This window comes from Rutidosis leptorrhynchoides, chromosome 7 (genome assembly GCF_046630445.1).
Source record: "Rutidosis leptorrhynchoides isolate AG116_Rl617_1_P2 chromosome 7, CSIRO_AGI_Rlap_v1, whole genome shotgun sequence".
Taxonomy (NCBI): Eukaryota; Viridiplantae; Streptophyta; class Magnoliopsida; order Asterales; family Asteraceae; genus Rutidosis; species Rutidosis leptorrhynchoides.
The window spans coordinates 324,033,482-324,105,570 of NC_092339.1; the positions used below are offsets into that span (position 1 = coordinate 324,033,482).

The following is a 72,089-nucleotide window of genomic DNA, read 5'->3' on the forward strand; positions in this document are numbered from 1 at the left end:
ATTAAAATCTTGTTACAGTTTAAGTCCCCAATTAGTTGGAATATTTAACTTCGGGTATAAGAATAATTTGACGAGGACACTCGCACTTTATATTTATGACTGATGGACTGTTATGGACAAAAACCAGACGGACATATTAAATAATCCAGGACAAAAGACAATTAACGCATGGGCATAAAACTAAAATCAACACGTCAAACATCATGATTACGGAAGTTTAAATAAGCATAATTCTTTTATTTCATATTTAATTTTCTTTATTTTATATTTAATTGCACTTCTAATTATCGCATTTTTATTTATCGCAAGTTTATTTTATCACATTTTAATTAATCGCAATTTCATTATCGTTATTTACTTTACACTTTAATTTAAGTCTTGTATTTATTTTTAATATTTTACATTTGGTTTTAACTGCGACTAAAGTTTTAAAATCGACAAACCGGTCATTAAACGGTAAAAACCCCCCTTTATAATAATAATATTACTTGTATATATATTTGTATTTTTATAAAAGTAAACTAATATAGCGTTAAGCTTTGTTTAAAGATTTTTCCTGTGGAACGAACCGGACTTACTAAAAACTACACTACTGTACGATTAGGTACACTTCCTATAAGTGTTGTAGCAAGGTGTAAGTATATCCATTCTATAAATAAATAAATATCTTGTGTAAAATTGTATCGTATTTAATAGTATTTCCTTGTAAAATTTAATAGTATTTTATATACACCTCGCGACACATCATTAACCATGATTTTTGGATATATCATGTTCATAAGAAAAATCATTTTCCCAGAAGAACAACTTTTAAATCAAAGTTTATCATAGTTTTTAATTAACTAATCCAAAACAGCCCGCGGTGTTACTACGACGGCGTATGTCCGGTTTTACAGTGTTCTTCGTGTTTCCAGGTTTTAAATCATTAAGTTAGCATATCATATAGATATAGAACATGTGTTTAGTTGATTTTAAAAGTCAATTTAGAAGGATTAACTTTTGTTTGCAAACAAGTTTAGAATTAACTAAACTATGTTCTAGTGATTACAAATTTAAACCTTCGAATAAGATAGCTTTATATGTATGAATCGAATGATGTTATGAACATCATTACTACCTCAAGTTTTCTGGATAAAGCTACTGGAAATGTGAAAAATGGATCTAGCTTCAAAGGATCCTTGGATGGCTTGAAAGTTCTTGAAGCAGAATCATGACACGAAAACAAGTTCAAGTAAGATTTCCACTCGAAATAAGATTGTTATAGTTATAGAAATTGAATCAAAGTTTGAATATGAGTATTACCTTGTATTAGAAAGATATCTTACTGTAAATAATAAAGATTTCTTGAGGTTGGATGATCACTCTACAAGATTGGAAGTAAGCTAGCAAACTTGGAAGTATTCTTGATTTTATGAAACTAGAACTTGTAGAATTTATGAAGAACACTTAGAACTTGAAGATAGAACTTGAGAGAGATTAATTAGATGAAGAAAATTGAATAATGAAAGTGTTTGTAGGTGTTTTTGGTCGTTGGTATATGGATTAGATATAAAGGATGTGTAATTTTGTTTACATGTAAATAAGTCATGAATGATTACTCATATTTTTGTAATTTTATGAGATATTTCATGCTAGTTGCCAAATGATGGTTCCCACATGTGTTAGGTGACTCACATGGGCTGCTACGAGGTTATAATTGGAGTGTATATACCAATAGTACATACATCTAAAAGCTGTGTATTGTACGAGTACGAATACAGGTGCATACGAGTAGAATTGTTGATGAAACTGAACGAGGATGTAATTGTAAGCATTTTTGTTAAGTAGAAGTATTTTGATAAGTGTCTTGAAGTCTTTCAAAAGTTTATGAATACATATTAAAACACTACATGTATATACATTTTAACTGAGTCGTTAAGTCATCGTTAGTCGTTACATGTAAGTGTTGTTTTGAAACCTTTAGGTTAACGATCTTGTTAAATGTTGTTAACCCATTGTTTATTAAATCAAATGAGATGTTAAATTATTACATTATCATGATATCATGATGTATTAATATATCTTAATATGATATATATACATTAAATGTTGTTACAACGATAATCGTTACATATATGTCTCGTTTCAAAATCATTAAGTTAGTAGTCTTGTTTTTACATATGTAGTTCATTGTTAATATACTTAATGATATGTTTACTTATCATAATATCATGTTAACTATAAATATATATATATATCCATATATATATGTCATCATATAGTTTTTACAAGTTTTAACGTTCGTGAGTCGCCGGTCAACTTGGGTGGTCAATTGTCTATATGAAACCTATTTCAATTAATCAAGTCTCAACAAGTTTGATTGCTTAACATGTTGGAAACATTTAATCATGTAAATATCAATTTCATTTAATATATAAAAACATTGAAAAGTTCGGGTCACTACAGTAACGTCCCCGATACATTTGACTAAGTCTTTGTATTACTTAATAATGAAATTAAACCGACAAGGACATACACAACTTGTCATGGGGCAAACTTGAACGTTTAATCTAAATATCACGTTTTGGCATAACTTTTTGATCCCGCGGGAGATCAACTTTACAAACTAAATCTTGTGGTCTAAAACAACAGTCAAACTTTTGTTAAACCTATGAACTTCACTCAACCTTTTTGGTTGACACTTTAGCAAGTTTTGTCTCAGGTGCTGTTTGATTCAAGCTTACTTATCTACTGCTTATGTGATGCTACTTGGACATAGGATCAAGAGATTATCGCATTTATTACTATTGCATTTAAACAATTACTTTATTCCTTTGTAATGACATTTCATTTTCCGCTGCGTACTCATTGAAGTTAATTTTCTCATTTAGTATTGTTCTCGTTATTATAATATGTTGGTATATTTTGATATTAAGTCACATTTCGCCCAGGCCCTAACTGAGGGTGTGATACCCAAGCTTTAAAGTTGTTCCCTACGTCACTAGCTACGTTGTGATAGTATTGGTAAGTCTTAACTCTATGTTTTGAGTTTTAATTGGTTTATATATATATATATATATATATATATATATATATATATATATATATATATATATATATATATATATATATATATGGTTAGGGTTTTGTTTGCTTGAGTCTTGTATGACCCATTTGGGGGTTAAATGGGTGGATTTGGGTTATATTGATGAAAGGAAACCCTAATAGCTATAACCTAGGGTTTGGTCTTATGAATTGAGGTTGTAAGTGTTAAATGGTGTTGTTAGTCACCATTACACTTGTAAATTGATGAAAGAATTGTTAATAATTTAAGTTTGACTTAAATTGTGAGTCTAAGTGTTAAAACGGGTCAACTGGGTAATGGTTGACCTATTTGGGTGAAATGGATATGAAATACTGTAACGACCCGAATTTTTCCGATCATTTTATACCTATGAGATTAATATTTACATAAATTAAACCTTACCAACATGATAAATAATCTAAATTGTTGAGATTTATGTTTTTAAAAAGAGTTTTACACAACGTTTGACCGTCCAATTTGACCGATGATATCACGAACTATATAACAAATGATAATTATACGTTTGTGTATATATATGTATTTATATATATTTAACATGATCTAAGAATGGTTTAACATCTTATTGTGTACTAATAACAATAAGTTATAAGTATACTTTGAGACTACTAACTTAAGTTTTCAAAATGATAACTATACGTAACGTTATTTAACATATATACCTTTAACCTATAATACTTATACAAGTATCATATAAATATGTATTTAATCACTTTTAAAGGGCTTATATACATAAAACAATATAAGTATATTTACAAAAGATAGCTATATTTGAATTCTCGTTCTGTTTCCTCAAAATTTCTACATGTATACCTAGAGTATATGTACTCGTATCATACCCAGCTCCTATACATATTTACAATTAGTATATACACATCACAATCACTTTATTAGCAGCCATGAGTCAGCCAATTTTGGATCTTAGCATGCATGATTAATCAATTTGGCATATTACAAGACTTTTGCACAATATTACAAATTTATACATCTTTTCACCACCATTTATACTCCATTCCAATTTCATTTTTACTACACAATTTCTCTAACCAAAAACACATTCTTAGGAACCTTAAGTGTTCTTCACAATCTCATCAAATAACCATGAAGATCTAGCTTCAAAAACAAGCCTTAATCATCATAATAAATTCCTTACAAGAAAACTTCAATAATCCTTCCAAAAATACAAGTTTACTTCCAACCTTTTGATCCAACTCCACCACTCTTTTGGTTCTAGGATTTTTCTCATCTTTTACAGTAACTTTGTCCAAGTAACTTGAGGTAGTAACCTTGTTCATAACCTTATTCAATTCATATTTATATAGCTATCTTATTTTATGTTGTAAAATTTTAACAACAAGAACATAGTTTGAATGATTTCAAACTTGTTTGCAAACTAAATACATCCTTCTAACTTAACTTTTAAAACATTTCAAGACCTGTAATATATCATAATGATATGCTAACTTAACAAGATATAACTTGGTTTTACAAAGAACATCTTAAAAACTGAATCTATGTCGTCGGAATGCAACCGGGGGCTGTTTTGGGTTGGATAATTAAAAACCATCTTAAGCTTTGAATTGGAAGTTTATGTTCTGGAAAAATGATATTTCTTATGAATATGTTAACACATAAAAATTTCATGGTTTAACTCAAAGTGTAAGTATTTTTAGAAAATGATCATTAAATGTTGTTTTTATGATGGAAAATGATCACTTTCATAAGTTTCACCAAAGTTTGACCTATAACCTGTGATTTCGAATACAAACTAAGGTATTATCAGTTCATATTCTTAAAATTTGACTCGATCCAAGGAAGTGGCAAGTTGAACCAACAAAAACGGAGTTGTAATGAAGAAACTACAACTAAAACAAGATCGGGTATTCAAAGCTAGTTTAGCTACGAAAATATTTGGAGAAAAATTAAATTAATCATATATTTTCTAATTAATATTATATTTCATATATATTTATTTATGATTTGATTTTATATATTTCAGGACCACCCGTAAACAACACGAGAAGATTAATCATAAGACCTCATGATTGTACGCAACACGTCATTTGACAACACGGTACTTTATGTACGCAACACGTCACTTGACAACATGGTACCATGGGTCGAGATTAATTCTGATCAATACGAATACGATGGGGTCTTTATTTATTTTATTTAAGCAACTAATTGTGGACCACTAACATCGGACTGCTAACTACGGACTAAGAAAATATTAAAAGTATTAAAAGTATATATATATATATATATATATATATATATATATGTAATGATTACTTAAAAAGAAAATATGTTGATATATTATATATATGGTTAGGTTCGTGATATCTATCGGAGACCAAGTCGTGATAAATACCTTCAAGGCAAAAGTGAGTATATAGTCCCACTTTTAAACTCTAAATATTTCGGGATGAGAATACATGCATTTTATGATTTACGTTATGGACACAAGTGATTAAAAATATATATTCTACGTTGAGTTGTACCACTGGCATACTTCCCTGTAACTTGGTAACTATTATTTACATGAGGTATTGTAAACGCGAATCCTGTTGATAGATCTATCGGGCCTGACAACCCCAACAGGACTGGACGACCAGTATTCAACGGTTGCACAGTACTTCGTTTCAGTGACTACACTTGGTACAGTGTAGTAAGATTTCATAATAAAGGGAATATGCGACGTTGATTAAATGTTAAGTATGGTTATCAAGTGCTCAACAACTTAGAATATTTTTATTAAAACGTTTATATATGAAATCTTGTGGTCTATATTTATAACGCTGCCGGCATTAAACCTATATCTCACCAAATTTATGTTGACGTTTTAAGCATGTTTATTACCAGGTGATAACTAAAAGCTTCCGCTGCAACATGTTGAATTTAAGCAAGATCTTGAGTATGCATATTTGTGTCAAAAATAAAACTGCATATCGGAGGATTTGTAATGTAAAATATGTTGGAGGTCGTATTGTTATTATCACATGTAAAGTTTGTAAGTCTAAGATTATCGTTAAACGATAATCATTATTAAGTTGTTTAAACCTTGTATTTGTAATAAAAGCTATGGTTTGTATTGTAAAAACGAATGCAGTTTTTGAAAAATGTCGCATATAGAGGTCAATACCTCGCGATGAAATCATATGTTATTGTATTCGTCCTTATGGTTAAGGTCGGGTTTTGACATGTGGTATCAGAGCGTTGGTCTTAGAGAACCAGAAAATTTGCATTAGTGTGTCTTATCGAGTTTGTTAGGATGCATTAGTGTGTCTGGACTTTGACCGTGTTTGATTTAGAAAACTATTGCTTATCCTTGTTGGTTAAAAATTAATATGTAAATATAATGTGATACTAACATGCTAGTCGTTATGTGATAGATGTCTAGCTTAGAACTTGTTATCACATTCAGCAACTCCGAACCAGAATCTTCAGATGGTGTTCCAGTCATTAACCTATCCGATGATGAAAACGACACCTTTGGGGAAGACTCACAAGTTCCGGATGAATCAATTGAAGAGGAACCGGAAGGTGATCCTGAGGAGGAAGAAATACAGGAAATTACGAAAGACAAGTTCGAACGAGGAAAGAAACGAAAGGCTACTGAATTGGAAAATCCAAATCCCGAGTTTAGAGAGGATGTTGTGACACCAACTCCACCAGATACTTCTACACCTATTCCCGCTCTTCCTATTAGTTCTATCCTGGCATCCAGTTCTTCAGCCCCTCAGCCAAAACGCAGGGAGACAACCAGGATAACCTTTAAGCGATTTCTTTGAACACAAATGCTTTGGGTTAAATGATGCGCTGTTGTTTTAAACCATGGGATCATATAATGTTTTGTATAATATTACTAGTGTGGTTTGCTTAATGTTTGATGTAAGATAAGCATATGTAAAATAGTGAAGTGTGAAATGCAATAATTTTCCATGGTTGAGTATTATTTGGGTGATAGTAATTGATTTTCGTACTAAGCTATTAAGTATGAACTTTAACAGGTAGGTACTACCCTTGGTATAATTATAAAACGCTAATAAGAAGAAAAGGCTTTTATAATAATAACTGGTTCATATTATTAATAAGCTATGATGTACTGTAAATACATACTACATCTATAATATTCCATGTGAATAATTATTTTTTTTCATTCTTATTGAAGATTATGGCGCGATTGAACCGAATGACGGAACAAGAAATCCAGGAACTCATCAATCAGCGAGTGAACGACAGAATGTTATGGGTCGAGGCTGCAAGAGGTGCTGCAGTTAACCCAAATCCTCGTGTGGGATGCACTTACAAAACTTTTCAAGGTTGCAAGCCCTCATCATTCAGTGGAACAGAAGGACCGGTCGGTTTAACCCGGTGGATCGAAAAGATTGAGTCTGTGTTTAAAATCAGTGGTTGTATTGGGAAGGACATGACCAAGTATGCATCGTGCACCTTACAAGATAGTGCACTCACGTGGTGGAAAAACTATGTGAAGGCCGTAGGAGGAGATGTAGCTTATGATACTCCCTGGGAAGAATTCAAAACAATGCTAATCAACGAGTATTGTCCAAGGAACGAGGTTAGGAAGTTGGAAGCTGAATTACGAAGCCTGAAAGTTGTTGGTACTGAACTCACCAACTACAATCAGCGATTCATGGAATTAGCTTTGCTATGTCCCGAATTGGTACCAACCGAAGAACGGAAGATTGAACTGTACAAAGACGGTTTGCCTAAAAAGGTCAAGGCAAATGTTACAGCATCCAAACCCAAGACTATTCATGAAGCTATCACCATGGCGAACGAGTTGATGGACCAGATTATTCTGGATAAGAACACCGATGTCAAGACATCGGGAAACAAAAGAAAGTGGGAAGGTAATCATCAACAATCCAACAAGAAACAAGAAACCACGCAAGGTGCGGGTAGCGGTTCGAACTCAGGTTACAAGGGACGAAATCCTTTATGTAACAGATGCCACAAACATCACTATGGTTATTGTAATGTGGTGTGCAACAATTTTAATCGAAAAGGTCATCTTGCTGAAGATTGTAGGGTTCCCGCTACAAATACAAACGGTACCAAGACTCCTGCCACCAATGCAAATAGAACTGCCTTGGCCATTGTTACTTGTTATGGGTATGGGAAACAGGGTCATTATAAGAGTCAGTGCCCAAATCCAGAGAAGAATAATGGATCTGCACGTGGAAGAGCATTTGTTATTAATGCTAGAGAGGCGTGTGAAGACCCGGAGCTTGTTACGGGTACGTTTACCATTAATAACTTATCCGCATCTATTATATTTGATACTGGTGCCGATAGAAGTTACGTGAGTAGAGACTTTTATGCTAAATTGAATTGTTCATCATTACCTCTAGATGCTAAGTACATGATTGAGTTAGCCAATGGTAAACTAATTAAAGCCGATAAAATTTGCCGTGATTGTAAAATAAATTTAGCCGGAGAAACATTTAAGATTGATTTGATACCCGTAGAATTAGGAAGTTTTGATGTAATAGTCGGCATGTACTGGATGTCCAAAATAGGAGCTGAAGTTGTGTGCGCTAAGAAGGCAATTCGCATTCCTCGTAAGGATAAAACGCCAGTAATGATTTATGGAGAGAAGGGTAACTCAAAGCTAAAACTCATTAGTTGTTTGAAAGCTCAAAAGTTCTTGAAGAAAGGGTGCTATGCTATCTTAGCACATGTTAATAAAGTCTAAACGAAGGAAAAAGTGAGGAGCATCAATGACGTGCCTGTGGCAAGAGATTTTCCTGAAGTATTTCCGGAAGAGTTACAGGGATTACCTCCATTTAGATCTGTAGAATTTCAAATAGATCTAGTACCAGGAGCTGCACCAGTGGCTCGTGCTCCATATAGACTTGCACTGTCCGAGTTAAAAGAACTTCAGGGTCAGTTAAAAGAATTACTGGACCGTGGATTCATACGACCAAGTACTTCACCGTGGGGAGCTCCAATTTTATTTGTTAAGAAGAAAGATGGATCTTTTAGGATGTGTATAGATTATCGTGAATTAAATAAGTTAACTATCAAGAATCGGTATCCATTACCGAGAATTGTCGACTTATTTGATCAATTGCAAGGATCATGTGTGTACTCGAAAATCGACCTCAGATCGGGCTATCATCAATTACGTGTCAAAGAAGAAGATATTCCGAAAACTGCTTTTCGGACACGTTATGGTCATTACGAATTTTTGGTTATGCCGTTTGGGTTGACTAATGCGCCAGCTGTATTCATGGACCTCATGAATCGAGTTAGTAGTCCGTATTTAGATAAGTTTGTTATCGTTTTCATTGACGATATTCTTATCTATTCCAAGAGTGAGCAAGAGCATGAGCAGCATTTAAGGTTGGTATTAGAATTGTTAAGAAAAGAACAGTTATACGCCAAATTTTCTAAGTGTGCGTTTTGGTTGAAAGAAGTGCAATTTCTTGGCCATGTTGTTAGTAGCAAAGGAATTCAGGTTGACCCAGCTAAAATTGAGGCCATTGAAAAATGGGAGACTCCTAAGACACCAACGCAGATACGTCAATTTTTGGGTTTAGCTGGTTATTATAGAAGGTTTATTCAAGATTTTTCTCGAATAGCTAAGCCGTTGACAGCGTTAACGCAAAAAGGGAAGAAGTATGAATGGACCTCTGAGCAGGAGAGTGTATTTCAATTACTGAAGAAAAAGTTGACTACATCGCCTATTTTATCGTTACCTGAAGGGAACGATGATTTTGAGATATATTGTGACGCTTCGTGACAAGGTTTTGGTTGCGTCCTTATGCAACGAAAGAAAGTTATAGCATACGCATCTCATCAATTGAAGATTCACGAGCGGAATTATACGACGCATGATTTAGAATTGGGAGCAGTAGTGTTTGCATTGAAGATATGGAGACACTATTTATATGGGGTTAAATGCACTGTGTTTACTGATCATAAAAGCCTTCAACATATTTTTGATCAGAAACAGCTGAACATGAGGCAACGTAGGTGGGTCGAGCTGATAAACGACTATGATTGTGAGATTCGCTATCATCCCAGGAAAGCGAATGTAGTGGCCGACGCTCTAAGCAGAAAGGAACGGGAACCAATTCGAGTACGAGCGATGAACATAAAAATTCGCATGAATCTCAACTCACAAATCAAAGAGGCTCAACGAGAAGCTCTTACTAAAGAAAACATAGGAAATGAAATAATGAAGAAGTATGGGAAACAACTCGTTATACGGGAAGACGGAATTCGATATTTTGCAAACCGTATTTGGGTACCGAAGTTGGGTGGATTAACGAAGTTGATATTGAATGAGGCGCATAAGACAAGATACTCGATACATCCTGGAGTTGGAAAGATGTATCAAGATCTTAAGACGCATTATTGGTGGCCTAATTTAAAAATAGATGTTGCAACATATGTTGGGGAATGTTTAACTTGTTCCAAAGTCAAAGCAGAACACCAGAAGCCGTCAGGGTTACTTCAACAACCAGAAATCCCAGAATGGAAATGGGACGGTATTACCATGGATTTCATCACAAAGTTACCTAAGACTGCCTGGGGTTATGACACCATTTGGGTAATAGTTGATCGTCTCACCAAATCTGCACATTTCTTGCCTATAAATGAAACAGATAGAATGGAGAAACTATTACGATTATACATAAAGGAAATTGTTTCAAGGCATGGAATACCTATTTCCATTATATCCGATCGTGATAGTAGATTTACATCAAAGTTTTGGCAATCACTACAGGAGGCCCTGGGAACTCGTTTGGATATGAGCACCGCATATCATCCACAAACTGACGGGCAGAGTGAAAGAACAATTCAGACTCTTGAAGACATGCTCAGGGCATGTGTGATCGATTTTGGAAACGGATGGGATAAATATCTACCATTAGCAGAATTCTCGTATAATAACAGTTATCATGCGAGCATTAAAGTTGCACCATTTGAAGCATTGTATGGAAGGAAGTGTATATCCCCTATCTGTTGGAATGAAGTAGGAGATCGACAATTAACTGGTCCCGAGATCATACACGAAACGACTGAGAAGATAGTACAAATCAAGGAGAGATTGAAAACAGCCCGTAGTCGCCAAAAGAGCTACGCCGATGTCCGAAGGAAACCATTAGAGTTTCAGATCGGTGACATGGTTATGTTAAAGGTGTCACCTTGGAAAGGTGTAATACGTTTCGGTAAAAGGGGTAAACTGAACCCAAGGTATGTAGGCCCGTTCAAGATCATCGAACGCATTGGACCGGTAGCTTATCGACTCGAGTTACCGCAACAACTCGCCGGAGTACATAATACATTTCACGTATCAAACCTTAAGAAATGTCTTGCAAAGGAAGATCTCACCATTCCTCTTGAAGAAATCCAAGTCAACGAGAAACTACAATTCATAGAAGAACCAGTCGAAATCATGGACCGTGAAGTTAAACAACTCAAGCAGAGCAACGTACCGATCGTTAAGGTTCGTTGGAATGCTCGAAGGGGTCCCGAGTTTACTTGGGAACCAGAGGATCAGATGAAACGAAAGTACCCACATTTGTTTCCCGAGAACGCAAAATAGGTACAATTTTAAAATTTCGGGACGAAATTTATTTAACGGGTAGGTACTGTAACGACCCGGATTTTTCCGATCATTTTATACCTATGAGATTAATATTTACATAAATTAAACCTTACTAACATGATAAGTAATCTAAATTGTTGAGATTTATGTTTTTAAAAAGAGTTTTACACAACGTTTGACCGTCCAATTTGACCGATGATATCACGAACTATATAACAAACGATAATTATACGTTTGTGTATATATATGTATTTATATATATTTAACATGATCTAAGAATGGTTTAACATCTTATTGTGTACTAATAACAATAAGTTATAAGTATACTTTGAGACTACTAACTTAACTTTTCAAAATGATAACTATACGTAACGTTATTTGACATATATACCTTTAACCTATAATACTTATACAAGTATCGTATAAATATGTATTTAATCACTTTTAAAGGGCTTATATACATAAAACAATATAAGTATATTTACAAAAGATAGCTATATTTGAATTCTCGTTCCGTTTTCTCAAAATTTCTACATGTATACCTAGAGTATATGTACTCGTATCATACCCAGCTCCTATACGTATTTAATATTAGTATATACACATCACAATCACTTTATTAGCAGCCATGAGTCAGCCAATTTTGGATCTTAGCATGCATGATTAATCAATTTGGCATATTACAAGACTTTTGCACAATATTACAAATTTATACATCTTTTCACCACCATTTATACTCCATTCCAATTTCATTTTTACTACACATTTTCTCTAACCAAAAACACACTCTTAGGAACCTTAAGTGTTCTTCACAATCTCAGCAAATAACCATGAAGATCTAGCTTCAAAAACAAGCCTTAATCATCATAATAAATTCCTTACAAGAAAACTTCAATAATCCTTCCAAAAATACAAGTTTACTTCCAACCTTTTGATCCAACTCCACCACTCTTTTGGTTCTAGGATTTTTCTCATCTTTTACAGTAACTTTGTCCAAGTAACTTGAGGTAGTAACCTTGTTCATAACCTTATTCGATTCATATTTATATAGCTATCTTATTTTATGTTGTAAAATTTTAACAGCAAGAACATAGTTTGAATGATTTCAAACTTGTTTGCAAACTAAATAGATCCTTCTAACTTAACTTTTAAAACACTTTAAGACCTGTAATATATCATAATGATATGCTAACTTAACAAGATATAACTTGGTTTTACAAAGAACATCTTAAAAACTGAATCTATGTCGTCGGAATGCAACCAGGGCTGTTTTGGGTTGGATAATTAAAAACCATCTTAAGCTTTGAATTGGAAGTTTATGTTCTGGAAAAATGATATTTCCTATGAATATGTTAACACATAAAAATTTCATGGTTTAACTCAAAGTGTAAGTATTTTTAGAAAAATGATCATTAAATGTTGTTTTTATGATGGAAAATGATCACTTTCATAAGTTTCACCAAAGTTTGACCTATAACCTGTGATTTCGAATACAAACTAAGGTATTATCAGTTCATATTCTTAAAATTTGACTCGATCCAAGGAAGTGTCAAGTTGAACCAACAAAAACGGAGTTGTAATGAAGAAACTACGACTAAAACAAGATCGGGTATTCAAAGCTAGTTTAGCTACGAAAAATATTTGGAGAAAAATTAAATTAATCATATATTTTCTAATTAATATAATATTTCATATATATTTATTTATGATTTGATTTTATATATTTCAGGACCACCCGTAAACAACACGAGAAGATTAATCATAAGACCTCATGATTGTACGCAACACGTCATTTGACAACACGGTACTTTATGTACGCAACACGTCACTTGACAACATGGTACCATGGGTCGAGATTAATTCTGATCAATACGAATACGATGGGGTCTTTATTTATTTTATTTAAGCAACTAATTGTGGACCACTAACATCGGACTGCTAACTACGGACTAAGAAAATATTAAAAGTATATATATATATATATATATATATATATATATATATATATATATATATATATATGTAACGATTACTTAAAAAGAAAATATGTTGATATATTATATATATGGTTAGGTTCGTGATATCTATCGGAGACCAAGTCGTGATAAATACCTTCAAGGCAAAAGTGAGTATATAGTCCCACTTTTAAACTCTAAATATTTCGGGATGAGAATACATGCATTTTATGATTTACGTTATGGACACAAGTGATTAAAAATATATATTCTACGTTGAGTTGTACCACTGGCATACTTCCCTGTAACTTGGTAACTATTATTTACATGAGGTATTGTAAACGCGAATCCTGTTGATAGATCTATCGGGCCTGACAACCCCAACCGGACTGGACGACCAGTATTCAACGGTTGCACAGTACTTCATTTCGGTGACTACACTTGGTACAGTGTAGTAAGATTTCATAATAAAGGGAATATGCGACGTTGATTAAATGTTAAGTATGGTTATCAAGTGCTCAACAACTTAGAATATTTTTATTAAAACGTTTATATATGAAATCTTGTGGTCTATATTTATAACGCTGCCGGCATTAAACCTATATCTCACCAACTTTATGTTGACGTTTTAAGCATGTTTATTCTCAGGTGATAACTAAAAGCTTCCGCTGCAACATGTTGAATTTAAGCAAGATCTTGAGTATGCATATTTGTGTCAAAAATAAAACTGCATATCGGAGGATTTGTAATGTAAAATATGTTGGAGGTCGTATTGTTATTATCACATGTAAAGTTTGTAAGTCTAAGATTACCGCTAAATGATAATCATTATTAAGTTGTTTAAACCTTGTATTTGTAGTAAAAGCTATGGTTTGTATTGTAAAAACGAATGCAGTTTTTGAAAAATGTCGCATATAGAGGTCAATACCTCGCGATGAAATCATATGTTATTGTATTCGTCCTTATGGTTAAGGTCGGGTTTTGACAAATACCCTAAGTTTGTGTTAGTTAAAGTTAGTAGACTTTAAATCACTAGCTTTAATCATTAAAGATGAGTCTTGGCCATTTATGGGCGATTTTGGTGTAGTTGAGTTATTTAATTCAATTAGGTCATTAAATGCTCAAGTGTAAGTATTGTGGTTGGTTCCACATGTTGTGTATTGAATGTGTACTTAATGTATTAGGTACGTTGCTTTGAAGCTTCGGAAGTGCATAATCATCATCTTGGTGTTAAGGTGAGTGGAATAATTATGCGTGCACGTATATAATGTATTTATTTATGTAGCGTGGAATGTGGAATTGTCGTGGTGTTTAAGACACCACATTCTATGTAACGAGTGGAATTGTCACGGTGTTCAAGACACCACTCATTGGTTTGATTGACATGTGGAATTGTCGCGGTGTTCAAGACACCACATTGTCATGGGAGTGGAATTGTCGCGGTGTTCAAGACACCACTCATTGGTTGATTGACATGTAGAATTGTCGCGGTGTTCAAGATACCACATTGTCATGGGGGTGAGTTAGTCGCGGTGTTCAAGACATCACCCGGGGGATTAGTGAATACGCGGAGTAATGTACACTAATGGATGTTATGAACTCAGACGGTCTTTCAAGTACCGTTCCCTTGTTCGATTGGTTAACCATGGTTGTGTGAATTTTTATTTAGCATATTAAATTGTGAACCATATGCTATTGTTATTGCTAGCTTATTGTGAATCGCGGATAGTAGTTTATGCATGATGTTCACATGATTGTCGAATTGCTAGCTTGTATGCGGTATTGTGTTTGTGATTGCAAGTAAGTAGGTTATATATGCATGTGTATACTTATTGCACTCACTAAGCATTAGCTTACCCTTCTCGTTGTTTATCTTTTTAGATGCAGGTACGGAGAAGGGAAAGAGGGTTGTTGGATACTAGTTCCCCATGTTGGATTTGTGTTGAAGCTTTTAAAGCCGACCTAGTGTTTTGGGTAGTTTAGCCCCAAACCATGCTCGGGTGTAGTTTGAATTAAAACTATCATTTTAAGTGGGTCGAACTTGTATTACATTTGATTAATGGCCTTCGTGCCATTTGTAAACATTAAACTTGTGATATTGTTAAATGGGATATATGTAACCGTTTAATTTAATGGTTTTTATTTAGAAAAAAAAATTACTCGTGTTTAATACGGGTTGGGTTGTTTCATTGTGTCTGCTAGCATACCACCATCACACCAGGTATTGAACCTAGCCGATGTGTCCATGCCATTCCCAATTTTACTGAAAATATGTGGCCTAACAATATCACGAATTATGATTAATTTCCGCCAACCAACACTAACACCCGCTTGAAGTGGAGCATCCCAGAAATTCCGACCTTTTAGACGATATGAATGTATCCATTGGATCCAGAGAGAATGCTTATTAGTCAATATACGCCATATATGAGTCACCATGAGGGTCGTGTTCCATTCTTTAAGACGTTTAATTCCAAGACCGCCTTCATGTTTTGGCAAGCACACATCGGAGCACTTAATCTTTGCCTTTCCTCGCTTCATATCACCCTGGCACCATAAGAAACCGCTCATTAAGGCTTCCATTTCTTTAATAATAGCACTAGAGATTATGAATACTGAATGCCAGTACACTTGCATAGAAGTCATCACCGACATGATTAGCTGAACCGACCAAAGAAAGATATAAACTTATTTTTCCAGTTTTGCACCTTACACATAACACGCTCCACCAACTCCTTACAGTCTCTATGAAGTAGACTAGATATCAGCAGCACGCCCAAGTATTTCACGAGTAATTTTCCCTCATCAAATGGGAGAACAGCAAGAATCATACTCTTCAGAGCATCCGAGACGTTACAAAAAATGTCATACTTTTAGCCATACTCAAAACTAGCCCAAAACAATTTTTGAATTCCTCAAGCGCCCCAGAAATAACACGTATAGAATCCATATGCGCTGAAGAAAAAAGAAACAAATCATCTGCAAAACACAGATTGATAATCTTCTGCTCTGCACACTTCGAGTGGTATTGAAAATTATTAGAGAGATGCACTCTTCTCCTAATCATAAGCGTTAGAACTTCCATTACCAATGTAAACAGATAAGGAGACATCGGACCTCCTTGGCGAATGCCTCGTTTTCCTCTAAAGTAAGCATGGAGATTTCCATTAACGCTTATAGAAAAAGAGGTAGTTGTTACACAAATCATAATCCACTGAATCATAACCTCATGAAACCCAAACCCTTGCAAAATCTCCTTAAGGAAACCCCAATCAACAGTGTCATAAGCTTTCTCGATGTCCATTTTTAAACGCACACCTAGCTTTAGCAGTAGATAAATGATAATTATGCATAAGTTCTTGAGTAAGCAAGATGTTGTCCTTTATTCTCCTCCTCGGAATAAACGCTGACTGATTACTGTCCATAACATCATCCAAACAGTCTTTAATGCGATTATAATAATCTTACTTGGATTACTTACTTTTGGTAATAGAGCAATGATTGTGTGATTAGTTTCCGTTAGCAGTTTACCATTATGAAAGAAATCCAATATAGCACGGGTCACATCAGTACCAATAGTCTCCCGTGATTTCTTAAAGAAACCAGACGAGTACCCATCCGGGCCCGGAGACTTATCATCACCAATATCAAAAATAGCTTTCTTTACCTCTTCGCCCGTGACATTTCGAATCATATACTGAGCTTTCACTTCCGGAATGACCTTCACAAATAACGACTCAGGATCATATATTCCCTCTACTTGAACGGCAGTCCCAAGAACCGCCTGATAGTGTTGTACAAATCCATTAGGCACGCCGTTACCCTCTATCATAATGTCATCATTCCCCAACACCGCTTGAATACGATTACGATGTGTTCTAGCCTTAACAACATTATGAAAATACTTCGAGTTGCAATCACCAATCTTAAGCCATTGTATTTTAGCCTTTTCTTTTAAAAACCTTTCTTCGTCTAGCATAGCTTCTGTATATTCTTTTAAGATAGAACTAGCCTTCACTCTGACACTCTCCAAATTAGGCCGCTGATCCATAAGTATTTATGCATCATCTAATTCAGCCCGTAACTTGATCACTCTCTCATGAAAATTTCCTCTTTTCCATGCCAACTTACGCATTAAGTGCTTCATCATTCTTAGTTTTTTTTATTACTTTAAACATAGAGCAGCCATTCATGTGTTGTCGCCATCCTTGAAACATCGTCGCCTGAAATTCATCATTGAATGTGATAAAATTAGAGAACATAAACGGCCTCGGACGATACTTGCAATTCGTGGGAATTTTCAACACCGCCGGGCAATGGTGAGAAATTCTGTAAGGCTGGAATACTGCATAAGGGGAAGCATATTTATGAATAAATGAGTCATTTGTCATGACTCTGTCAATCTTCCTTAGCAAACCATCAGGTGCATTCGGCTTTTGATTCCACGTAAAGCGCATACCCATACGGTTCACATCTGACATCCTTAACTTGTCAACACATTCCTTAAATTCTCTCATCGAGATAGTGATATTAGAGGACCCCACTGAAGAATCTGCTACATACAGAGGAGCGTTAAAGTCATCAAGCATAACCCATGGGCCGTCCTTTACAGAACATCCAGATCCCTCCAAAGAACCCTCCTGGGGGTATATTGGTTACTAGCATACATATATGAAACAAACAACCTGTCCCCATCTGCTATAGTTTTAATCATACAATGCATAACTTGATTGGTCATACCTAAAACCATAACATCAATAATACCTGGATTCCATCCCAATATGATACGATTACCTGATTCGCAAGCACTATTATTAGACGTCCATCTCCAATTAGAGAAAACCTTATTACAAATATCAGCTAACTTTTTAATATTAACGTGAGATTCAAGAACATCACACATACACAACCTATTCCTTGAAACTACATCAATGATCTCTTCTTGTTTCGGGGTACGGTTCAAACCCCGTATATTCCAAGAGGCTAAACTAATCATTAGCCTCCTCTTTCATGGGAGTGCTTGCCCCCTTCGGATCTTTACTCGCCATAAATTCTGTAGTTTCATTCACGTAATCCTATGTATCACTAGCCTCATCATCCTTTAAATTCAGCGTAGTACAACACACATCTTCATCTTCCAGGCTTGCTAATACATCGAATATATTACCATTTTCGACCACTTTAGCAACACCACTAGTACTCGCCCCATCATTTATTGGTATCTTTCCAGAATTATGATCATCTAAACATTTAGTTACAGGTCTATACATAAGTTTCGGCTTCTGCTTTCCAATAGTAAACCCATACTTATGCATCTTTTGTTTTCCTGTAGCATCACCCTTTCCTACACGTTGAAAACCATCATTATCTATATCCTTCTTCTTTTCGACCACAAGAATATTCTTTGGGCATTGGCTATCCTTATGACCGAAAATCATACAACGTGTGCATCGAGGTAGACGCCATTCATAATCAACTTTCACTTCATCTATCGATTTATTTTTCCCATTAAGGCTATGAGTAGCCACTTTTAGTGTTTCCTTGAGATCCTTTAGAGCCGACACCTCCACCATCACTCTTGCATAGTTGGGCCTACACCAAGATTCCTTACACATTGTACTTATATAGGAACCATCATAATTGTTTTACCTATTTTTGTCGCAATGGCACTTAAACCATCCTCCGTGAACGCCGCCAGTGGAAGATTATACAGTTTAACCCACACCGGCACACACGTGAGGTTTTCTTTCATTAGGGAGACATCAGGTGACCAATTGTTTAGAATGATAGGGCATGTCCTAATCATCCAAGTCCCCTTCTCCAATACCTCGTTCATACCATTTTCCGTTTGGAACTTAAAGAAGAAGAACCCTTTCGTGTTCATCATTGTTTTTTTAATACCATATTTGTTCCACGTGTTCATCACATAGTTTTGAGCGATTGGAAAAGCCACATGTTTTCCAATAAAGTAACCATACAATGTATTCTGGTACCTGGTTACAGCCTCCTTCACCGACGAGATCGAAATCTCAACATCAATACCTTCATCTAGGGTATTATCAGATTCTAGCACTCTAAAGTTCACTTTTTGATTAACCTTCTGCCCGTGAAGAGCACGCAAATACGATGAAGGCATAATAGTCTTCTCTTCCATCACAACCAGGGAAGACTTGTTCTCTTTCTGTTTGGGAGCATGTTCTCCCTTTGGATGATTAGATAGCGACTCCTCATCAGATTCAACCACATTATGACACGTTTATCCAAATCATCCTTCTTATCATCCACCACAACGTTGGTGTTAATATGCTCATCAATCTTAACTGCCTCAGGTTGCACTACTCCTTGATTGCGTGACATAACCTCCTCGGTATCACTTGATTCAGACGACTCACCAAAACTCAATTTGTTATCCGCAACACTAGCATCTTGTCCTCCTATGGTTCGACTCCTCAAAACCCTAGGGGTTAGAATCGAATTAGATTTTGTTGAATTCTTTCATGCCGAACTTTTCCCCATCCCAAATCACCCCAAGAACAAACCAGGGTATTGATGTTCAGTTAAGGATCGAAGAGTAATCAGAAATCGGAAAAAAGTTAGATCGCCGTTTGTGTTCCTGAAAGTTCGGAGCTCATTAGGGTTAACAGATTGATATGTTGGTTAATATTACTCACTCCGTTTCAATTTTATTTTTACCAGAAAAGAAACACACAGTTATACACTTTACTTCTTATCTATATTTTTGTTTTATATACATACTAGTTTAATGACAAGGTCAAATCACTGGTTGACGAAAAAGACATACAAAAAATTTACCCAAGAAAGATAATGAGAAAAAAGAACATCTAATAAGAAACGGAACAACAGATTCTTAACAAATGGCTAGAAATGTTTCTCTATTCAGGAACCATCTAGTTTTTTGATATGCACCTAAGATTCAACACATGTGTAATATTCCAAAAAAAAAAAAGTAAACAGCTAAATAGCAGTTTTGTCAATCAGGTTATGACTAAATGGGTTCAAATTGCCATACAAACGTATATAAACACATTACTTATGAAAAATTTCAGAATACAATATAAAGGTACCTACAATTGTATGATGCTAAAAAAAGCTATCTATACAATTGACATATAACAACTAATCTTTTGTAAGAAAAATTCACATTGAAACAGATTTTAACAGGTATAAAACTCTTAACTCGTATTATTGTCACTCATCTCATTAGCATTTTTATCACTCATTCAAATACCTAATACCCTTAGATGAAACCTTAGAAATTTTGACCCATTTAGATGTAACAAATTAGACCCATAATATAAATCAAGTGTTATCACAAATAAGCTAAATGGGTCAAATGTACCTACTGAAAGTACATCTTCAAATATATGAAGTAACATTAAACCTTGTTTCTTAGAATTTCATCAAGAATAACTCATTATCGTATGTTTAGCAGCTATTGATGGACTACAAAATACATACATTGAAATGAAAAAAGTGACTATCAAGACAATAAACCAAAAACTACACTTCTACAATAAGATATTAGAGTTATACTTTAATATAACAAATAACTGTAAAAGATGAAAGCATCCTCAAATAATTACTTCTTAAAACTAAATGGTAACAAACAAATCATCCTAAAATACTTAAAAAAATAAAAGCATAAATTGTGCAGATCAATCGAAAGAATGAACTTTAGGTAGAGTCTAACCATTCGCCCACTTGCAGAATTCGGAGTTTAGTTTCAGAACTCATTTGAAGCACCGATTTTGGTCAGCACCGATTTTGGTCAGCTCCAAAACTCAAAAACGATTCAATAGTTACCAAACAAACAGAAATAAGAAAACAAACATGATAGGTTATATACAACACTAAATGATCCAACAATAGCTAAAATCAAAATTTTAACTCAAAAATCTATTTGTACCTTCAATGAGTAGAAGATATCAGCCAAAACTCGAAGTTGAATGAGCTGCAGTGTAAGAGAACATAAAGAAAGAAAAAAAAAGCTACATAAGAATGAGCAGTTTAAATGGGCATATATTAAGAATTATGACAAAGTTATCTCTACATTTTTCATTTGTAATACACATATTATCTCCTAGCAATGACTGACTACAATAAAATCAAACATAAACAATTATTAGGATATGATGTTCTACACATGTATGCATTACAACTAAAAAGCTAAATACCCTAGATCTCTCTTATACATATCTCTAGCTACATACTCTCTTTAAAAACACATTTCTATGTACGGATAGCCGAATGTTTTTAATTAAAGAAATGACACTGAATAAAACTATTATAAATAAAAAGCTAATAACAACACCCCTAACAATAGGTGTCCAAATTGCTTCACAAATAACCGTAACCAATTTTTGTATATGAATAAAGAGGAAATAACATCACCAGGAACTTTTTCAAAAGGCCTTGACAAAATCAATATAACCTGAAGTTGCATATATGTGTATGATAATTTGAACAGAACTGGACGTGTTGAAAACAATGAATGTATATATCAGCTGAAACCTGAAAATTTATCACATGTAGTAACAAATTTAACGTGTTTAACATGTAGCAAATCATGAAATTGAATATTACATAAAGATTAAATTAAAGAGTGTAACAGATTAAACATAAACACGTGAAAATGGTTAACTTATTAAAACTAAAAGCAGATGACCATAACCTAAAAGGAAGAAGTAATAATCGAGTAAAATAAACCCTAACCTGAAAGGAAGAAGAAGAAGATTCTTAAGATTCATTAGGAAATGTGTAAAGTTGAAAAGAAACCCTACCCTGAAAATGAAAACATAAGTATCCTCACACTGGACTTGATTTCACGATTTAAAAAAACTCACCATAAAAAAGTTTAGCAAAATAACTCTAAAAAGTAAATAAGATGAATTTAATAGAGGTTATAACCATGAAATTTATAATCCAATAAGTCCTATTTATAAATTCATGGATCTAAACCCTAAAATCAATTAATCCAGTAATCGTTAAAGAAAAGAAGTATTTGATAGAAACTAAAAATTTGAAACATTATAAGCATAACCTGTTGAAGGAAAAGATAGCAGCAGCGAAAACGACAGTTGTAGAAGCAGCGGCAGCGACGGCGGTGGTTGATGATGGTTGATGAAGGATGAAGATGTTTGATATTGCGTATTTCATATATTAATTCTCTCGCAATATCGGTCATATTTTGGTCCGTTTGGATACGAATTGGGGTTATTTAGTTGATTTTGTGAAGATTCGAGTTTAGGAACCGAGAAGCGTTGATTTGCATATTTTGAAGACTTTTGAGGTACAATTTACATCGTGTTATTATAAGTACCTATGTTTGTTAAGATGACAAAGTGGTTTGAGCTTTAGTGGATGAACGTGAAAACTTCAAGCAAGAATCTGGAATAAAAGGGAGCCGCGGCGCGCCTTTTAGTTATATTCGACATCAGAAGATTTTATAAGAAAGCATCTGGATCAGTGGAGAGCCGCGGCGCGGGGTCCATGGGCCGCGGCGTGCGCCGTAGTTATTTTTGATGTCAGATGTTTTGTTAAAAAAAGGGATCGAGTTGCATAGTGAGGCGCGGCGTGGGTAATATAGCCGGCGCGGCTTCGAGTCGGCCAGCACTTTTTGGAAAGTCTATTTAAAGCACGAAAAATACCATAATTATTCAATCTTTCATCCAGACGAATTGCAGCAGCTTTTGGGCGAACTTTGGTGATTTTTGGGGAATCCCAACATCATTCAATCAACTCAATCATTCCGGAAACGCTCGTCGATTCATTCATCATCCAGGATTACTATTTTCATTAGGTCTAATTTTTTTTATCAATATAATGAATTCTCCTAATTGTTTATTCACGATTTTTTTTAGCCATGATTGTTGGCTAAACCTTTAATGGTTGTCTAGATTGATAACCGAGGTTTTGGATGTTATGATTTATGATTTATGAACTCATGCATGTTTATTTCAATAATTTGAATAAAAGATCGATTCTTAGTGATGTTTAACTTTATAAACTTGATTGATTAGTGTATTTGTTTAATAAAGAGAACTCTTGTTGATTTAATACACTAGTTTACAATTGATTTGTCTTAATTGATTGTTTGCTAAACCGGATCAAGGGGGTAAATTAAGTTTAAACGGTTAGACGATATAGGCATGAATTGTGTAGAGCGAACGCAAAGGCAATTGTTATTCAAATCTTTGATCTAATTAATTAATTAGTCACAAACGAAAAGGTCTTAGGTGCCAGGGAACCCTACATCTAGTAATTCTAGTTTAAGTACTTGCTAAAGAGAACTCTTGGCGGGTCGATCGAGTAATTTGCATGTATTGAGTTTTAAATCGGGCTAAAGTATAAAAACATCCAATTCCGAGGGTAAAAGGTCTAGACGAGCATTTTCATTCCATTTGATATCAAAACTATCTTAATTGCTTTCTTGTTTTAATTTTATAAATCTAAAATCCAAAAATTTTGTTTTTACTTTCGATCAAATCTTGATTTGGCTAATCGTTAAATAGCCACAATACCCATTATCTCGTATTTTCATATTTTCCTAGATTAAGTTAGTTTAATTTTATTAGTTACAATTTTAATTCTCGCGCGTAAACTGTCCTTGAAACGATCATGGATTTACCATCTTATATAATATTGCACGAATCGGGTACACTGCCCGTTAGTGTGTATCAATCTTTGAACCGGTATTTTTCATATATAAATTATAGATGCGATTTTACACATTAATGGTCTTTGTGGTTTTTTTGATTTGGGAGATTTTTAGGGTAAAGATGATGGATGAAGAAGATGATAGACGAAGAAACCCTAAAAGGAAGAAGAAGGAGAAGAAGCTGAAGAGCGTATCTGGAGTTAGGTTTTTTTTGATTTGGAGAAAAAGGAGATCGTATTGATTTATATTCAAAGTGATAAAAGGAAAAAAGGAGAGTGTATCTTCAAAATATATTGATTTATGTTCATTTATTAATTAATTAAATATTATTTTTATGACATCATCTATATGGTTTAAACTTTTTTCTTTTATTTTTTAATTTTTTTTAAAGAAAGAAAATAGTTTTTTTATGATATCATCATTTTAGCATTTTAATAAAAACTATAAATATACGTTAGAGGTATAAAAAAACTTTTGCTTACTATTTTTTAAATATTATATAAAAAGTGAACTTTAAGTTAGGAAATTGAAAATAGTATAATGGACAATAAAATAAGAGGAGATGAGTATTTAATTTATTTATATATTATGTTATTAGGAAAATAAATATAGAAAATAGAGAGGAGAGGCTCAAAACCAGTTCCAGAATGTCTAAGATTAAAACTGACGCAGCGTCACTTTTCCTCCGTCATCCCACTTGGCAACGTATTTGACGCCCCTAACGTGGCGTCAAAATTTGACGCCCGGGGCATCAGTCAGATATTTGACAGAAGTGTTAAATTTGTTTCAGCCAATCAGATTTCGCCACATATTTTTATATATTATTAATTAATATATTTTATACCCAACTACCAATAATATTTTACCACATCACTCATTCACAAATTTGACTCTCAAATTTGACACTCCCCTTTATTTAACTTCATCTCTTAACCTTACCACATCACCAAAAAGTACATCACTTGTCTTTGACGTCACCGCCACGATTAGAACAGTCTAATGTATATCGACTTTTTTATTTGCTCTGATTGGTTATCCTGTGAGGCGAGTGGGTCCCATATCAAGTCTAGTTACCTTATCAGTTTATTGAAACTTTTTTTTTCGTTAAAAAAAGTCACATATAAACAAAAAAAAAATGCACCCCGAAAATACAAATTTCATAATTCAGAAAAAAAAAATAAAAAAAATTAGCACGTTTACTATAATTGAAATTGTAAATATTGAAAGTATAAACAAGTAAATTTCATTTATGCGCATATAGAATCCAATGATTAAGCTCTAAATAATTTAATATGTGAATATATGAATGCTTAATCTATATCTACACTATCTATTACACTTTTTACATTACATTACACATTACACTATCTATTTTAATAAAGTATTATTTTACCTCAGATTTTAATAAAGATAATTAAAACAGCCAATCCCTACCATTAGATGAGGTTTTTATGAGTTAATCCTATGGTTAAGATTTATCTAATGTCAAATTATCTCTGTAATGTCAGATTCACGTGTGTTTCCTAAAATGCCCATCTACCATGCCGTTCCTTTCTATCAATAAAAAAACGAAAAACACGATTACAGATGACCCCTTGATTGATAACTGCTAGATTGATAACTGCTATACTATTTCCTCTCCGATCTATTTCCTCTTTTCGTAAAATCAAAACCGCATCCCCATGTTCATCTCAAAACTTCCCCTTCACAAATATCACTCTCAATTTTTCTCACTGGAACCCTATACCTTTCTGGTCATCATCATATGTTAATTGATACTTATTAAGTATCAATAAATCTTTCTGGAACCCTAGACATTGATCAATCCTGTTTTATTACACCAGTGAATGCTTCATCGATTTTTGAAAATTAGGGTTCGATTTATTCTGGAAACAATACAATAATTCACGTTCCATCACTTTATGAAGTTATGGTTCGATACATCCTGTTTTGAGCACATTAGGTTATGATGAATCAGTATTTTAGTATTCCATACAATAACGAAGGATTCATCTTCCTTTAATGCTTCATGAATCTTCATGTTTGAGGTTTGATTTCTATACTTTCTTTTATTTGAATCTTAAATTTATTAGATGGTTATTTATTTATGACTCCGTATTACGCTTTCTGTTTTTTGTAATCTTTATTTTGAGTTATATATCATGTTCAAGTGTTTATTATATCTGTAGTTTTTATTATATGTGTACCATGAATCTTAAAGTGTGTTTCATTCTGAAATTTGGGTGTTAGTTGATTCAAACATATGTTGCTGAATGTTATGTAGGTTTATAAAAAGTGATATCGGTTGTGGACTTTGCTGTAATTAGAAGTAAGCGTTTAAGAATATCACATATATATAGTTGGTTATATAGTTATGAACTCTATTTGTTGTTGTTGGTTACAATCTTCATAATGGATGTGATTTGATGTTGGTTTGATGATATTTTGGTAGGTATCCTTCTGAGTTATTGTTTTATCAGAATAAGCTTCATCCATCAGTGCATCTTGGTTCCCTAATATTATTGATTGCTGAATCAGGTTAAGTTTGTTTGTCTTTTAAATGTTTGTTTCTGCATTTCAGACATACTACTTATTTCAATTTCATCTAAGTTAGTATTCAATATATTGTCATTTGTCAATTAAATGTGTTTAACATGAGAAGATTTTGCAATTCGTAATGATGATTTGAGTGTTTTCATTTTGATGTTTATCTGCCTGAAGAATTTGTGAAAAGAAGTACTTTTATAAGAAAGAAGCTTTACATTTTAACATTCATGAATTGTTTTTGTGTGATGATGGAGCTAAGCGGTGTAAGCAGGTACTGCCTGATATCTTCTTCAAAGACTGTTGAAGGAATAGGTTTCCAGCAAATCACTAACTGAACAATTTTATTATCTAAAAAAATTTGACATGGGTTAGATAAATTCTTAATATTTTCATCATTACTTTGTGGAGTGAAAGTAAAGAGACTTAACAAACACTAGAACGAGTGTAGGACTATTATTATGGTTTTTGTTTTCTACTTTTGTTTGATTTGATTGGGAGTAAGGTTCTGAAGTAAATGCAGACGGTGATCTTATGGAAGCACAAGCTTCACAATCAGGGTTACAATACATTCTTTGAAGAGCTGAGACCAAAAGTGGAGCAAATCATCTAGAACGATCGAGTTTTTGGAAAGAGCTGTTAAAAGACGGATATGAAGAACACAAAGTTGAAGAGTTAATTCTATGGGTAAAGGAAAAAGAAAGCATAAGCAGGTCTGCCTCTCTATTAAATTGTCCTTTTAATTCATTCTAATAAACCAAACCAACATCATTGTGTTTGGCTATGATAAATGATGTTTTTTTTTGTAATGTTCAGATGGTTTATGTAGAAGCTAATATAAGGTCTATGTTACTCATTTTAGTTGTTTTTAATGTTCATTATATAAGGTCTATGCAAGATACATCTAGCATAGCCAAACTGTAGTTATGTTTCATTAAAATTCCGAAACTTTGTCCATTAATTATATTGAAAGTTGCAATAGAACATTTGGGTTTTTTATTTAGTTAGGTTGAAGATGATGATCATGATAAAGAAGACCATTATAAACTTGCTGCTATCCAATGTAAGTTTTTACTTCTAACATTTTATGTTGATAATAACTTCATTGGTTATCATCTGCTGCTACTGATGCAGTAGTTGTGAATCATAAATATTTCTACGAAGTTTTGAATGTTTCTAAAGAAGCTTTTGATCAAGAGATTTAACCTTCTTACATATAAGTCATCGGGTCTAAGTTAAAGTTTTAAAATTTGGTGAGGAATGTAATCGAATTTTTACTACCTTGGTTTAGGTCACTTATAATTGGTCCTAAAATTTTGGTTAATTTAAAGTTAATCTGATGAGTGGTATGAGTCAGTGATTCACCAACATCTATGTATTTGTGAGGCGATTCATATTATATGTAAGTAAAACATTTAAACTTATTACTAACCATGACATCTTTGATATTCCTGATTTTTATTTCTTTGTGTTAGTTTATTAAATTTTGTTCTTCTTTAGTGATTACAGTCTTTACATTTGAGTTGACGACTTTGTTAAGAAAAAGTGTATGGTTCACTGACTTGGTGAATGTTGGTCTGGTCGAGAGAAAACTCGAAAACAAGGAGACAAAGGCAGCTGAGGTGTTGCGAATCAATCTGTATTGGTACTATATCTACGGTTACAATCCGCACTACTAAGTGTTTGAGAAGTGAGAATGATTTCATCAGCTGCAACATGCCATGATGCCAAAGAAGTTGAACTCAGGTTTCACTACTTTTAACTCTCCATCTAAACAAGATCTGGCATTTTTTTTGTGGGTCTAGATAGACGTTAAACTTTCAGCAACAATTACGGGTCCCCTCATATTTTCAATGCCTTTTAAGTGTGATATGTCAGTTCATATGGATATTTTGGGTTGAATAGGAAGATATAAGGAGGAGATGGGTAGTAATGATTTTAATACTTTGTAAAGGTGTATGTGTTTCCAGTGTCATAGATGTATTGGGTGGTGGTGTTTTGGTGTGTGTGTAAACTGAGATTTTTGAAAACAATGACAAAAGAGTTTGTAGAATTTTACTTTAAATTAAGTGTATGAGAGAAAAATATTATAAATGGGTGAAAGTATTGATTATACTTTTACTACAAGTTTCAATTGTACTTACGTAACGTTGAATAATTTTTTTGTTTTTGATTTTAGTTTTCACTAGCAGCTACAATGTTGGAAGGTGGCCCTAATGTTCTGTTACAACTGCAGCGCTTGAGGATTTCCCTGATTTCAGTTTTCGTCAACGCATGAGTGCAGCTCATCGAAAAATAAAAAGGAATGAAGACCTGAATGACACACGCAAATAAGTCACCATAATTAGGGAACGTTTGTTGTACAGTTTTGGTGACACGATCCTATGTATAAACTGCCATGTTTAGTAATAGATATGACAAGATATGCTATCAAAAGATAGTAGTGCGATCACACAGTTCACCCTTTTTGTGTACCGGAGCGCGCTAACCACCTTAATTGTTCCTATTCTAATATAAGTGTGTATTTATCAATCTGTAACCTACCAAATTATCTTTTGTTTTTAAGTGTACATAAGAGTAAAAATCACTGATTCGTTCCTATTTTAACAGCAAAACTAAAAGCTCGACAAGTAAAAAAAAAAAAAAAAAAAAAAAAAAAAAAAAAAAAAACCCAAACAACTATAGTATAACAGGAATAAACCTAACAAATTGCTAACATAAATTACTTGCATTGCTGATTTGGTTAACAGGGACGCTGTCTATATAACGATTACACTTTTATATATGTCCGAAATAGAAAGATTATAGAGAGAGAAAAAAAAAATGAGGGTTTAACAACGGTTAAGTGTTCTTCTGTTTTTGATCATGGTATACCGAGTATATTGCTTCTGTTATGGCCGAAGCACATTGAGGCCCATTGTTGCTACTATCGGGCCGGAGTCTATTTTGATACAAAAATAAAATGATGTTGGCGTAGGAGTGGAAGTGTCAAACCCAGGCTCCCTATTAAGTGAGTACTAAGACATTATAATTTTAAATTCAAATAAGTGTAGTTAAAAAAATAAAAATAAAAAAGTGAAATTAATTATCTAGATAAATTGAACGGTGAACCCAACTTTGCCAAATGATTATATGTATAATTATTTTGTGTTAATTCAATGGGTCATTAGAACTAATTGTGCACGATTGACACATTTAATTTAGGTCATATTAAGAGTTGGAAATTACTTGTCTCTATATTTTATCATAATAAAAATTCCAAATAGTTTCCGGTTCAAACCCGCAAGATTGCGGGTATTAAACTAGTATTTTAATGATTCTAAAGTTCTGATTGAACATTGATCTGAATAATAATAACAATTTATAACATATTTGATAATCTCATCGTAAACGCTCTGATCAACTATTTACATGAATAATCGAAGAATATATTTGTTTAATAAGTGTTATCATTTAAAGACAATATATTAAAAGAAAATGAATGTGCTTGATAATTAAGATTATTAAGAGATACTTTTAACTCTGAATGGTTTAACGCATATTTTTTGTTGCATTAAACATCACTTGTTATTCAAATGTTACAAACAAACACACTAAACGACGAGCGATTTAGCATTTACCTTTGAATCATTTCATTAAGAAACAATCTAACACAACCTACATGTTGAATATTCTTATGGTGTTTTTGATAACATATAATGATTAAGTGTTAATTAGGTACCGAATGAAAATCTGAATAATAATAATAATTTGTTTAATAATCATTATAAATGAACTATATTAATGCTAATGTTGCAATATTAATATATTAATAACTCTTTAATGAATAAATAATTAGAAGAATATAACTAATTGATTAGTGTCCTGTATATAAGTTAAAGACGATAAAAGAAATTGACATAACTAGTTGTTAAGAGGGTATACTAATTCTGAATGGCTCAACACATATTGTTTTTTTTTTAAAGGCCATTTTTTATTTTTATTTTTTTTATCATTATAATAAATGTTACAGCTTGGCATTTGAGAAAATGCCTTCAACATCGGAAAAATACATAAGAAGGGAATTTAAAACGAAATCTAACGAAGCATCATTTAAAAAGAAATCCACACTCATCCATGATCATCAAAAGAGCTTAGATTTAACAACCATTGCGCCCAAATCAACGAGAGTTTTCTCGAGTGTTTGGAGATCCATTTTAAGGCCTGGATTTGAATTTCATTTAACGTCATGGGCCCATTGCCTTTTCTCTTTCGAAAAACCGCATTGTTTCTATTTATCTATATCATGTATCCGTTAACCCACTCGATTTCCTGCCACAACTTAGAGGGTTTAAATGGCCCAGAAGAGTTGGAGAGAGAACATATTATCAAAGTTTGTAATCGAGGCGTTACCTGAGTTCCACCAACGAAACACACATGACCAAACATCAATCGTAAACGAGCATCGGAATAAAATATGTTCTGTGGTCTCAACATAGTTGTTGCAAATTGGATAAAGCACCGAATTTAGATCCACACCACGTTTATCTAGTTTCACAAGAATCGATAATTTATTCATTTTAGCACGTTAAACAAATATACCAAGTTTTTGCGGTACCAGATTATTGTGCATAGTTTCCTTTGCACGAGAGTCGATCGGCAAAAGCTTGTTGTTGTTTAACTAAGAGAGGTCCGAGATGTAGAAACGTCCATTACCATTTAGGTTCCATTTCCATTCATCCTTCGTATTATCGGCATATTTAAAACCATTAATTGCAGATTTTTAACTTATTCAAGTCGTTACCCGTTCTACCCGAAGGTGGTCTACTCCAATTCCACACAACGCTCCATTCCCTGCTATCACTATCTTGCACTAGTCGATCCATTATCATTACATCTTCGTTACTTTCTAGTCGAAATAATCTAGGAAATCTTTCATAAAATGGTTGATTTCATAGTCATTCATCTTTCTAAAACCTTGTGCTATCTCACTGATTAACTACCTTCACGAATGATTAACTACAGCACATATTTTTGAACCGTTCGACATCATTTGTCATTCACATATCAATAACAAACACAATAAAATGCTGAACCATATTAGTGGTGACTTGATAATGGAGGTCGGGGGTTCAACTTCATGAGTTGCAAACTATATTTTTTGAGTTTACAAGTCCATTTCATAGGCCTCGTTAGTGAATCTTAAAAAAAATCACACACTTATTACTATTACTATTCTTATATAATAAAATAAAATGATAAAATATAAATATAAATTAATTATTAAAAAATGAGATTAGATAGGAATAGGACATCAAAATATTTGGAAACAAGGGTTTCGTATATACAGTATAAACAAAAATTGACTACCTATATAGTCATATAAAGCTTTAAAATGATGTGATGTCATTATTAAGCTAGTTACCCTTTAATTTTTATAATAATGATGTCAAAATTATATATTAATTTATTTAAAAAAATAATACGAAATCTTTTATAAAAGGAAATACTAATCTCTCCTAAATTGTAATTTTAATTTTCTAAAAAAATTAAAAGGTATTTATTATTACTAATAATTATTATTATTATTAAAAATATAAATACCCAACTTTGAGCGAACTTTTTTATTATTATTTACTTTTAATATAATAACTATAATTATAATTATAATATTATTAATATTCAAATATGGATCCTTTTTACGAAATTAATTACGTTACATATGTATGCTAAAATACATGTGTCTATATATTTGTAAAAACAACGACAAGTTTCTTAGTCAAACGGGTCATTAAAATAAATGACTTTAGCATTTACATTCACTTAATACCAAAAACATGTCATTAAATTATTTCGTTTAAACAAACCCACGATTTCACGAGTCATTTCACTAGTTAGATGCAACGCTCTACCTGCAAAACTTCCAATGGAACGCTTGCATATTGGGAAGATGGATTATGGGTACGCATCTACTTATGTTAAATCGATAATCTTAATTCTGATATCTATGCCTCTAATTAATGCTGAAATTATTAAATTTTATTGTTAGATGCAAACATTATCGAAGAAGATGTATGATTCGAGCTCCCTGTTACAGTGAGGTCTTTGGTTGTCGACTTGTCGCCATTGTCATAATGAAGCTACGATACTTATCTCATATTTCAACCTATTGTTAATTTTAATATTATTAAGTTGTTATGTTGTTGGGAAATTACGGTCTCACTAATTCCCACCACCTAGCCCAACAATAATAGTAAAGAAATAAAAATAATACACAACACAAGATTTAACGTGGAAACTCCAAAACAGGAGAAAAACCACCGGCCCCCAAAGAGAGAAATACACTATATCACAAATTGTTACAATGATATAGACGACTCTCTTAAGCCAACTACACTCTCCAAAATATTTAACTAATACAACTCTCAAACAAGGGTAAGAAAGAAAGAAATAATCAAATACTTAAAGTGTATTGATTGGTGCGATTTGGAATGAAGACTTAGCCCCTCTTATATAACCAAGTCACTCACCCCTCACATCTTCCTCCCACCAATGTGGGATAAACATATCTTCTACTAGCCAAAATAAACCAACAAATCTCCACCTTTTGAATAGAAGAAGATAACCATGCTTCCACATTGCAAGGATAACCGATGTAGACGCTTCCTCGACGACAACTTCAAGATCCTCATCTTCATGCCGTTGACATTATCTCCCAAGAGACAAAACTTGCATCTTCATCGAACATTGTCTAAACCGACAATCATTGTCATCACAGACAATCATAACTCTTAACAAGAATTATCATACTCCACCATTAAGAGTATAGCACTTAGAATATCACATTCCAAGCATTTCACCTCGGCACATGTTGTATAACCAGCTGAACAGTTATGGTGCAACTTCCTGTTTGGCTTTCCCTGGAAGTTTCATCAGCTACAACATCAGTTTCCACCACACACCTTGCATCAACGCCAAACCAATGCCCATGTACAATTTGTGGAACCGCTAACGAATATCCCTTTCCATGGTGGCGCGGACACACCATGAGGATGACGTGACTTCAGAAGAATTCGTCACTCTCCGTAACGACGGAGACAATGTTAGCATCTTTGGAGCCATTTGCCGGATTAGCTCCACCAGGACAATTAACCCTTACATGCCCAGTCTTCCCGCACTTCCAGCATGTCAGATTCTTTCTAGAGTTTCTCTTCTGCCTATCCGAACACAACAGTACCGTAGCTTCTGATGACGAGACCCCGTTACCTTCCAATCTTTTCTCCTCGGATAGGAGCTTGCTAGTAACATCTTCAAACTTCAACGTTTCTTTCCCGTACATTAGAATAGGTTTCATGTGCTCATAGGACGATGATAAAGATAATATCAACCTTAAAGCTTTATCTTCATCATCCGTTTTAACTCCAATAGCCTCCAGTTCCGAAACAATACCGTTAAGAATACTTAGATGATCTGAAATCTTTGAACCTCCATCCATACGCAGAGTATGAAATTGTTCTTTAAGACACAACCGATTTGAGATGCCCTTGCCCTGGTACAACTGCTCTAGTTTAACCCAAAGCTCCTTTGCCGTTGATAACCCGTGCACATTTGCAAGCACGTTCTTTGCAAGACACAAACGAATCGCACTTGCTGCCCTCAAATCCATATCATCCCATTCTTCTTCATCGAACTTACTGCTAGAATCACTGCCAGAAACAAAGGTGGGTTTACCTTTCAACGCCTTGTGTAAACCGGATTGAATCAACACATCCTTGACTTGAACCTGCCATAAGCCAAAATTGATCCTCCCATCAAATTTTTCTACATCAAACCTCATTGGACTAAACTTCGACATCGTATTCGTATCCTATAAACAACACTTTCTCTGATTTTGCTCACGTTTCGAATAGCCAAAAGATGTAGCAGGTAGCCAGGACCCTTTAAATCGAAAATCCACAACTCGCCACTAACAAATCCAACTATTACTACGAATCAGAAAAAATATTGTCTGACCAGATACCCTATACGATCAATAGAACTCGTTTCTGATGTGGACGATCCACTCCCGTGGCAACCACAGAGCATACTCCGACTCCTATAACCGAGACCCCCGTCAAACCTGACGCTCTGATACCAGTTGTTGGGAAATTACGGTCTCACTAATTCCCACCACCCAGCCCAACAATAATAGTAAAGAAATAAGAACAATACACAACACAAGATTTAACGTGGAAACTCCAAAACAGGAGAAAAACCACCGGCCCTCAAAGAGAGAAATACACTATATCACAAATTGTTACAATGATATAGACGACTCTCTTAAGCCAACTACACTCTCCAAAATATTTAACTAATACAACTCTCAAACAAGGGTAAGAAAGAAAGATATAATCAAATACTTAAAGTGTATTGATTGGTGCAAATTGAAATGAAGACTTAGCCCTCCTTTTATAACCAAGTCACCTACCTCCAACTTTCTCCTCCCACCTATGTGGGATAACATCCTTCACAAAGTAACCATATCAATTTTTCTATCAAAAAATAAAACCAACAATATTGTGAATACAACAATTATAGTTATGATTTCATAGATTTACGTATATATGGACCTAAATGATTTTTTCTATTCAAAACATGTTGAGAAGTCCATCTGATGCCATGATCTTGTCCGATATGATGTAAAGCGAGTACGCTTCACATCAACTTTTATCTTAATCTGCAGCCACTGGCGGATCTAATGTGTTAAGAGGGGGGGCGACCGCCCCCCGTGATTTTCGAAATTTTAGTGCAAATTTTTTCGATTTTTCGATGTTGCTCTCGGTGGAAATTTTTTTTTTGCCCCAAACCCTTCATATTTTGCCCCAAAACCTTCGTATTTTGCCCAAAAACCTTCAAATTTTGCTCAAAAAACTATATATTTTGCCCCAAAACCTATATATTTTGCAAAAAAAAATTCCTACGTTTTAAAAAAAAATTCGCCCCCGGTGAAAAAATTTCCTGGATGCGCCACTGTCTGCAACTGTTGTATGCTTTCTTGTTGTGATGAAGTTTACGCTCGTTGCAGGTTATTTGTTCAGTTTTTGATACCGAGCAGCCGGTATATTTTTGAGTAATCGATTAATTGATTCCTATCAGTATTTCACTATTTACTTGTATTTACCAGTGTTTGTAACTATTTGCAGGTTGCTCATGCATGCAAAAACTGTGGTGTCAATATGTGCGAATACTTTTGTGAAATTTGCAAATTCTACAAGGGTGTTAATTTGTAAAATTAAGTCTAAATGTTTTGTGTTAAACTATAATAGCTTAAAACTATATTAATCATGACTTTATCTTTTAGAAGAATGAGTAATGAGTAATTTGTAAAAGTTTAAAAGTTATGTGCTAAATTGTAAAAGCTTAAAATTGTATTATTCATGATTTTATCTTTTGTAAAAGTTTAAAATTTTTGTGTTAAACTATAAAAGCTTAAAAATATACTATTGATGACTTTATCTTTTAAAAAAATAGTAATATATCCCGTTAATGCCATTTAATTATAAATATATTCAATAGAAACTATATTTTTACTATTCATAGCATTATTTTAATACTAAAATCCGATTTTCCAAAATGACTCCAACTTTGATCAAGATACAATCGACCCCCCAACTTTAGTCAAAATACAAATCTGCCCCCCAATCAGGGGGGCAAAACGTCAAACCAAAATTCTCACAAAAATTCTTAAATAAACTCCACCTAAATTTTCAACGGGCCATATTTTCTCGCACGCCGCGAGTTAAATTGTTTCAACAGCATCGTTCAACTCGAAATAATTTTACGAACACAACACAACTAACTACTCGCAAAACGGATGCTTTTTTAAAAAACGCTATATAATTAGGTCCACCTTTCATACACGTTGGTTTTTTCTTTTTTTTTAAACTCAGGGTTTTTCATTAGAACCTGCTTTGAAGTTTCGCTGCGAAGCGCGGACTCCTTAACTTGTTAATTAATCAACTCTTAAGAATCACAATATATTATTAATACGGAATACTTGTTTATTCCAGCTGTCATGTGTTTTAACATGATTAATGATTAATGATTAACTTTATTAGTATCATTATTTATCATCGAATCTCTTTCATCATAGCCACCTAGGCTTGTCTGAGTGGCCATCAAGTTGCCTAATAAAGCACACTACTCGAGTTTAATTCCTAGCTATGCAAAATTGTTCAGAAAGGGAGTGTAACCAGAGGTTGCGTATAATGCACAATTCACCCGGTATCAGATTTCGCACTCGGAGGACTTGATTATCCGAAGCTTATCCTTTATGGGAAGCCAATAAGGGCAAATGAACCAAAAAGGTAACATAAGTTATCCAATTTGACAATCAAGGTAACCTCCAATTCGCACAAGCCCGAAAAGGATTCCAATTTAATTTTTGCGCAAGAAAAAGATTACGTGTTCAAAAATTTTAAAATTGGGGTAATCTTCGTCAAATTCATTAACAATTGTTAATAAAAAATACACTATTGATCCCTGAAGTTTCCTAAAAATTGTACCCATCATCCTCTTCATCATTTTCATTCTCATTCTTCATCTCACTCCAAAAAATCAACTGCTGCAACTTATTTTTTTTTTTTCATGAAACCCCTATCTGGATTTCATTCAATCAACATTTACCTTCATCTACATCATTTACTTTACATATACCCTAATTTTTTTGTAAACCCCGTATGTATCTGGTAAGACCGAACCTAAATAAAAGCACACACAATTAACTTTTGATATCAACTTACCTGTAAATGTGTACAGTAAAAAATGGAAGAAGAATGAATGTTCCAAGAACATCATGGTAAACAGCATAAAGTTACTTTCAATTTTCTATTTTTCTTTTATCATAATAATTAATAAATCAAGAACACCAACACACTTTTTTCATATCCGTACCTGAAATTAACAAATCAACAAATCAATGGATCTACGATGAGGATTGAGGAGACGTTCACCAACATCATCGATTGAACAAGTGACGGTAAGTTATTAAAAAGCCTTTATCGATTATTTAACACCAAGATTGCACCTCTGTTTTTAAATTTTATTCTAAGAATATAGGATGATGAAGCTTCAATTTGGGATTCAGTTTTGAGGTTTGAAGATTTCAAAGAGATTACATTCAGCTTTGATGAAGCTCCAATTTGGGATTGGAGATGATGAAGAGGTTATTGGTGTAATCTCTTAACAAACTTTAGGGACCAATTGTGTAATTTTGACTGACGATCGTTAATGAATTTGACGATGTTACCTTTTTTCCGAAGTTTTTAAAATTAAAATCCTTTTCGGACATCTTTTTTTGGAGTTACCTTGATTGTCAAATTTGACAACATATGTTACCTTTTCGGGCCATTGGCCCTTAATTAAAAAAAAAAAAAAACTCTTTCATCGTAATATTTTAATTTTGTGATCAAGTCCTAAATCACTATGTCAACTCTTTTTTTTTTTTTTTAATTTTGTGTACTATGTCAACTCTTTGCTTTTCGTGTACAACGGGCTATGAATGCCCTAAATTATATATTATACTTCAATTTGGTAATAATATATGAACACCATTGTACCATTCATTTTTTCTCATCAACCACCTCTGATCTTCAGCCAATATTCATTTTCACTGTTTTAGTGAAGGTTTTTGTTTAGTTTATATTTTACATTCACACAGCTATCCGACTCAAATGAAAAATACTACTAATGATTTTTGCAGCTGTAATAACTAAAAATGTAAATGCTATTTTCATGCAGTTGGATTGGATATACAAGAAATAGTTGAGCGAAAAGAGTTCTTAATCTAGTACAACACATCATCAGGTTTGTATTGATTTTTGATGCATTCTTATATTTATGCTTGTTTCGTTTTTATATATTTTAATACATTTTGGCCGGATGTGCCTATGGAAACAATCTTTCTACTACAATGTTTACTTCTGATCACTCAATATAATGTTTTTGGTTGGATAATCACTAACAACATACTTTCTCCGTCTTAATTCTATTAGCACTAAATAAAAAAAACAAATAATTTAAGAAATAGTATTGTTTTTGTCAGCCTCATAATTTTAAGTAATAGGTTATAAATCTTCATTTTTATTTTTTGGAAGGCAAATCTACAACGTAACACATAACAACCATAGATATTTACATCACACTACTTCAAGTGACGTTTAAACCCCCAATATCTTAATTAAATAGTTCGTCTCATATTGTACGTTAGGCAATGAGCCCTTTGGTAATTGGTTATAAAAGTTGCAGTATATTTCAAGTTGAATTCCCGGTTCATATTTGTCTTTTATTTTGTGATTTTATATAATTTTAAATTGGATCCGAATGAACACTTTGATGGAATTTGAATGAGCAATTAGCTTTAATAAATAATTGACTCGGTTCCCATTAAAAGTAAAAAGCTAGTTATAACTTTTAAGTAGTAGTTTCGCCTTTGAAAAAAAAATTTGACCCTAATATCCGCCACTATGAGCAGGTGACATACTTTAAATGTGGTGGAGTTTCATTAGGTGTTGGGATGCACCATTATGTTGCCGATGCTTCATCTGCGGGTCACTTTATCAAGGCATGGTCTGATATGGCTCGTGGCCTTGACCTCACCATACATCCTTTCCTAGATAGGACCCTTCTATTAGAAATATGTTCTCGGGTTGGTTACGGTTCAACCGTGATTTGACCGTGGTACATATATTCTGAAGGTATGCCCATGACATTAAATAATATAAAGTCCATTTATCCTATTCGGTCACACACAAAGGCCAATCGTAAATTGTTTGATACACCTTCTAATCGGGAATTAATTTATTAATCAATTGTTTTTGGTTTAATAAATTAAATATATTTTGAGATTAATTAATTAATAACTAATTTATTAATCTCTTAAGCATGCCACTGTATTATAGAAAATAAGACATGCTTGCATTTTATTTATTTATCCAATACTTGGACATGAACATGTGTGCACCCACATGTGAAAAGATAAAAAGAGAGCATGCTTATGTTTTATTAAATACGATACATGCATTCTCAAAAAGTCCCCCCACACCCTCTGCATCTTTTAACTAACTCAAATGACTCACACTCTCTTCCTTTCATTTTTTCCTTAAAAACAATCGGTGGTTTTATAAACAAAAGGGAAGAATAGTATTTGAAAAAAAGATAGAAAAGACTTTGCAAGTTTTTTCCTTTCGGTGGTCTTTAAAACAAAAGAGAAGAAAAGGTTTTTTGAAAGATAGAAGGTATAGATCAAATAAGGTTGGAACTTTGGGTGTCTACCGTTTAGAGGAGCTCTCCTTTGGGTTCTCTACAAGCTAGAATCTTCGAGAAAGGCTACAAAGGTTGTAATCTAACCTATTCTTGTTCGTTTATTTAATTTCGTTTGCTAAAAGTTTTGTACATGGGTCTTTTGGGGAGTATGATTTTGTAAATTTTAAAATGCTTCCGCTTATTATGATTTTGGTATCATACTCCAACAAGTGGTATCAGAGCCATCTTGTACAAATTTTAGCAAACCTTTCTTATGATAATCGTTTTGATGAATGTGTATGCATGATACTTGGAGATGATTATGCATAACGAACATGCAAAACTATTATCATGATTTGTGTTTTTATGTTTCCTAAATAATATTTGAATCTTGGGTTTTGGCAAAATGTTAAATGGTTAATCTCATTTTAAAAGTTTTTTTCAGCTTGAACAGTCTGTCTTTCTTGGGCTGTTTCGAGACTTTAAACTCCATATTTTCGTATGAGGCCAATTGCATTTGAAAGATAACTGAAAGAACTTAAATTTGAAAAAAAATTCATCGAAAACGGATTAGAAATGAGTAAGATATGACCATTTAAAGTTGATGTATGAATCTGCCAAAATTAATTCCGAAAATTAAAAAATGTAACTTGCATGTTGATTATTAAAGATTCAATGTTTAGGAAAATAAAGTACATGAATTCTTTTCATGTTTTACATGAAATGAGAAAATTAAAATTGTTAATTTTAGACTTTATGCTTGGTTAAAGTGAATAAATCTCCAACATCTTTTGATTCACTTAATATGTTTGTTTGGATGGTTTTGGCATGAAAACCATACTTACAAAATATGAAGTGGGTTTACATGCATACATAAGTTATGTAAACAAGGATTGATTATTTTGTGTGCCATTAAGTGTTGTTTAAATCAATCCTTATCGAAACATGTTTCATAAAAATGGATATTTGGCACTCCATTTGCTTTGTATATGATTGTTGTATGAAATCGGTAGTATTTGCCTCAATAAGACCCTTGTGTGGATGTTTGGTTGTATGATTTAATTTATTATTTATTCGGGATGAATGTAATAATTTATTAAACGGCTTGCATGTCGTGTTTATTATTTATTCGGGATGAATGTAATAATTTATTAAACGACTTGCATGTCGTCTTTCTATTTATATTGTATTTGTAATAGTATAGGAAATAGAATAGTTTTTTTTTATTTTGTAAGATAATGCAACCAAGAATGGAATCAAGAAGACGATGTTCACAAGGCGGCCCATCCGAGCATATAATGGAGATGGCGGTTTTAGTGGGAGCCAATTCTCACACAAGGTTATGTCCCTAGTTGACCATGTTTTTCCGTGTGTTGGCTCACCGGAAAAACGCATAGGACTCGAGGCATACTACCGATATTTGCGTGTCATGATTATTATTGTTTTATTATTTGTCTATGCCATGCTAGCTAGGAAATGTTTTAAAAACAAAAGGACAATAATCATATAAAATGGTTTGGTTAAAATTAGTTTAACAAACGCAACACGCAATACATAATTAGCAAATGTTTTAAAATGGTATAAACTACTTTTGCTAAAAGAAAACAAAAACCCGTTTTAAATGTAAACTTTATGCTATCCATGAGTAGTACACACATCCGAACCTTCTACTTGTTAGAGTTCGCGATACCCGAGAGTCTTGGGCCGGACTTTAATTGGGTGTTGGGAAGGGTGAGGTGAATTTCGCGATACCCGAGAGTCTTGGGCCGGATTTCACGTGTATATATCATGGACGGTTTACAATCTGAAGTCGTGGTTCGCGGCAAACCCGCCACGAGGAAGGATTAGCATCGAAGGGATTAAACATGCCAAGTGAAATAATTGATTATCACTAAAATCCCGCAGAACCTAAGAATTTCATAATGGATGAAATTGGTAATATAGTTACCTACCTAAATAGCTTATGGTTGGCGATCCGCGGCGAACCCGTCGTTACCATAAGTGAAATATGGATCTTAGCCTTGTTAATTATAATTGTTTGAATATTGAACACACTTGGGTAATTATCTTAACAAGGATTAAACATATCAAACTAACTAATACAACTTACTTTAAAAATATGACAGATGTCTGCAACTAACACAAATCCTACTCCGTCATCAATCACTAATTTCTGCCTTAAAGGGCTCCTCGAAAAGGACAAGCTTACGGGTTTGAACTACATGGACTGGCTTCGCAACCTAAGAATTGCTCTTAGGATGGAAGGAAAGATCAGGGCAATTGAGGAACCCTTACCGGCAGAACCCGGATCGAGAGCTACTCAAGCGACTAGGGACGAGTTTGAGAAACGACGTTCCGAGTCTAATGAGGTAGCATGCTTGATGTTGGCAACCATGTCTCCGGAGCTCCAAAAGGGCATGGAGAGCTTAGAGTCGTATGACATGCTTAACCAACTTAAGGACATGTTCCAACAACAAGCAAAGCAAGAAAGGTTTGACACCGTAAAAGCTCTCGTATTTTGCAAAATGGCAACGGGAAGTAGCGTTAGTGTCCATGTACTACAAATGAAAGGGTACATAGACCGGCTGGAGCGCCTTGGTTTTTCCATAAGTCAGGAGCTTGCAACGGATTTTATCCTGAACTCGCTGACTAGTGCATATGAAGGATTCATTATGAACTATAATATGAACAATATGGAGAAAACAATCATGGAGCTCCATGGCATGTTGAAAACCGCTGAGGCTAACATGGCCAAAGCTAAACCCGCAAATACCGTCCTAGCCATTCGTGAAAGTGGGATCAAGAAGAAGAAAAACAAAACAAAGGGCAAGAACAAGGGCAAGGGTAAGGTTGACACATCCAACTTCAAACCCAAACCTAAGGGCATTGCTAACTCTTCTACTTCAAAGATCCCGCAAACCAAGTCTCCTGAAGAAGCAATATGCTTTCATTGTGGGGAAAAAGGACATTGGAGGCGCAATTGTACTAAGTACTTGAAGGAACTTAATGAACTACGGGCTAAGGGAGTCGCCGTACCTTCAGGTTTGTTCATGATTGAACTAAACAATACTACTATTTCTAATTCCTGGGTATTGGACACAGGATGTGGTACTCACATTTGTACTAATGTGCAGGGACTCACAAGAAGTAGGAAGCTGAAGACCGGGGAGCTTAATCTAATCATGGGGAATAAGAATGTTGCCTCTGTTGACATGATTGGAGAATACAAGCTTTCTTTTGATTCTGGTTTATGTATTGTTTTATCTAATGTTTGCTACAGTGCCGAAATGGCAAGAAACATTATATCTTTTGATGCTTTATTTAATGATGGTTTTAATTTTAGTTTTGATAATAGATCAATACTTGTTCACAAAAATGGGATGTTTTATTTCAAGGCTAGTCCTTGTAAAGGCATCTTAGAAACCACAGCAAAGCTAAATGATAGTTCAATCTATAATGTTGATTCATCCAAAGATGGTTTGGATAAAACGTATCTATGGCATTGTCGTTTAGGCCACATAAACAAGAAACGCATAGCCAAACTCCAGTCAGATGGAATTCTAGAATCATTTGATATAATATCATATGATGAATGCGAATCTTGCTTATCAGGAAAAATGACAAAGGCACCTTTCACAGGAAACTGTGAACGGGCTAAGGATCTGTTAGGATTGGTACACACTGATGTGTGTGGTCCGTTCAGATCGCCTACTAGACACCAGGAACGATACTTCGTTACATTTACTGATGACTTCAGTAGATATGGTTATGTTTATTTAATTAAACAAAAGTCTGAAACTTTGGCAGTGTTCAAGGCATACCAAAACGAAGTAGAAAATCAACTGAACAAAAGAATTAAGATTCTCCGATCTGATAGAGGTGGTGAATATCTTAATGACGAATTTCGTGATCATCTACGGGGTTGTGGGATAATCTCACAATTAGCTCCTCCTAGAACACCACAGCATAATGGTGTGGCTGAAAGGAGGAATCGAACATTACTTGATATGGTTCGATCCATGATGAGCCGCACAAAGCTTCCAATCAGTTTTTGGGGTTATGCCCTACAAACTGCCGCAAGGATCCTTAACCTCATCCCAACCAAGAAAGTTTCTAAAACACCTTATGAGATATGGCATGGCAAAGCTGTGTCTCTCTCATATCTAAGAATCTGGGGTTGTGAGGCTTACGTTCGTCGTGAAGCTCAAGATAAACTTGAACCCAGATCCGAAAAGTGTTTATTTGTTGGATACCCAACTGATTCTTTTGGATATTTGTTTTACAACCCTACTGAGAACAAAGTCTTTGTGTCTCGAAGGGGAGTCTTCCTTGAAAAGGATCTCATATCAAAAGAAACCAGTGGGAACAAAATTGACCTTGAAGAAATTCAAGAATCAACCGACATGGAAACCGATATTGGGACTGATTCTCTTCAAGAGGTTGACGAGCCTGCTGTTGAGAAAGAAACTGACCTACAGCCACCACCCATACGTAGATCTGATAGAGTGCGTCAAACACCAAAGAAATATAGTTTACACATATTTAAGGGTGATGACGAAAATATAGATTCTGATGAACCTATTACCTATCAGGAAGCGATGACAGGCCCCGAGTCTGCCAAATGGAAGGAGGCTATGGACAACGAGATTCAATCCATGCATGATAATCAAGTCTGGATCTTGATTGATCATACACCAGGAATTAAAACCATTGGGTGTAAGTGGGTCTTCAAGAAGAAGATCGACATGGATGGAAATGTACACACATTCAAAGCCAGACTGGTGGCTAAGGGTTACACGCAACAACATGGTGTAGACTACGATGAAACCTTTTCACCAGTGGCTATGTTGAAATCCATTAGAATACTTCTTGCCATAGCTGCATTTTATGACTACGAAATATGGCAAATGGATGTAAAAACAGCTTTTCTTCATGGTAAGCTAACAGAGGATGTGTTTATGACACAGCCTGAGGGTTTTGTACATCCTAAGTATCCTAAAAGTGTGTGCAAGCTTCAAAAGTCCATTTATGGACTTAAACAAGCTTCTCGTAGCTGGAATCTTTGCTTTAATGAGAAAATCAAAGAATTTGGTTTTATCAGAAGTGAAGATGAGCCATGTGTCTATGTTAGGTCTAGTGGGAGTGTTGTAGTCTTCCTTGTACTATATGTCGATGACATATTACTCATGGGAAACGATATCCCGACATTGAAAGATGTCAAAGCTTAGCTAGGGAAATGTTTCTCCATGAAAGATTTGGAAGATGCATCATACATTTTGGGAATTAGAATCTATCGAGATAGATCAAGGAGATTGATTGGGCTAAGCCAAAGTGCATATGTAGATAAGATACTGAAGAAATTCGGTATGCACAACTCCAAGAAAGGGTGTGTTCCTATGAACCCTGGAATGATATTGAGCAAGTCTCAATGTCCTAATTCTGACTTGGAATCAGCTACCATGAGTCGGACTCCATATGCTTCAGCTATAGGATCGATCATGTATGCCATGATATGCACTAGGCCTGACGTATCGTATGCATTAAGCATGACTAGTCGTTATCAGGCCAACCCTGGCGAAGCTCATTGGATAGCAGTCAAGAACATTCTAAAGTATCTTATGAGGACTAAAGAGATGTTCTTGGTCTATGGTGGGAGTGACGAGCTGAGCGTCAAAGGATACTCGGACGCTAGTTTCCAATCAGATAGAGATGATTGCTCTTCACAATCAGGATTTGTATTTATGTTGAACGGTGGAGCCGTCACTTGGAGAAGCTCCAAGCAAAGTACTATTGCTGATTCTACGACAGAAGCCGAGTATATAGCGGTAAATGAAGCTGCTAAAGAGGCCATGTGGATAAAGAAATTCATCGGGGATCTAGGTGTGGTTCCTACAATCCATGATCCTGTTGAGATTTTCTGCGACAATGTGAGTGCGGTTATCTTGGCTCAAGAACCGAGGTCACAAAAGCGCACACGGCACATACTCAGAAAGTACCATTACATCCGTCAACTTGTAGCAGATAATGATATATTATTAAGTAGAGTAGACACGACTAAGAACTTGGCTGATCCTTCACCAAGCCTTTGCCACAGACTAAGCATGATGCTCATAGCATGTCTATTGGCATTCGTGTCATTGATGATAAAGTTTGATTGTATTTATTATGTTAAGTTTGAAACTTTAAACATTGGGCAATAATGTATGTTGCAATTGATCTGATGATTAATATATTGAGATTATATTATGCGCACGATGCGATCATTTCATTGTATATTGCCATGTTTCATTTTGCATGTTTTAACTTCCAATGAATATTATTTCATAAACTTCCACAGTCGGTCATTCTCTACGGAAGAGAGAATTGAATTAAGGCTGCTATGAAGTGTAGTAATATAGGCTTATATGAAACTACATTCATGAGAAACTTGATAGTTGATTCAAGGTTTTGGAATGACCACACTTAGACGCTACTTCATGGTTTTAAGTCACAAGTAAGCTCTAAGATGGCAACATCATTTATCCTAGAGTGGATATGTATGAGGAATCCTGACACAAACTATATTCTACTTTGACCTGTATTTAACGCTGTGCGTAAATGCCAGTCATAAGGGTGCATATCAGGTAAAATATAGGATGTGGTGGATGTCTATACAGTTGAAGCAATTTGTTCCTTCTTCTCTAAGCAAGTTGAAGCGATATCTCTGGGCCCCTCGTTGATTTGTGCTGAATTAAATGCATGGCCATGCTACGACTGAATTAATGCAATTGCAGTCTATTTGATCACCACAAATCTCTATCGGGAAACATAATCTTGAACGATGATGATTGACACTTAACCATGTCACACGTTCACATAGATATCTAGAACAAAAGGATGATTGATATAAATCAAAATATAGGAATGTAACTTAATTGACTAGTTGTTACACATGGTGTGTCTTTTAAGACTAACCGACATTATTAATGTCAGTGCAAGTGGGAGTCTATTGGAAATATGTTCTCGGGTTGGTTACGGTTCAACCGTGATTTGACCGTGGTACATATATTCTGAAGGTATGCCCATGACATTAAATAATATAAAGTCCATTTATCCTATTCAGTCACACACAAAGGCCAATCGTAAATTGTTTGATACACCTTCTAATCGGGAATTAATTTATTAATCAATTGTTTTTGGTTTAATAAATTAAATATATTTTGAGATTAATTAATTAATAACTAATTTATTAATCTCTTAAGCATGCCACTGTATTATAGAAAATAAGACATGCTTGCATTTTATTTATTTATCCAATACTTGGACATGAACATGTGTGCACCCACATGTGAAAAGATAAAAAGAGAGCATGCTTATGTTTTATTAAATACCGATACATGCATTCTCAAAAGTCCCCCCACACCCTCTGCATCTTTTGACTAACTCAAATGACTCACACTCTCTTCCTTTCATTTTTTCCTTAAAAACAATCGGTGGTTTTATAAACAAAAGGGAAGAATAGTATTTGAAAAAAAGATAGAAAAGACTTTGCAAGTTTTTTTCTTTCGGTGGTCTTTAAAACAAAAGAGAAGAAAAGGTTTTTTGAAAGATAGAAGGTATAGATCAAATAAGGTTGGAACTTTGGGTGTCTACCGTTTAGAGGAGCTCTCCTTTGGGTTCTCTACAAGCTAGAATCTTCGAGAAAGGCTACAAAGGTTGTAATCTAACCTATTCTTGTTCGTTTATTTAATTTCGTTTGCTAAAAGTTTTGTACATGGGTCCTTTGGGGAGTATGATTTTGTAAATTTTAAAATGCTTCCGCTTATTATGATTTTGGTATCATACTCCAACTCCTTCTACGTGCTCGGGACCCACCACGACCTGTGTACGAACATATTGATTACAAGAATGCTCCCCTGATCAACTCATCACCTGTGTCCACAGCAAATGAGATAGTGGTTTCCATTTTCAAAATAACACGAGAACAACTTAACTTACTGAAAGCAATTTCGAAAAAAGAAGGAAACACGATCAACTTTAGTTCCTTTGAAATCCTCTCGGCCCATATTTGGAAGTGCGTATGTGAAGCCCGTGGGCTACCTGACGATGAGAAAACCGCGCTCTACCTTGTCACTGACGGACGGGCCCGTCTTCAACCTGCTCTTCCTCCAGGTTTTTTCGGGAATGTTAGTTTTCTGACTGCTTCTAGAGCAGTAGCAGGAGAAATAAAAGCAAATCCGATTTGGTATGCAGCAAGTATAATCCATGATGCATTAGTAAAAATGAACGACGATTATCTTAAGTCAACAATCGACTATTTGGAAGTGCAACACGATATCAAGGATGTGGTTGCTAGCTTGGTCCAGAGTTTTACTGCAGGCTCTAATCTTGGTATAAATAGTTGGGTTAACCTCCCGAGTTACGAAGTTGACTTTGGATGGGGCCGGCCTATATTTGTGGGACCTGGTGATGCTGCCGTAGATGGTACGACTTTTGTGTCACGAGGACCGGTTAACGACGGAAGCTTGTCCGTAGTCATTTGGCTGAAACCTCAACACATGGAGATTTTCAAGAAGTTGTTTTATTTATTGCCTTCTAAACTATAAATTGTGTAACTGTTGATTTTGTTATTTATCAAGCTGTCTTGTTACTATATTATATCCTTAATTAATTTATAGGTTGTTAATTCAATATTAAGTGGTGATGGTGATAGATTGTATTTAAATATCTTACGTAATTGGAGGGAATATGCACTACAAATATCACTCTCCTCTAACATTAAGAACCTTTTGTCACTTCGAACTCATTTGTATCGTTTGCATTTTGTGACAATAAACACTTTCCATAAACTCTCTATGTTCTTACATACTAAATGAGATTAACCAACAGGATCAAATCGAATATTTACTAGTGCTACATCGCCGAATAATTACGAAAGAAATATAGTTGAAAAAACTAAAATATTTTAATAATAATACGTCTTGGTGATGAAATATGACAGAAATTATAATACGGAGTAATAACGATCGGGTAGCGCGATGCTGAAGCTGCTTTTTAGTTTTCTAATTTTGGATCTTGTTTCATTTATTTACATTAGCAAAATGAACAAAATGATTATGATGCCTAATATTATTTGATAACGTGAGTGTTTATTGTTTTTTTTGCTATGTAGCTGTGGCTAGTTACATTAACAAAATGGCTATGATTTTAGCTATTTATATCAACAAAGGGTGAGGAATTTACAATGGTCAGGTTCTTTGTTTAGTTACAGCCATGGAGTTCTTTCGTTACTCATTTTCTCTTCGGTTCTTTGCATTCGATATCTCTTTTTGAAATTTTTATAACTAATTGTAAACTTTTGTATCTATAATTTGTAAATGTATAAAAATAAAGAGGTAAAATTATTATATTTTCCTTAACGTATGAACATAAGACAAATAATGTAGGTAAAGTGTAAGGATAAATCAAAAAGTACACTATATAAATGGTATTGTTAAACTCTGTATTTTTGTTTGGATAAAAGAATTTTGTCGGATGAAGTATATATTTATTTTATATAATATAAATACATATATTTATACAATAATAATATTTAATATTTACAATTTATATACTTATAATAATAATAATAATAATAATAATAATAATAATAATAATAACATTAACATTGACAAAAATAACAATAATTTATACTCCATCTGTCCCATATTTATTGTCCACACACAAAAAAATACATAGTAAAAAAAAATGTGACTGGCGCATATACTTTTTTATTTACTTTTTAGCTTTACCCTTCTTACCTATCTTTTGTTTTACATTTATAAAAGAGAAATTTACTCATATAATCACATTTGACTCTCTCATTCTCAATAACAAACATTGTCAAACTCCCTTTTTCAAAAATAGATATATATTTCACCAAAAGCTAGGCGAATTAGGTGAAACTCTTGGTATCCAATTAAAACACTTCACGTGTATAATAAACTTTCGCCACTTATTTCAATTTTTTAAAATATTTGCCCTAACCTAACCTTTTAAGGCGAACTAGGAGAAATCTTGTTTTAGGCAATTTAGATGTAATCTTTAAACCATCTAAATCGGCCACGTGTATTTTAAGTTTTAGCCTAACCTAACTTTCTTAGGCGAATTAGTCGAAATGTTTATAAACACTATTTTTTTTACTGTTGATCCCGATTTAATAACAGAAAGTTTGTGGGGGGGGGGGGGTGAATACAATTCTTTGTCAATTAAGTTAATTAATCAGTTTAAGCATATAATGTAATTTTCAACATTATTCTTTTATTGAAATAATCTCAAAGACTCACGGTTATCCTTTGGCGGAATAGATAACCAATTGGTATAGATTACACCTAGATAGAGTTCGAATGAATGAAGCTTATACAAGGTCTGGACTCTATCGATTTAATACCCACACCACTAATTTATACAATTGTGGTTTCAACTATTTATAGGATCCCTAATAACCGTGTACTTGATCTATTGTCCACTGATACAAAGGATGTTTGTACTCAGCCGATAACTGTGGCAGAAATCACGTGACTCTCCTTTCCTTTTTCGGTAGCTAATTGCAGGAACACCCCTTTGGACATTCGAATTGATTAAACAAATAGAATATTGGGTCCCTAGGCGTTGACAAAACATTAACCATGAACTGCGCATGAGTTAAGCTTCTGCATTCCATTGTTGTCTTGTAAGGTCATGTTGGTCCCGATTTAACAACAGGAATTTTGTAGAGAGGGGGTGAATACAATTCTTTTTGTTAATTAAGTAAATTAAACAGTTTAAGCATATAATTAGCAATCAATTAAATCAGAGACATATGTAATTTTCAATGATATTCTTTTATAGGAGGTGATACTCACACACTCCTTTTTTATCCATACACACTTTTTATCACAATACTTACAATTATATCCCTAAATTTACATAGGAAATTGAACCTGCATTATCATAAGTAAGGGGTATAATAGTAAGTTAGTGTGTATGGATAAAAAAGAAGTATGTGAGTATCACCTCCCTTCTTTTATTGATAAAATCTCAAAGAATCACGATTATCCTTTAGCGGAATAGATAACCGGTTGATACATATTACACCTAGATAGCTTTCGAACGAATGAACCTTATACAAGGTCTGGACTCTATCGATTTAATATCTGTGACGACCCGAAAAATTTCGACTAATTTTAAACCAAACTCTCGATACGATTTAATATTTTTGACACGATGAACAAAGTCTGTTAGGTCAAATCTAAAAAATTTTGAACTGTTTCATATATTCAATTGACCTTCGACCATTCCCGACTATTCACGAACCATTATTTGTAAATAAATGTGTAAACATATAAATATAAATATAAATATAAATATATGTATATATAATAACTTAAAATAATAATATACGATATAATTAAATTGTTATTAAATATATATATATATATATATATATATATATATATATATATATATATATATATATATATATATATATATATATATATATATATATATATATATATATATATATATATATAATTATTTAATGATTCTAATACTCGTTGGACGTTTCGATTATTATTTAGAGAAGTTTAATTTGAACTTATGTGATTTTAAAATAAACGGTGATTCGAAAATGAGTTATATCAATTACAGGTTTATAAAAAATATATTTAGGAGCTATTTGTTAAATTTTAGAACTTTTTATATTTTACCCGGGATGGAGCGCAGACAGATAATTTAATTTTTATTTAAAATTTTTAAACAAATAATAACCATTTTTATGACTAAAATAAATAAAGACATTTATTGAAAAAATTTGGGATTTTTCCGAAGACTTTTATCAGCCACTGATTATCAACGGACTACAAAATACTATTCCTAATAAAACTATCGGTAAGATATTTAATTAGATGCACGTTTATATTTTAAATTATATTATAATATTATTATTAAAGTTATTGATCTTGCTTTATTTGTAAACGGAAAATGGAATCAAACATAATTGAGATTACTGTACGTCCGTAAATTGATAATATGACAAACACCCTGCTAACTATTTCACACTTTTAGATTTCTGTTTCACGTCAAATCACTTTCACGTTTTATTCTTCTTTGAATATAATAAATTATTATTATTATAATAATATTACTTTCTTATTATTATTGTCTATATACACTTATATGTATATCATATATATATATATATAGACAAGTGTATACACACAGACCACCATCCTTCTTGACAAGCACAAGCAACCTTTCCTGTTTTTTTTCTTGTTGAACTCCACACCATCACCACACAAGAACATCACCATTCGACAACCCAACACCATTATTCATCTAACTTCGATCACCAATTGTAGTTTCTACGACCGTTTCTTTATTTTATGTTTCTTGAATCACTACAAGCAACCCATTAACCCCACGATACCATCACACAACCACCATGAATATCTTTTTTCGTTTCTTTCTCTTGTTGAACACAACAGCTGTCCATAACCACCACAGTTTACAGCCTTTCTTCGGTTACAACTAGCATCGAACAACCCCTATATCACTACTGATCGGCCACCCAACCCACAAGAATCACCACACCAAAACCACTACCATTCACCATTTAATTACCACCATCTACCAGATTGCCACCATCACCTTCCTCACTAAACAACCACCCTCACGTTTCTGTCTTGCACACTTCTGTTTTTACAGCACAATCGAATCATTAACAATAACTGCTACATACTCCTGTTTATTTCTAAACCGACACCCACACCAATACAAACCCATCGAACTTGTTACAATTCATTTAGAAGTTTTCTGTAGCACCAAACACCATCATTTTATTTTTCGTGTCTGCTGCAACACCACCACTATATTAACTGCCATCACTTGCTTGAGCTGCTACTTGCTACAGCATCCTGTCTTCTCGAAATCCAACACCCACAACCGTAAACTACGTACAATACTTTGCAACTGCAGCAGCTGGAGTAGCGAGTCCATTGATCAAACTAAATCTGGTAATCAAACAGCCATTTTAAATTCTCAGACATCTTATATTTTAACCGGACCTTTGACTATCCAAAACGTGACTCAGCCTACACCTGTGAACCCACTACCCCAACCCGTTTCTGCACCACAACTGTACCAACACCACTGGATGGTCACTATACAATGAAACCCACTTATTGCTAAGACTGCCGTTCTGTTTCAGTTTGAATCAAGATCAAACATTGATTTATTTGCTACTACTCTACATTTCTGATTTACAGGTCACCTGAAACTCGAACACCACAAATCCTCATCATCTTATTCGATTACTATCATCAAACCCACTAAGAACATAAATTATTGCTCTTATTCGAATAAATAGGTATACAGAAGATAAAGAGGGATTTAAGAAATTAAGAGAATATCATTGAATCGATTACTTACTTGAATCAATTGATGATGATTAGATCGATGATGATGATTTGATTACACGCTGTAGTGTTTAATTCTTTTTCTAGTTCGAACGACACTAACCGAACACCAATTGCTATAGACTGCTGCTCCTCTGTTCGCAAATTGTTTCAGCTGCCTTCTCCCACTTCTGATCGATTGAATTGTAAACCAATAACCTGGATCGATCTATTTGATGATGCTTCATTTGTCTGAGCCGAACAAAATCCTCTCACACACACCCATCGATTAATTTAGGTAAGGGATACGAATTGGGCCAACTAAACCTAAATTGGATTGAAACATGGGCTCCTTGTTAAACGTTAATGGACTTCCTAATTTCCACTTGTTAATTAAGATATAATGTTTATTGTTATTGCTAAATATTATTATTATTAATATTACTGATATCATTATAATTAGTATTATTATTGTTATTATATTATAATTATTACAATTGTTATTATTATTATTATTAAAACTATCATTATTATTATCATTACTAATATTATTATTATTATTTTTATCATTATTATTATTTTTATCATTATTATGAAAATTATCATTTTATTAAAATTATCATTTTATTAAAATTATCATTTTTATTAAGATTATCATTATTATTAAAACTATCATTATTATTATTATTATTATTATTATTATTATTATTATTATTATTATTATTATTATTATTATTATTATTATTATTATTATTATTATTATTATTATTACTATTATTATTAATATTAATATTATTAATATTAGTATTATCATTATTATTATTTTTATAATTTTTATTATTAGTATTATTAATATATCAAATAAAGATTTTCTATATAAAAATATATTTATGACATAAAACATAACTATATTAATATTTTTGTAATAAATATTAATTATCTATTTAATGTATATAAAAATAAATATATCTAATTAATTTATTAATGAAACATATAATTTATTAATATAATAATCATATCACTAATAATAATATATAAATTCGTTCTATTACAATTATATGTGTTAATATATATATAAATGATATAGGTTCGTGAATCCGAGGCCAACCCTGCAATTGTTCAGTTCATTCGTACGCATATTTTTTCTACAAAATATCGTATCGTGAGTTTCATTTGATTCCCTTTTTACTCTTTACATTTTTGGGACTGAGAATACATGCACTGTTTTTACAACTGTTTTATTAAATGCCTTTGAAATCTATATATTTGGACTGAGAATACATGAGATACTTTTATAAATGTTTGACGAGATAGACACAAGCAAAACATTCCTCGAATGAACTATTATACAGACGGAAGTTCTGTTGATTATTATTGAATTAGTTGGACATTATAATTGCCACTAACTGATGTGAATATTTCCCCTTGATTATTATAGCTTGGTAACCTAAGAATTAGGAAACGGATATGGCTCCTAATTCACGCGAATCCTAAAGGTAGCTACCGGGTTTAACACCCCCACCCAGAATGTTCACTAGACGAAAGAGCTTGTGGGCGTGGTGTTTAGTACTTCGAGGTTTATATATTATTGCAGACTGAAAGTTCTGTTTATTTTGGGGATATGATTGATGTGCATTAAATGTTAAGGACGGTTACCAAGCCAAGCAAATAAAGCAAAGTGAATGTTATATATCGAGAGAATGATTTTTATACACAGGTTATGTGTATGATATTTTGTATACGAGATATGTGTACGGTTATTAAGCATTTTGAAAAAAAGATTTCGTACATGAGATATGTGTACTGTATTTAAAGGAAATCGCATGTACATTACAGGTGGGTGTAGGACTCGAGCCCATTTGTACCATGCACATTTAAATCTTGTGGTCTATCAAAATCACTAAATTTTATTGTTTACGAAAAACCTATGAACTCACCAACCATTTGGTTGACATGTTTAAAATATGTTAATTCTCAGGTCTAAAAGAAATCTTCCGCTGTGCATTTGCTCATTTTAAAGATATTACATGGAGTCGTTCATGGCATATAGTGGTCAGAACCTCGCAATGGGACCATATGTTGAAGACTTCGTCCAGGTGGATTAGGACGGGTCGTTATAGGTGGTATCAGAGCAATGGTCTTAGCGAACCAGGTCTTGCATTAGTGTGTCTAACTGATAGTTGTTAGGATGCACTAGTGAGTCTGGACTTCGACCTAGTAGTTGTTAGGATAATTAATGAGTCTAGACTTTGACCTTGTCTGCATGTCAAAAGTTTTGCATATCATTCCTTGTCGAAAAATATCTACTTATCATTTTCAGTCTCGACACGTCTTATTGCAATTATTGCATAGATGGTGTACAGACGAATTCATATTCCATCACATTAGACCTTATCTGACACGTTTCCTTAATTCCCTCCACAATCTATGGGATCTTCTGTACTATATATAGGTATTAGGTATTCTATGTAATTAGAATATCATCCGATATCCGAAAATCATTACATATCAAAAATCATTTTCTTGATAGTATAAGATGGGACTTGCAACTAGTTCAAATTCCTCATATTCCGATAGCTCTTCTGATATAAAATTCTACCTGAGCTCCTGAGGCAGTGTAACCGGAATGGTTCAACCAATTAGCCATCATCAATTCTGGATGAATTCAGGATGGGTTCGTAGTCGACTTAACCAATGGAGAAGGCGATCCTTTTCACCAACCAAATTCACCTCTTGGCGAAGAACGTGAAGTACTTACCGACGAACCAGTCCAAAACACCATTTTCACTCTCATTTCCAGAATAGCTCGCAACGATTACATAATATCTTCAATTCTAAACCTTATTCATCCGCTTGTTCAAACCACCAATTATTCCGGAGTGATAAAAGAAATCAACGAGCTTCGCACTCGAGTAGTGACCTTGGAGAATATGGTGCAAAGAATACAAGAACCAGCGGAATCACCGACATCAATAGTACCACCCACAACATCCGCACCACAAGCCTCAACATCACATGCCTCAACATCACAATCTATACCTCGAGCATAATCTTCGTTCTTCATATCGTTCTACATCGATTATCTTCGTTCTACATGACGATTATGTAATCTCTAATGTTTTATAGAATATGTATCATAGTTTTAACCGTAAATCATATGAGTTTAATATCACATTGACTCATTAAATCCATGATTACATCTGAAAAAATATATATGTAAGTATATTTTCATAAAGATTGTAATTAAAAATTCTTTTGTACAAACTGTTAATGGTGAAAATATTTTAACAGGTAGGTAATACCCAAGAAACATTTAGATTTCACATTAATATGTTACACTGTACAATCTTCAATTCTGATTCAACAGTCATTAACTATACTCTTTACAACTACAGATATACATATCAGTTCACCAAAGGATAACCATTTTCATTCCAATTCAATCTCATATCTGAAATTTTACCAATCAGAATCCAAGTCAAGATTTGACAAGTGGCATAATGAAGAAAATAATGGACAAAATAAAAATTTATTAGTTTCCAATTAATTAACTACGTAAAATTTTAAATCTACACTAACCAAATCCTAGCTAACTGTTCCTGTACCCATTATTACTCTTTCCTTATTACATTTTATTTATTGTCATTTTAATTATCGCAATTAATTATCGCAATTTTAATACTCGCAATTTTAAATATCGTCATTTAAATATTGTCATAATATACTAGTCTTTGTTAATCCCGAGACAATATAATATAACCTTGATTAACTAGATTATATATTGAACTATTGGACTATTGGATATTGGACTACTAACATTGGACTACTAACATTGGACTACTAACCTTGGACAATTAAAAAGTATTAAAAGAGTAGGAAATATTAATTATAACACATTTTGATTTAAAATATCGTTAATAAGTTACATCTTCTACAGTTAAACATTTCTTCAAGTTTGCCACTTGATTTCATCTTTATCAATCTTTTGTATCTTGACGATTTCAATCTGTGTTCAAATCCTTCGAAATTCTTGAAACACCTCGGATTGATAACCAATGATTCCGTTATGATAACTTTGAATGCTGATGAAGCAGCAAAACTGTAGATGGTCTTAATGGCCGAAAGTTTGATGATAAAGAATGGAGTGTTGGAAACACTCAATAGAAAATTGGTACTGGAAAACGGATTAAGAAAACCATGAAGGAGACTGTGGACAAATCACAAAGCCTAAACCTGTACTTAACAAATACAGATGATTCTGTATCTGCTGAAACCTTTAAACAAAGATCTTGCTCCTACTTATTCTAAATCCTTGTGGACAAATTTCTTCATCATCTTCTGATCTTAAAATTCTAAGATACCATTGTATCTTTCATTATAAATATCTTCGATATTTCTGAAGATACCTTCATAAATATCTTTGTCTGAAATTATTTGTCTCCTCGTACTATCTATGTTACATCATAAAAGAAACTGTTTTAGTTTCTATCCTTCTGTAAAATTTGAGTTTAAATTATGAATGATTTCTGGAGAAGTGTTGGGAACTGAAGAATGAGTTAGTATAATATAATGATGCCCGACCAACGTGGTTATATTACGGTAAGTCATGCTGAGTTTCTAATGGAACTTGATGATGGTTCACAGTAATGCATACCCTCATCATGTACCATGTTACATAACTCTTTCATTCTATTTAACCTCTAAACATATCAAGAACATATTTTCTTGATATTTTTATCTTTCCTGTGATTTCTGGGAATTTAACAAATCAGATCGTGCTATTACCATTTATTTCTTAGAACATTAGCCATGATCATTCGAAATTCAAAGATTTAATCTAAAAATCCGAGACGTCTTGACCGCTTTACTTAGAGGCAGGAAGATAAACAAAAGCATGGAGCTTCAAAGTATAAATAATAATATGAGCAACATCAAACGAGAAATTACAAACCGTGAATATCTATGCGAATAACATGATAAAGACACTGGAGAATTAGAAATACTATAACCCGAGGTAATAGTAGAAGTAAACAGATTCCTCGGGTGATAGATGAAAAAGGAGAATGATAGATGCGATAGTCAAAATGAGGTCAAGGATCAGAACTGGATTAAGTATTTTCACAATCTTTTGGAAGTATGAATTGAGGAAGAAAGTATAGGAGTGGTAAAAATAATGGATCGGAAGAGGTGAATTTATAGTGAAATATCAGACATAGCAATCAAGACAGATTACCGCATTTAATTAAAGAGGATCCTAATTTCCTTGATTACCGAAGAATCAAATCTTATATAGATTTCGAAGATTTTCTCTAAATTCCTTGAATTCCAGAAATCAACTGTGACTACGTCAAAAGTCAAGACGAATCGCTATTTCTTCATTTCACTCTTTTGTGATAGCTTCACTCGTACTCTTCGAATAATCGAATTACCTTATCTATATTACGCAACGGTGATAAAATTCTATTTTATCAACTCATATTCGTCATGAAAAAATTTCTATTATTAGCCATGACGACCTCGATCAAATTTCGGGATGAACTTTCTTTAACGGATAGGTACTGTGACGATCCGGAATATTTCGACTAATTTTAAACCAAACTCTCGATACGATTTAATATTTTTGACACGATGAACAAAGTCTGTTAGGTCAAGTCTCAAAATTTTTGAACTGTTTCATATATTCAATTGACCTTCGACCATTTCCGACGATTCACGAACCATTATTTGTAAATAAATGTGTAAACATATAAATATAAATATAAATATATGTATATATAATAACTTAAAATAATAATATACGATATAATTAAATTATTATTAAAAATAAATCTATATATATATATATATATAGTATATTAAATATAATTATTTAATGATACATACACACACACACACACACACACACACACACACACACACATATATATATATATATATATATATATATATATATATATATATATATATATATATATATATATATATATATATATATATATATATAGAGTAAATTATATATAATTATTTAATGATTCTAATACTCGTTGGACGTTTCGATTATTATTTAGAGAAGTTTAATTTGAACTTATGTGATTTTAAAATAAACGGTGATCCGAAAATGAGTTATATCAATTACAGGCTTATTAAAAATATATTTAGGAGCTATTTGTTAAATTTTAGAACTTTTTATATTTTACCCGGGATGGGGCGCAGACAGATAATTTAATTTTTATTTAAAATTTTTAAACAAATAATAAATATTTTTATGACTAAAATAAATAAAGACATTTATTGAAAAAATTTGGGATTTTCCGAAGACTTTTATCCGCCACTGATTATCAACGGACTACAAAATACTATTCCTAATAAAACTGTCAGTAAGATATTTAATTAGATGCACGTTTATATTTTAAATTATATTATAATATTATTATTAAAGTTATTGATCTTGCTTTATTTGTAAACGAAAAATGGAATCAAACATAATTGAGATTAATGTACGTCCGTGAATTGATAATATGACAAACACCCTGCTAACTATTTCACACTTTTAGATTTCTGTTTCACGTCAATTCACTTTCATGTTTTATTCTTCTTTGAATATAATAAATTATTATTATAATATTACTTTCTTATTATTATTGTCCATATACACTTATATGTATATCATATATATATATATAGACAAGTGCATACACACAGACCACCATCCTTCTTGACAAGCACAAGCAACCATTCCTGTTTCTTTTCTTGTTGAACTCCACACCATCAGCACACAAGAACATCACCATTCGACAACCCAACACCATTATTCATCTCACTTCGATCACCAATTGTAGTTTCTACGACTGTTTCTTTGTTTTCTGTTTCTTGAATTACCACAAGCAACCCATCAACCCCACGATACCATCGCACAACCACCATGAATATCTTTTTCCGTTTCTTTTCTTGTTGAACACAACAGTTATCTATAACCACCACGGTTTACAGGCTTTCTTCGGTTACAACTAGCATCTAACAACCCCTATATCACTACTGATCGGTTCAACACCAACCCACAAGAATCACCACACCAAAACCACTACAAATCACCATTTAATTACCACCATCTAACGGGTTACCACCATCACCTTCCTCACTAAACAACCACCTTCACGTTTCTGTCTTGCACACTTCTGTTTTTACAGCACAATCGAATCATCAACAATAACTACTACATACTCCTGTTTATTTCTAAACCGACACCCACACCAATACAAACCCATCGAACCTGTTACAATTCATTTAGAAGTTTTCTGTAGCACCAAACACCATCATTTTCTTTTTCATGTCTGCTGCAACACCACCACTATATTAACTGCCATCACTTGCTTGAGCTGCTACTTGCTACAGCATCCTGTCTTCTCGAAACCCAACACCCACAACCGTAAACTACGAACAATACTTTGCAACTGCAGCAGCTGGGGTAGCGAGTCCATTGATCAAACTAAATCTGGCAATCAAACAGCCGTTTTAAATTCTCAGTCATCTTATATTTTAACCGGACCTTCGACTGTCCAAAACATGACTCAGCCTACACCTGTGAACCCACTACCCCAACCCATGTCTGCACCACCGCTGTACCAACACCACTGGATGGTGACTATACAATGAAACCCACTTATTGCTAAGACTGCCGTTCTGTTTCAGTTTGAATCAAGACCAAACATCGATTTATTTGCTACTACTGTACATTTCTGATTTACAGGTCACCTGAAACTCGAACACTACAAATCCTCATCATCTTATTCGATTACTATCATCAAACCCACCAAGAACATCATAAATTATTGCTCTTATTCGAATAAATAGGTATACAGAAGATAAAGAGGGATTTAAGAAATTAAGAGAATATCATTGAATCGATTACTTACTTGAATCAATTGATGATTATTAGATCAATGATGATGATTTGATTACACGCTGTAGTGTTTAATTCTTTTTCTAGTTCAAACGACACTAACCGAACACCAATTGCTATAGACTGCTGCTCCTCTGTTCGCAAATTATTTCATCTGCCTTCTCCCACTTCTGATCGATTGAATTTTGAACCAATAACCTGGATCGATCTATTTGATGATGCTTCATTTTTTTGAGCCGAACAAAATCCTCTCACATACACCCATCGGTTAATTTAGGTAAGGGATACGAATTGGGCCAATTAATCCTAAATTGGATTGCAACTTGGGCTCCTTGTTAAACGTTAATAGACTTCCTAATTTCCACTTGTTAATTAAGGTATAATGTTTATAAAATGTTTATTGTTATTGCTAAATATTATTAATATTTTTGATATCATTATAATTAGTATTATTATTGTTATTATATTATAATTATTACAATTGTTATTATTATTATTAAAACTATTATTATTATTATTATTATTATTATTATTATTATTATTATTATTATTATTATTATTATTATTATTATTATTATTATTATTATTATTATTATTATTATCATTACTAATATTATTATTATTATTATTTTTATCATTATTATTATTTTTATCATTATTATGAAAATTATCATTTTATTAAAATTATCATTTTATTAAAATTATCATTTTTATTAAGATTATCAATATTATTAAAACTATCATTATTATTATTATTATTATTATTATTATTATTATTATTATTATTATTATTATTATTATTATTATTATTATTAATACTATTATTATTAATATTATTATTATTATCATTATTATTATTTTCATAATTTTTATTATTAGTATTTTTAATATATCAAATAAAGATTTTCTATTTAAAAATATATTTATGACATAAAATATAACTATATTAATATTTTTGTAATAAATATTAATTATCTATTTAATGTATATAAAAATAAATATATCTAATTAAGTTATTAATGAAACATATAATTTATTAATATAACAATCATATCACTAATAATAATATATAAATTCGTTCAATTACAATTATATGTGTTAATATATATATATATATATATATATATATATATATATATATATATATATATATATATATATATATATATATATATATATATATATATATATAAATGATATATATATATATATATAAATGATATAGGTTCTTGAATCCGAGGCCAACCCTGCAATTGTTCAGTTCAGTCGTATGCATATTTTTACTACAAAATATCGTATCGTGAGTTTCATTTGATTCCCTTTTTACTCTTTACATTTTTGGGACTGAGAATACATGCACTGTTTTTACAACTGTTTTATTAAATGCCTTTAAAATCTATATATTTGAACTGAGAATACATGAGATGCTTTTATAAATGTTTGACGAGATAGACACAAGCAAAACATTCCTCGAATGAATTATTATACAGACAGAAGTTCTGTTGATTATTATTGAATTAGTTGGACATTATAATTGCTACTAATTGATGTGAATATTTCCCCTTGATTATTATAGCTTGGTAACCTAAGAATTAGGAAACAGATATGGCCCCTAATTCACGCGAATTCTAAAGGTAGCTATCGAGTTTAACACCCCCACCCAGAATGTTCACTAGACGGAAGAGCTGGTGGGTGTGGTGTTTAGTACTTCGAGGTTTATATATTATTACAGACTGAAATTTCTGTTTATTTTAGGGATATGATTGATGCATATTAAATGTTAAGGTCGGTTACCAAGCCAAGCAAAGAAAGCAAAGTGAATGTTATATATCGAGAGAATGATTTTTATACACAGGTTATGTGTATGATATTTTGTACACGAGATATGTGTACGTTTATTAAGCATATTGAAAAAATGATTTCGTACATGAGATATGTGTACTGTATTTAAAGGAAATCGCATGTAAATTATTGGTGGGTGTAGGATTCGGGCCCATTTGTACCATGCACATTTAAATCGTGTGGTCTATAAAAATCACTGAATTTTATTGTTTACAATAAACCTTTGAACTCATCAACCTTTTGGTTGACACTTTTAAAACATGTTTATTCTCAGGTCTGAAAGAAATCTTCTGCTGTGCATTTGCTCATTTTAAAGATATTACATGGAGTCGTTCATGACATATTATGGTCAGAACCTTGCAATGGGACCATCTGTTGAAGACTTCATCCAGGTGGATTAGGACGGGTCGTTATAATATCTACACTAATTTATAAAATTTTGGTTTCAGCTATTTATAGGAGACCTAATAACCCTGTAATTGATGTATTGTCTACTTGTACAAATGAGGTTTGCACTGAGCCGACAATTATGGTAGGAAGCATGTGACTCCACTTTCCTTATTCGATAGCTAAATGCTGGAACACCCGTTTGGACATTCGAATCGATTAAAAAATATAATGTTGGGTTTCCTAGGCGTTGACAAAGCATTAACCATGAACTGCGCATGTGTTAAGCTTCTACATTCCATTGTTGTCTTGTAAGGTCACTTGTCAGCCGCCGACTCGTGTCCTTTTCTGTTCAACTTAGTCTTTGATGTCAGTTGAATAGTGTCAATGATATAGACAACACAGGAAACCATCATGCTTGTAATGGAGCATGATTTTATCTAAGTGTTGTGTGCTGCTCCAGCCTCTGCTGGTTCTTCAATTACTGGTTCTTCATTTAATCTTTGTGCTAGTTATGCATACATCCTAAGCTGGTCATGAAGACACCTTGAATCTTTAACTATCTTGTGACACCGCCATTTTTTAAAGTATTGCGGAAGAATTATATTAATTAAACATTTTATTAGAACCAAACTGAATATTTACAAACCCAATATAACTTTCAACTAAAAGTTAGATCATCAACACCAGTATCACTTACTAATACATCAAAATACTAATTTAATGAGACAAGACATATCCGTGTTAACATTTACAAAAGGACACAGTTCAAAAGTATATGTTATCCAAAACTAACTCTGATCACAACTAGTTTTAAAACGAATTAAGAAAACATCAGAGTTAAGTCTTGTCAAACATAACATCTTCAGGCCCGTCTTCTCCTCAAAAAGTATCATCAATAAAAGCTAACAACCTGTAAGGAGGAGATGGAGGGGAATTAGCACAAAGTTAAGTGAGTGCAACTAACTACATGCAATAGTAAATCACACAGTTACACTGATCATGGCATCTAGCACATACATCACCCAAGTGCAGTCTATAGAGGCATCGGCAGTCCGTCCGAACACTTTACCGCCAGTTGATCAGATTAGGGGCTTACCGAAAGTTCCTCGCGCATCCATCAGTGCATAAATCATCCACATGCGACAAACGCATCATTCAAACCTATGCAAACATGAACACTGGTTACCTCATGTGGAACTCAACCTGCATGTTGATTTCTCATATCTAAACCATCTGATAGGGATGCACTGGGCTCCAACACAAATGGCATCACATAACAAGAAGCACATCGAGTTGCCCAATGAAGCACACCACCCGAGTTCAATTCCCGGCTATGCCAAATTATTGAAAAAGGGAGTGTGATTAGAGGGTGCGCATAATGCGTAATTCACCTGGTACCATGTCTCGCGCTCGGGGGGCTTGATTACCCGAGGTTTCACCTTCTATGGGGGAGCCAATGTACTCGTTCATATGAGTGTTTCCTCGTTTACCCAAAAAAACAAGAAGTTATCACAAAGCCATAAACAACTAACAATAAATAGCATGTTAATCATAATAATAAAGGCAGTCATGGAATACCATGCTAATCAACATTATCAGTCTCCAGATAGTCCCATTCATCAATTACCAACCACAGAAGGATCTCAGAGGTCTAATCTTTTTCTGAGCCTTCTCTTTGTCTTTATCACCTGAGTAAAGATAACACAAGTCAGCCACTTCATTTTTATAATAGTATCATACTTACTGAATATTTAACAAATAGGTCCACATCGGATGACCCCTCACTAAGCCACATTTTCATTCAATGAAATGGTGTAACATGTCCCCATGTATGACATACATATTACAACATTATACTAAAATCATGGTCCTATAAGTTAAGGTGTTCATAATAAAATTCGAAAAACAGGCAGCATAACGGCTAGGCATCAACACTTAGAAAAATTTCAACTGCTAAAGACCTTCGGTCGACTGTCAGAGACAGTCGGCAGACTGCCGCCACACCATCGTTCGATGGTCTCCACTATCGGTCAATCGTCTAACATTATAACCGTTGGTCAAAGGACTTACACCATCGGTCGATCGTCAGAGACCATCGGTCGATGGTCAACGACCATCGGTCGAGGGTAGCTCATCAGCAACAACAGCTGCAAAGTGACTGGTTTCACACCAAACTTACCAAATCTTGATCTAGAGCTCGATTTCAACCCCAAAAATAACCGAATCTAGTACACTAAACATTTAGAAACATAAACCTACTAGATTTTGACACAAACAACACCAAATCAAACCATTTTGACCCAAATTACACTTTTAACAAATCTAACATAAAATCTTCATTTTCTCAAAGATTAAGACATGAAATGCTATGATTCTTACCTTAAAAGAATCAGTAAATCGTAGGGAACAACAAGATGTAAAAGATTTGAGCTCTAGAACAAAGATTAAGAATTAGGGTTTGATGATTAGAGAGAAAAGAGGTACGTGATGTTTGATGTGTGAGAAAAGAGAAGACTAGAAATGAGAAGAAAGAACACCGTACAAGTCACTTATTTGGGACTAATTCCCATACCCCACAAAACACGGGTATTTATCAGTTATCTGATATCTGTCGCATATCATTAGGCAACCCTAACGGAGTCCAATTTAAATAAAATAAACATGTTCTGTGACCCTTGTCACAAACTGGTTCTAACCGCATCATCAAATAATATCAAACATTGATCTAAGATAAACGCACTTATAAAGATACATAAGTATACTAAGGGTAAATTAGTAATCTTACAACTAAACCCAGTTCGAGGATGTTACATATCTTGTGCTGATAGTGAAGGAAGTATAGTACACACTTGAACACAACATACACTGATGTTTATCAGCACTTAGTCTCAAGCCATTGATTCTCAGGTATTGTTCTATAGGCATACTGAGATTTGCAACAAGTATATAATGTTCTTGATCCAGAGGGTGATAACTTAACTTGATGCTTCTAACATTATCTTATTTGACAAGAGCATCTCTTCTTAGCCATTCTTCAAAAGAGATGTTCAATTTTTGAGCTTCTCTTTCTTCAAAGGAAAGTGCTGGAAGAGGAAGATTAGTTGGAATTTCTTCTATTCCTGAAGGACCTGCTTGGTCACCTTGCCTTGACTGTTGCAACATTCTTTCAAGTGCCACTTCAGCTTCTGGAGTTAAGGTAGATGAGCCAGTTGATTGATTAGTGGTTGATCCTTTAGTAGCAGATTCTTGAACACCCAGCTCTACCACTTGTGTTGGGTCTTCAACACTTCGATTACCCAGCAGCACACTTTGTTCTGGGTCTTCTTCCTAAATGTTTCCAATTGAGTCTTCAATAGATGACTCGGCTTCTGCTTCTGATTCAAATTCCTTCACCCAATCTTTTGGTGGAACATAAGCCATTGGATATTTCTTGGGAGGTAGGTTTTCTTCATCAGATTCGGGTAGAAGCTTGGCATCTTCACCACTTGAAGAGAATAAGGGCTCAGATCGGACTTGATTATGTGTAACAACCCAACCCGTTAACCAACCAAAAACGCGGAATAAAAAAAAATTTAAAACTGATCTGGAGGGTGCGCGGCGCGCACCACTGCCTGTGCGCGGCGCGCACAAGGCCTGAGACAGTTCTGATCAAAATGTCCATTTTTCGCGAAAAGATCTTCGACTTCCCGACACTTTTAGACCGAACGCTTTTCACAACAAACTTATATACGTAAAACTAACACGAATCAAACATAAAAATGATGTTTTACAAGCAGGGCCCACACGACCCAAAATACAAGTTTAATACAAGTTTAGAGTTTCGACCACCAAAAAGTTTAAGTTCCAAACTACACAATGAGCATGGCGTTTGGGATTAAACTACCCAAATAACCATTTTAAGACAACACACCCATTTCGGGTCATCCACTAACTAACCAACACCCATTTAATAAATAACTAGGTGTGTTAGCAATTAACTCACCAATTAGGGTTCATAAACATCATTTAATACTTTGAAACCCTAGACTAGTCACCAATTAGTATTCAAGACTCAATTTTACCCAAGAACACCCAAAATCACCAATAATGGGTTTTGTGTTCATCATTTACTCAAACCCTAACCCTTACACTAAATCAAAGTAAGGAAAATAAAATTAGAACATACCACAACTACCACAACGAAGCTAGAGATAAGATGAACGACTTTAATGCTTGAACTTTAACCTAAAACAAGCTCCTTCCTCTTGGATTTAAGCTTTCTCTCTCAAAAATCACAATCTCTCTCTAGAATTAAAGTTAAAGTGATAAGGTTGTTGATTATGGAGTAATGGTGCTCCACAAACTGACCTATCTGCCTTTAACCCGTCCATAAGTGAATTTACCAAAATGCCCATCAAAATATCTGATTTAAAAAGCTGGAACCCGGCTATAGTAAGGGGTGCGCGGCGCGCTCCCTTTAGTGTGCGCGGCGAGCACTAGGCTCAGCTCACTCAGTGACTTCTGTTTAACTGCACAACATCACCCACACTCTATGTAACATAATTACACTGCTGTACAAACTGATTAGGGTCTTACAACTCTCCCCCACTTATTCGGATTGCGTCCTCGCAATCCAAGCTGCATGACAAGAGGGAAGATATACCAACACGAACTCTTCGGGCTCCCAAGTAAACTCGGAACCTATACTTCGACGCCATTGGACTTTAAAAGTCCTCACCTCTTTATTTCTCAATTTCTTAACCTTTTCATCGAGTATAGCAACCGGCTCCTCAACATACTCCAACTTGTTATTTAGCTCAATTTCGTCTAACGGCACCCATGATGAATCATCCGCAAGACACTTACGGAGATGGGAAACATGAAATGTACTATGAATCCCCGCAAGCTCTTCGGGTAATTCCAAATGATACGCAACTTCACCAACACGAGCTAAAACTTTAAAGGGACCAATAAACCGAGGAGCTAACTTTCCCCATTTTCGAAATCGAATAACACCCTTCCAGGGCGAAACCTTAAGCATCACCATATCGCCTTCTTGAAATTCGATCGTTCGTCTACGTTTGTCGGCATATGACTTTTGTCTATCTTGAGCCTTTCTCAAATGTTCCCGAATAATATCAATCTTGTTATTCGTCTCTAAAACCAAATCGATACTCCCGATTTCTCTTTGACCCACTTCTCCCCAACAAATGGGAGTTCGACACCTCCGCCCGTAAAGCATCTCATAAGGTGGCATCCCGATACTAGTATGATAACTATTATTGTACGAGAATTCCACCAAAGGCAAATGCTCATCCCAACTACCACCGAAATCAATAATGCACGCCCGTAACATATCTTCTAAAGTTTGATTCGTACGTTCGGTTTGACCGTCCGTTTGAGGATGATACGCCGTGCTCAACTTCAATTGTGTACCCATATCCTCATGAAACTTTTCCCAAAATCGAGATGTAAAACGGGTATCTCGATCCGAAATAATAGATATAGGAACCCCATGTCGAGCGACCACTTCCTTGATAAACAACTTAGCCAAGGTCTCCGACGATATCGCTTCTTTAATGGGAAGAAACAAAGCACTTTTCGTCAACCGGTCAACTATCACCCAAATCATATCAAATTGGGTTCTCACCGTCTTAGGTAACTTCGTGATGAAATCCATGGTAATGTGCTCCCATTTCCATTTCGGGATTTCTAACGGTTGCAACTTACCATACGGCTTTTGGTGCTCGGCTTTAACTTGCAAACAAGTAACACATTGTTCAACATATTTTACAACATCACGCTTCATGCCCGGCCACCAATAATCTTTCTTCAAGTCAAGATACATTTTCGTCGCGCCCGGATGAATGGAATATTTTGACTTATGTGCTTCATCAAGTAGCACTCGTCGGTAATCACCCATCTTAGGCACCCACACCCTTCCTTGAAAAGACAACAAACCACGCGGACCCATAGTAATAAACTCCGTTTGGCCCACGATTCGCTCCGTATGCTTGTTGTGAACATAAGCCTCTATTTGAATCTCACCAAGCTTTTCAAGAAAATTGTTGGTAATAATCAAACGTAACGATCCAACTCGTATCGCCGGATGTTGACTCTTTCGACTCAACGCATCCGCGACAACGTTCGCCTTACCCGGATGATAAAGTATCTCACAATCATAGTCTTTCACCACATCCATCCACCTACGTTGGCGATAATTCAAATCTCGTTGATTAAAGAGATGTTTCAAACTCTTATGATCTGAATAAATCGTACACTTGACACCATACAAGTAATGGCGCCAAATTTTCAACGCATGCACAACCACCGCCAACTCAAGATCATGAGTCGGATACCTCGTTTCATGTTCCTTTAATTGTCGAGAGGCATAAGCGATGACTTTACCTCTTTGCATTAGAACACACCCGAGACCATTTAAGGAAGCATCACAATAAACCACCATGTCTTCAACACCTTCCGGTAACACTAACACCGGAGCTTGACACAACTTCTCTTTTAACAATTGAAAAGCAATTTCTTGCTCGTTCTCCCAAACAAACCTCGCATTCTTCCTTGTCAATTTCGTCAACGAAGAAGCGATCTTAGAAAAATCTTGGATAAACCGGCGATAATAACTGGCCAATTCGAGAAAACTTCGGATTTCCGTAGGCGTAGTCGGTTGCTTCCAATCCTTCACCGTCTTGATCTTCCCCGGATCTACTTGGATACCGCTTTCATTCACAATATGACCAAGGAATTGAACTTCCCTTAGCCAAAACTCACATTTGGAGAACTTTGCATACAACTTCTCCTTTCTTAACGTCTTCAAAACTTCACGCAAATGACGTTCATGTTCGTTCATACTTTTCGAGTAGACTAGTATGTCGTCGATGAACACTATTACCGACTTGTCCAACATAGGTTGGCACACTCGGTTCATAAGATCCATGAATGCCGCCGGTGCATTCGTAAGACCAAAGGGCATAACTTCAAACTCATAATGCCCATAACGCGTTTGAAAAGCCGTTTTCTCTATGTCTTCCTCACGGACCCGCATTTGGTGATAGCCGGACCGTAGGTCGATCTTAGAGAAATACGTTGCACCTTGAAGTTGATCAAATAAATCGTCAATCCTAGGTAATGGATAACGATTCTTGATCGTCACTTTATTCAACTCACGGTAATCAATGCACATACGCATACTACCATCTTTCTTCTTCACAAATAACACCGGAGCGCCCCATGGCGAAGCACTCGGTCGAATAAAACCCTTCTCGAGAAACTCTTGGGTTTGATTTAACAACTCTTGCATTTCCGTTGGTGCTAAACGATAAGGAGTTTTAGCAATGAGAGTAGCTCCCGGAACCAACTCAATACGAAACTCAACTTGTCTTTCCGCCGGAACACCCGGTAATTCGTCCGAAAAAACGTCTTCGAATTCACTAACAACCGGAATTTCACAAATAGGTGGTGGCTCATTACAAGTATCAACAACATGAGCAAGGAAAGCCATGCCACCACTAACAATAAAACGACGTGCCCGTGCAAAAGTGCATATCGGCACCGGTCTCCTTTGCTTATCACCATGAATAATTAACTCTCCCCCACTTAGGGTCTTCACACGAATAAACTTATCATGGCATGCAATATCGGATCTATAAAAATCGAGCCAATCCATACCAACGACAATATCAAAGTCGCCCAAGGTCATTGGAATAAGATCAATTTTAAAGGTTTCGGCACCAAAAACAACATCACAATTTTCACACACATCAACCACTAGCACCGTCTTGCCGTCCGCTATTTCGACTTCTATCGGATGACTTAACTTAGCTAACGGTCTATTAAGTTTAGGCACGAATTTAGGAGATACAAACGACAAATTTGCACCGCTATCGAAAAGAATCCTCGCCGGATTAGAATTAACCATGAAAGTACCTGAGACAACTTCGTTCGATTGTTTGGCTTCATCATTAGTCATCAAGTAGTTACGACCCCTAGCCGTACCCGCCGCCTTCTCTAACCGCTTCACATTGTCGTTTCGCAAGTCGGGACACTCCGGCTTCTTATGCCCTTCTTTGCCGCAATTAAAACAAGTGACTTTGTTTCCGGAAGATGGTTTCGGACACTCACGAGCCATATGACCCGGTTGCCCACAATTGTAGCACGTATAAGAAAACCCACCGGTAGTGCCCTTCTTTGCACTATTGACACTTTCAGCCCCCCTCTTGCTCTTGCTCTTGCTCTTGCTCTTCTTGCTTGAGGCGTTAGAGTAACTAAAACCTTCAAACTTTCTTTTGGAAAACATGAAATCACTCTTTCTTGGAACCTCCGGCTCAAAACCCCGAGCCAACTCAAATAATTCATCAAAAGTCTTAGCCATACCCCGACTAATCTTCCCCTTGTACTCATCATTCAAAGTACTGTAGAAATCCTTCATGAGCTTATGATCATCACCAACATATTCCGGGCAAAAAC

At 34.0% G+C, this 72,089-nt stretch overlaps 4 protein-coding genes and 1 long non-coding RNA gene across 8 annotated transcripts; 2 read left to right on the plus strand and 3 right to left on the minus strand.

Moving 5' to 3' along the window:
* Nucleotides 1-15,787: 15,787 nt before the first annotated feature.
* Nucleotides 15,788-16,452, minus strand: LOC139860254 (uncharacterized mitochondrial protein AtMg00310-like). The gene is made up of 2 exons (XM_071849023.1): nucleotides 16,330-16,452; nucleotides 15,788-16,282 (listed from the first exon to the last, which is right to left on the minus strand). Exons 1-2 carry the CDS (start codon nucleotides 16,450-16,452, stop codon nucleotides 15,788-15,790), a joined length of 618 nt encoding a protein of 205 aa, XP_071705124.1.
* Nucleotides 16,453-16,457: 5 nt separating this feature from the next.
* LOC139860255 (secreted RxLR effector protein 78-like) lies at nucleotides 16,458-16,925 on the minus strand. Its single transcript, XM_071849024.1, has one exon. The coding sequence runs from the start codon at nucleotides 16,923-16,925 to the stop codon at nucleotides 16,458-16,460; it is 468 nt and encodes a 155-aa protein (XP_071705125.1).
* An 823-nt stretch (nucleotides 16,926-17,748) lies between these two features.
* On the minus strand, nucleotides 17,749-18,617 carry LOC139860256 (uncharacterized). Its single transcript, XM_071849025.1, has 2 exons — nucleotides 18,369-18,617; nucleotides 17,749-18,261 (listed from the first exon to the last, which is right to left on the minus strand). Exons 1-2 carry the CDS (start codon nucleotides 18,615-18,617, stop codon nucleotides 17,749-17,751), a joined length of 762 nt encoding a protein of 253 aa, XP_071705126.1.
* A 7,891-nt stretch (nucleotides 18,618-26,508) lies between these two features.
* Nucleotides 26,509-29,340, plus strand: LOC139857845 (uncharacterized). Of its 4 annotated transcripts, none has more exons than XR_011762715.1 (6): nucleotides 26,509-26,628; nucleotides 26,752-26,837; nucleotides 27,367-27,556; nucleotides 27,848-27,906; nucleotides 28,344-28,589; nucleotides 29,023-29,340. It is a non-coding gene; the product is annotated as an uncharacterized lncRNA (long non-coding RNA). The 4 variants fall into 4 exon arrangements; XR_011762718.1 differs by having other exon boundaries at nucleotides 28,353-28,589; XR_011762716.1 differs by having other exon boundaries at nucleotides 27,852-27,906.
* A 9,732-nt stretch (nucleotides 29,341-39,072) lies between these two features.
* On the plus strand, nucleotides 39,073-48,688 carry LOC139860257 (shikimate O-hydroxycinnamoyltransferase-like). Its single transcript, XM_071849026.1, has 3 exons — nucleotides 39,073-39,084; nucleotides 39,334-39,492; nucleotides 47,945-48,688. Exons 1-3 carry the CDS (start codon nucleotides 39,073-39,075, stop codon nucleotides 48,686-48,688), a joined length of 915 nt encoding a protein of 304 aa, XP_071705127.1.
* Nucleotides 48,689-72,089: the final 23,401 nt, after the last annotated feature.

Bases quoted from the DNA above. Each gene is read 5' to 3' on its own strand.
- LOC139860254 (XM_071849023.1), bottom strand. From the start codon at position 16,452: ATGATTCTTGCTGTTCTCCCATTTGATGAGGGAAAATTACTCGTGAAA. The intron at 16,283-16,329 runs GTGCAAAACTGG...TGGTCGGTTCAG, and splicing joins TGGAGCGTGTTATGTGTAAG to CTAATCATGTCGGTGATGAC.
- LOC139860255 (XM_071849024.1), bottom strand. From the start codon at position 16,925: ATGGACATCGAGAAAGCTTATGACACTGTTGATTGGGGTTTCCTTAAG.
- LOC139860256 (XM_071849025.1), bottom strand. From the start codon at position 18,617: ATGATTAGTTTAGCCTCTTGGAATATACGGGGTTTGAACCGTACCCCG. The intron at 18,262-18,368 runs GTTTTAGGTATG...ATATACCCCCAG, and splicing joins CAGGTATTATTGATGTTATG to GAGGGTTCTTTGGAGGGATC.
- LOC139860257 (XM_071849026.1), top strand. The intron at 39,493-47,944 runs GAAATATGTTCT...CTCCTTCTACGT, and splicing joins TAGATAGGACCCTTCTATTA to GCTCGGGACCCACCACGACC.